A 72,089-nucleotide genomic window follows, 5' to 3' on the forward strand; every position below is an offset into this window, starting at 1 on the left:
TGGCTCGGAACAGACGCGAATGCTATTTGCATTGTATATGGCCAGAAAAGCACAAGTGTGCTGTTCTTAGCCTGAATGAACACTTGCTGCTGGAACTTGAATCTCAACGTGATTCAAATCCGTTTAGGAAGTTTAATTGAACCCTAGTGTGCCATGCAAGAAAAACACTCTGTTTTAGAGAAAACAGCATTACTTAACTCTACTGTGTTCCTATACGGCCCGTAAGTGAGCTAGCTCAGAACAAAAGAACTGTGCTTTCAACACAAACGGGGCATATCTAGTTCAACTCAGTATTGGAAACTGAGTAAAACAGGAGCTTCTCTTCAGTCCAATACACTGTACTGCCTGGGAACAGATGCGAATGATATTTGCACTGTATATGGCCAGAATAGCACAAGTGTGCTGTTCTTAGCCTGAATGAACACTTGCTGCTAGAACTTGAATCTCAACGTGATTCAACTCCGTTTAGGAAGTTTAATTGAACCCTAGTGTGCCATGCAAGAAAAACACTCTGTTTTTGAGAAAACAGCATTCTTTCACTCTACTGTGTTTCCTATAGGGCACGTAGTGAGCTAGCTCAGAACAAAAGAACTGTGCTTCCTACACAAACGGGGCATATCTAGTTCAACTCAGTATTGGAAACTGAGTAAAACAGGAGCTTCTCTTCAGTCCAATACAAGTACTGGCTGGGAACAGACGCGAATGCTATTTGCACTGTATATGGCCAGAATAGCACAAGTGTGCTGTTCTTAGCCCTAATGAACCCTTGCTGGTAGAACTTGAATCTCAACGTGATTCAACTCCGTTTAGGAAGTGTAATTGAACCCTACTGTGCCATGCAAGAAAAACACTCTGTTTTAGAAAAAACAGCATTCTTTCACTCTACTGTGTTTCCTATAGGGCCCGTAAGTGAGCTAGCTCAGAACAAAAGAACTGTGCTTTCTACACAAACGGGGCATATCTAGTTCAACTCAGTATTGGAAACTGAGTAAAACAGGAGCTTCTCTTCAGTCCAATACACTGTACTGGATGGGAACAGACGCGAATGCTATTTGCACTGTATATGGCCAGAAAAGCACATGTGTGCTGTTCTTAGCCTGAATGAACACTGGCTGCTCGAACTTGAATCTAAACGTGATTCAACTCCGTTTAGGAACTTTAATAAAACCCTAGTGTGCCATGCAAGAAAAACACTCTGTTTTAGAGAAAACAGCATTCTTTCACTCTACTGTATTTCCTATAGGGCACATACAGTGAGCTAGCTCAGAACAAAAGAACTGTGCTCCCTACACAAACAGGGCGTATCTAGTTCAACTCAGTATTGGAAACTGAGTAAAACAGGAGCTTCTCTTCAGTCCAATACACTGTACTGGCTGGGAACAGACGCGAATGCTATTTGCACTGTATATGGCCAGAATAGCACAAGTGTGCTGTTCTTAGCCTGAATGAACACTTCCTGCTAGAACTTGAATCTCAACGTGATTCAACTCCGTTTAGGAAGTTTAATTGAACCCTAGTGTGCCATGCAAGAAAAACACTCTGTTTTAGAGAAAACAGCATTCTTTCACTCTACTGTGTTTCCTATAGGGCACGTACAGTGAGCTAGCTCAGAACAAAAGAACTGTGCTTCCTACACAAACGGGGCATATCTAGTCCAACTCAGTATTGAAAACTGAGTAAAACAGGAGCTTCTCTTCTGTCCAATACACTGTACTGGCTGGGAACAGACGCGAATGCTATTTGCATTGTATATGGCCAGAAAAGCACAAGTGTGCTGTTCTTAGCCTGAATGAACACTTGCTGCTAGAACTTGAATCTCAACGTGATTCAACTCCGTTTAGGAAGTTTAATTGAACCCTAGTGTGCCATGCAAGAAAAACACTCTGTTTTTGAGAAAACAGCATTCTTTCACTCTACTGTGTTTCCTTTAGGGCACGTAGTGAGCTAGCTCAGAACAAAAGAACTGTGCTTCCTACACAAACGGGGCATATCTAGTTCAACTCAGTATTGGAAACTGAGTAAAACAGGAGCTTCTCTTCAGTCCAATACAAGTACTGGCTGGGAACAGACGCGAATGCTATTTGCACTGTATATGGCCAGAATAGCACAAGTGTGCTGTTCTTAGCCCTAATGAACCCTTGCTGGTAGAACTTGAATCTCAACGTGATTCAACTCCGTTTAGGAAGTGTAATTGAACCCTAGTGTGCCATGCAAGAAAAACACTCTGTTTTAGAAAAAACAGCATTCTTTCACTCTACTGTGTTTCCTATAGGCCCCGTAAGTGAGCTAGCTCAGAACAAAAGAACTGTGCTTCCTACACAAACGGGGCATATCTAGTTCAACTCAGTATTGGAAACTGAGTAAAACAGGAGCTTCTCTTCAGTCCAATACACTGTACTGGCTGGGAACAGACGCGAATGCTATTTGCACTGTATATGGCCAGAAAAGCACAAGTGTGCTGTTCTTAGCCTGAATGAACACTGGCTGCTCGAACTTGAATCTCAACGTGATTCAACTCCGTTTAGGAACTTTAATTAAACCCTAGTGTGCCATGCAAGAAAAACACTCTGTTTTAGAGAAAACAGCATTCTTTCACTCTACTGTGTTTCCTATAGGGCACATACAGTGAGCTAGCTCAGAACAAAAGAACTGTGCTCCCTACACAAACGGGGCATATCTAGTTCAACTCAGTATTGGAAACTGAGTAAAACAGGAGCTTCTCTTCAGTCCAATACACTGTACTGGCAGGGAACAGACGCGAATGCTATTTGTACCTTATATGGCCAGAAAAGCACAAGTGTGCTGTTCTTAGCCTGAATGAACACTTGCTGCTAGAACATGAATCTCAACGTGATTCAACTCCGTTTAGGAAGTTTAATTGAACCCTAGTGTGCCATGCAAGAAAAACACTCTGTTTTAGAGAAAACAGCATTCTTTCACTCTACTGTGTTTCCTATAGAGCCCGTAAGTGAGCTAGCTCAGAACAAAAGAACTGTGCTTTCTATACAAACGGGGCATATCTAGTACAACTCAGTATTGGAAACTGAGTAAAACAGGAGCTTCTCTTCAGTCCAATACACTGTACTGGCTGGGAACAGACGCGAATGCTATTTGCTCTGTATATGGCCAGAAAAGCACAAGTGTGCTGTTCTTAGCCTGAATGAACACTTGCTGCTAGAACTTGAATCTCAACGTGATTCAACTCCGTTTAGGAAGTTTAATTGAACCCTAGTGTGCCATGCAAGAAAACCACTCTGTTTTAGAGAAAACAGCATTCTTTCACTCTACTGTGTTTCCTATAGGGCACGTACAGTGAGCTAGCTCAGAACAAAAGAACTGTGCTTCCTACACAAACGGGGCATATCGAGTTCAACTCAGTACTGGAAACTGAGTAAAACAGGAGCTTCTCTTCAGTCCAATACACTTTACTGGCTCGGAACAGACGCGAATGCTATTTGCATTGTATATGGCCAGAAAAGCACAAGTGTGCTGTTCTTAGCCTGAATGAACACTTGCTGCTGGAACTTGAATCTCAACGTGATTCAACTCCGTTTAGGAAGTTTAATTGAACCCTAGTGTGCCATGCAAGAAAAACACTCTGTTTTAGAGAAAACAGCATTATTTAACTCTACTGTGTTCCTATACGGCCCGTAAGTGAGCTAGCTCAGAACAAAAGAACTGTGCTTTCAACACAAACGGGGCATATCTAGTTCAACTCAGTATTGGAAACTGAGTAAAACAGGAGCTTCTCTTCAGTCCAATACACTGTACTGCCTGGGAACAGACGCGAATGCTATTTGCACTGTATATGGCCAGAATAGCACAAGTGTGCTGTTCTTAGCCTGAATGAACACTTGCTGCTAGAACTTGAATCTCAACATGATTCAACTCCGTTTAGGAAGTTTAATTGAACCCTAGTGTGCCATGCAAGAAAAACACTCTGTTTTAGAGAAAACAGCATTCTTTCACTCTACTGTGTTTCCTATAGTGCACGTACAGTGAGCTAGCTCAGAACAAAAGAACTGTGCTTCCTACACAAACGGGGCATATCTAGTTCAACTCAGTATTGGAAACTGAGTAAAACAGGAGCTTCTCTTCTGTCCAATACACTGTACTGGCTGGGAACAGACGCGAATGCTATTTGCATTGTATATGGCCAGAAAAGCACAAGTGTGCTGTTCTTAGCCTGAATGAACACTTGCTGCTAGAACTTGAATCTCAACGTGATTCAACTCCGTTTAGGAAGTTTAATTGAACCCTAGTGTGCCATGCAAGAAAAACACTCTGTTTTTGAGAAAACAGCATTCTTTCACTCTACTGTGTTTCCTATAGGGCACGTAGTGAGCTAGCTCAGAACAAAAGAACTGTGCTTCCTACACAAACGGGGCATATCTAGTTCAACTCAGTATTGGAAACTGAGTAAAACAGGAGCTTCTCTTCAGTCCAATACAAGTACTGGCTGGGAACAGACGCGAATGCTATTTGCACTGTATATGGCCAGAATAGCACAAGTGTGCTGTTCTTAGCCCTAATGAACCCTTGCGGGTAGAACTTGAATCTCAACGTGATTCAACTCCGTTTAGGAAGTGTAATTGAACCCTAGTGTGCCATGCAAGAAAAACTCTCTGTTTTAGAAAAAACAGCATTCTTTCACTCTACTGTGTTTCCTATAGGGCCCGTAAGTGAGCTAGCTCAGAACAAAAGAACTGTGCTTTCTACACAAACGGGGCATATCTAGTTCAACTCAGTATTGGAAACTGAGTAAAACAGGAGCTTCTCTTCAGTCCAATACACTGTACTGGATGGGAACAGACGCGAATGCTATTTGCACTGTATATAGCCAGAAAAGCACATGGGTGCTGTTCTTAGCCTGAATGAACACTGGCTGCTCGAACTTGAATCTAAACGTGATTCAACTCCGTTTAGGAACTTTAATTAAACCCTAGTGTGCCATGCAAGAAAAACACTCTGTTTTAGAGAAAACAGCATTCTTTCACTCTACTGTGTTTCCTATAGGGCACATACAGTGAGCTAGCTCAGAACAAAAGAACTGTGCTCCCTACACAAACGGGGCGTATCTAGTTCAACTCAGTATTGGAAACTGCGTAAAACAGGAGCTTCTCTTCAGTCCAATACACTGTACTGCCTCGGAACAGACGGGAATGCTATTTGCACTGTATATGGCCAGAATAGCACAAGGGTGCTGTTCTTAGCCTGAATGAACACTTCCTGCTAGAACTTGAATCTCAACGAGATTCAACTCCGTTTAGGAAGTTTAATTGAACCCTAGTGTGCCATACAAGAAAAACACTCTGTTTTAGAGAAAACAGCATTCTTTCACTCTACTGTGTTTCCTGTAGGGCCCGTAAGTGAGCTAGCTCAGAACAAAAGAACTGTGCTTTCTACACAAACGGGGCATATCTAGTTCAACTCAGTATTGGAAACTGAGTAAAACAGGAGCTTCTCTTCAGTCCAATACACTGTACTGGCTGGGAACAGACGCGAATGCTATTTGCACTGTATATGGCCAGAATAGCACAAGTGTGCTGTTCTTAGCCCTAATGAACACTTGCTGGTAGAACTTGAATCTCAACGTGATTCAACTCCGTTTAGGAAGTGTAATTGAACCCTAGTGTGCCATGCAAGAAAAACACTCTGTTTTAGAAAAAACAGCATTCTTTCACTCTACTGTGTTTCCTATAGGGCCCGTAAGTGAGCTAGCTCAGAACAAAAGAACTGTGCTTCCTACACAAACGGGGCATATCTAGTTCAACTCAGTATTGGAAACTGAGTAAAACAGGAGCTTCTCTTCAGTCCAATACACTGTACTGGCTGGGAACAGACGCGAATGCTATTTGCACTGTATATGGCCAGAAAAGCACAAGTGTGCTGTTCTTAGCCTGAATGAACACTGGCTGCTCGAACTTGAATCTCAACGTGATTCAACTCCGTTTAGGAACTTTAATTAAACCCTTGTGTGCCATGCAAGAAAAACACTCTGTTTTAGAGAAAACAGCATTCTTTCACTCTACTGTGTTTCCTATAGGGCACATACAGTGAGCTAGCTCAGAACAAAAGAACTGTGCTCCCTACACAAACGGGGCGTATCTAGTTCAACTCAGTATTGGAAACTGAGTAAAACAGGAGCTTCTCTTCAGTCCAATACACTGTACTGGCAGGGAACAGACGCGAATGCTATTTGTACCTTATATGTCCAGAAAAGCACAAGTGTGCTGTTCTTAGCCTGAATGAACACTTGCTGCTAGAACATGAATCTCAACGTGATTCAACTCCGTTTAGGAAGTTTAATTGAACCCTAGTGTGCCATGAAAGAAAAACACTCTGTTTTAGAGAAAACAGCATTCTTTCACTCTACTGTGTTTCCTATAGAGCCCGTAAGTGAGCTAGCTCAGAACAAAAGAACTGTGCTTTTTATACAAACGGGGCATATCTAGTTCAACTCAGTATTGGAAACTGAGTAAAACAGGAGCTTCTCTTCAGTCCAATACACTGTACTGGCTGGGAACAGACGCGAATGCTATTTGCTCTGTATATGGCCAGAAAAGCACAAGTGTGCTGTTCTTAGCCTGAATGAACACTTGCTGCTAGAACTTGAATCTCAAAGTGATTCAACTCCGTTTAGGAAGTTTAATTGAACCCTAGTGTGCCATGCAAGAAAAACACTCTGTTTTAGAGAAAACAGCATTCTTTCACTCTACTGTGTTTCCTATAGGGCACGTACAGTGAGCTAGCTCAGAACAAAAGAACTGTGCTTCCTACACAAACGGGGCATATCGAGTTCAACTCAGTACTGGAAACTGAGTAAAACAGGAGCTTCTCTTCAGTCCAATACACTTTACTGGCTCGGAACAGACGCGAATGCTATTTGCATTGTATATGGCCAGAAAAGCACAAGTGTGCTGTTCTTAGCCTGAATGAACACTTGCTGCTGGAACTTGAATCTCAACGTGATTCAAATCCGTTTAGGAAGTTTAATTGAACCCTAGTGTGCCATGCAAGAAAAACACTCTGTTTTAGAGAAAACAGCATTACTTAACTCTACTGTGTTCCTATACGGCCCGTAAGTGAGCTAGCTCAGAACAAAAGAACTGTGCTTTCAACACAAACGGGGCATATCTAGTTCAACTCAGTATTGGAAACTGAGTAAAACAGGAGCTTCTCTTCAGTCCAATACACTGTACTGCCTGGGAACAGACGCGAATGATATTTGCACTGTATATGGCCAGAATAGCACAAGTGTGCTGTTCTTAGCCTGAATGAACACTTGCTGCTAGAACTTGAATCTCAACGTGATTCAACTCCGTTTAGGAAGTTTAATTGAACCCTAGTGTGCCATGCAAGAAAAACACTCTGTTTTTGAGAAAACAGCATTCTTTCACTCTACTGTGTTTCCTATAGGGCACGTAGTGAGCTAGCTCAGAACAAAAGAACTGTGCTTCCTACACAAACGGGGCATATCTAGTTCAACTCAGTATTGGAAACTGAGTAAAACAGGAGCTTCTCTTCAGTCCAATACAAGTACTGGCTGGGAACAGACGCGAATGCTATTTGCACTGTATATGGCCAGAATAGCACAAGTGTGCTGTTCTTAGCCCTAATGAACCCTTGCTGGTAGAACTTGAATCTCAACGTGATTCAACTCCGTTTAGGAAGTGTAATTGAACCCTACTGTGCCATGCAAGAAAAACACTCTGTTTTAGAAAAAACAGCATTCTTTCACTCTACTGTGTTTCCTATAGGGCCCGTAAGTGAGCTAGCTCAGAACAAAAGAACTGTGCTTTCTACACAAACGGGGCATATCTAGTTCAACTCAGTATTGGAAACTGAGTAAAACAGGAGCTTCTCTTCAGTCCAATACACTGTACTGGATGGGAACAGACGCGAATGCTATTTGCACTGTATATGGCCAGAAAAGCACATGTGTGCTGTTCTTAGCCTGAATGAACACTGGCTGCTCGAACTTGAATCTAAACGTGATTCAACTCCGTTTAGGAACTTTAATAAAACCCTAGTGTGCCATGCAAGAAAAACACTCTGTTTTAGAGAAAACAGCATTCTTTCACTCTACTGTGTTTCCTATAGGGCACATACAGTGAGCTAGCTCAGAACAAAAGAACTGTGCTCCCTACACAAACAGGGCGTATCTAGTTCAACTCAGTATTGGAAACTGAGTAAAACAGGAGCTTCTCTTCAGTCCAATACACTGTACTGGCTGGGAACAGACGCGAATGCTATTTGCACTGTATATGGCCAGAATAGCACAAGTGTGCTGTTCTTAGCCTGAATGAACACTTCCTGCTAGAACTTGAATCTCAACGTGATTCAACTCCGTTTAGGAAGTTTAATTGAACCCTAGTGTGCCATGCAAGAAAAACACTCTGTTTTAGAGAAAACAGCATTCTTTCACTCTACTGTGTTTCCTATAGGGCACGTACAGTGAGCTAGCTCAGAACAAAAGAACTGTGCTTCCTACACAAACGGGGCATATCGAGTTCAACTCAGTACTGGAAACTGAGTAAAACAGGAGCTTCTCTTCAGTCCAATACACTTTACTGGCTCGGAACAGACGCGAATGCTATTTGCATTGTATATGGCCAGAAAAGCACAAGTGTGCTCTCTTAGCCTGAATGAACACTTGCTGCTGGAACTTGAATCTCAACGTGATTCAAATCCCTTTAGGAAGTTTAATTGAACCCTAGTGTGCCATGCAAGAAAAACACTCTGTTTTAGAGAAAACAGCATTACTTAACTCTACTGTGTTCCTATACGGCCCGTAAGTGAGCTAGCTCAGAACAAAAGAACTGTGCTTTCAACACAAACGGGGCATATCTAGTTCAACTCAGTATTGGAAACTGAGTAAAACAGGAGCTTCTCTTCAGTCCAATACACTGTACTGCCTGGGAACAGACGCGAAAGATATTTGCACTGTATATGGCCAGAATAGCACAAGTGTGCTGTTCTTAGCCTGAATGAACACTTGCTGCTAGAACTTGAATCTCAACGTGATTCAACTCCGTTTAGGAAGTTTAATTGAACCCTAGTGTGCCATGCAAGAAAAACACTCTGTTTTTGAGAAAACAGCATTCTTTCACTCTACTGTGTTTCCTATAGGGCACGTAGTGAGCTAGCTCAGAACAAAAGAACTGTGCTTCCTACACAAACGGGGCATATCTAGTTCAACTCAGTATTGGAAACTGAGTAAAACAGGAGCTTCTCTTCAGTCCAATACAAGTACTGGCTGGGAACAGACGCGAATGCTATTTGCACTGTATATGGCCAGAATAGCACAAGTGTGCTGTTCTTAGCCCTAATGAACCCTTGCTGGTAGAACTTGAATCTCAACGTGATTCAACTCCGTTTAGGAAGTGTAATTGAACCCTACTGTGCCATGCAAGAAAAACACTCTGTTTTAGAAAAAACAGCATTCTTTCACTCTACTGTGTTTCCTATAGGGCCCGTAAGTGAGCTAGCTCAGAACAAAAGAACTGTGCTTTCTACACAAACGGGGCATATCTAGTTCAACTCAGTATTGGAAACTGAGTAAAACAGGAGCTTCTCTTCAGTCCAATACACTGTACTGGATGGGAACAGACGCGAATGCTATTTGCACTGTATATGGCCAGAAAAGCACATGGGTGCTGTTCTTAGCCTGAATGAACACTGGCTGCTCGAACTTGAATCTAAACGTGATTCAACTCCGTTTAGGAACTTTAATAAAACCCTAGTGTGCCATGCAAGAAAAACACTCTGTTTTAGAGAAAACAGCATTCTTTCACTCTACTGTGTTTCCTATAGGGCACATACAGTGAGCTAGCTCAGAACAAAAGAACTGTGCTCCCTACACAAACAGGGCGTATCTAGTTCAACTCAGTATTGGAAACTGAGTAAAACAGGAGCTTCTCTTCAGTCCAATACACTGTACTGGCTGGGAACAGACGCGAATGCTATTTGCACTGTATATGGCCAGAATAGCACAAGTGTGCTGTTCTTAGCCTGAATGAACACTTCCTGCTAGAACTTGAATCTCAACGTGATTCAACTCCGTTTAGGAAGTTTAATTGAACCCTAGTGTGCCATGCAAGAAAAACACTCTGTTTTAGAGAAAACAGCATTCTTTCACTCTACTGTGTTTCCTATAGGGCACGTACAGTGAGCTAGCTCAGAACAAAAGAACTGTGCTTCCTACACAAACGGGGCATATCTAGTCCAACTCAGTATTGAAAACTGAGTAAAACAGGAGCTTCTCTTCTGTCCAATACACTGTACTGGCTGGGAACAGACGCGAATGCTATTTGCATTGTATATGGCCAGAAAAGCACAAGTGTGCTGTTCTTAGCCTGTATGAACACTTGCTGCTAGAACTTGAATCTCAACGTGATTCAACTCCGTTTAGGAAGTTTAATTGAACCCTAGTGTGCCATGCAAGAAAACCACTCTGTTTTAGAGAAAACAGCATTCTTTCACTCTACTGTGTTTCCTATAGGGCACGTACAGTGAGCTAGCTCAGAACAAAAGAACTGTGCTTCCTACACAAACGGGGCATATCGAGTTCAACTCAGTACTGGAAACTGAGTAAAACAGGAGCTTCTCTTCAGTCCAATACACTTTACTGGCTCGGAACAGACGCGAATGCTATTTGCATTGTATATGGCCAGAAAAGCACAAGTGTGCTGTTCTTAGCCTGAATGAACACTTGCTGCTGGAACTTGAATCTCAACGTGATTCAACTCCGTTTAGGAAGTTTAATTGAACCCTAGTGTGCCATGCAAGAAAAACACTCTGTTTTAGAGAAAACAGCATTATTTAACTCTACTGTGTTCCTATACGGCCCGTAAGTGAGCTAGCTCAGAACAAAAGAACTGTGCTTTCAACACAAACGGGGCATATCTAGTTCAACTCAGTATTGGAAACTGAGTAAAACAGGAGCTTCTCTTCATTCCAATACACTGTACTGCCTGGGAACAGACGCGAATGCTATTTGCACTGTATATGGCCAGAATAGCACAAGTGTGCTGTCCTTAGCCTGAATGAACACTTGCTGCTAGAACTTGAATCTCAACAAGATTCAACTCCGTTTAGGAAGTTTAATTGAACCCTAGTGTGCCATGCAAGAAAAACACTCTGTTTTAGAGAAAACAGCATTCTTTCACTCTACTGTGTTTCCTATAGTGCACGTACAGTGAGCTAGCTCAGAACAAAAGAACTGTGCTTCCTACACAAACGGGGCATATCTAGTTCAACTCAGTATTGGAAACTGAGTAAAACAGGAGCTTCTCTTCTGTCCAATACACTGTACTGGCTGGGAACAGACGCGAATGCTATTTGCATTGTATATGGCCAGAAAAGCACAAGTGTGCTGTTCTTAGCCTGAATGAACACTTGCTGCTAGAACTTGAATCTCAACGTGATTCAACTCCGTTTAGGAAGTTTAATTGAACCCTAGTGTGCCATGCAAGAAAAACACTCTGTTTTTGAGAAAACAGCATTCTTTCACTCTACTGTGTTTCCTATAGGGCACGTAGTGAGCTAGCTCAGAACAAAAGAACTGTGCTTCCTACACAAACGGGGCATATCTAGTTCAACTCAGTATTGGAAACTGAGTAAAACAGGAGCTTCTCTTCAGTCCAATACAAGTACTGGCTGGGAACAGACGCGAATGCTATTTGCACTGTATATGGCCAGAATAGCACAAGTGTGCTGTTCTTAGCCCTAATGAACCCTTGCGGGTAGAACTTGAATCTCAACGTGATTCAACTCCGTTTAGGAAGTGTAATTGAACCCTAGTGTGCCATGCAAGAAAAACACTCTGTTTTAGAAAAAACAGCATTCTTTCACTCTACTGTGTTTCCTATAGGGCCCGTAAGTGAGCTAGCTCAGAACAAAAGAACTGTGCTTCCTACACAAACGGGGCATATCTAGTTCAACTCAGTATTGGAAACTGAGTAAAACAGGAGCTTCTCTTCAGTCCAATACAAGTACTGGCTGGGAACAGACGCGAATGCTATTTGCACTGTATATGGCCAGAATAGCACAAGTGTGCTGTTCTTAGCCTGAATGAACACTTCCTGCTAGAACTTGAATCTCAACGTGATTCAACTCCGTTTAGGAAGTTTAATTGAACCCTAGTGTGCCATGCAAGAAAAACACTCTGTTTTAGAGAAAACAGCATTCTTTCACTCTACTGTGTTTCCTATAGGGCACGTACAGTGAGCTAGCTCAGAACAAAAGAACTGTGCTTCCTACACAAACGGGGCATATCTAGTCCAACTCAGTATTGAAAACTGAGTAAAACAGGAGCTTCTCTTTTGTCCAATACACTGTACTGGCTGGGAACAGACGCGAATGCTATTTGCATTGTATATGGCCAGAAAAGCACAAGTGTGCTGTTCTTAGCCTGAATGAACACTTGCTGCTAGAACTTGAATCTCAACGTGATTCAACTCCGTTTAGGAAGTTTAATTGAACCCTAGTGTGCCATGCAAGAAAAACACTCTGTTTTTGAGAAAACAGCATTCTTTCACTCTACTGTGTTTCCTTTAGGGCACGTAGTGAGCTAGCTCAGAACAAAAGAACTGTGCTTCCTACACAAACGGGGCATATCTAGTTCAACTCAGTATTGGAAACTGAGTAAAACAGGAGCTTCTCTTCAGTCCAATACAAGTACTGGCTGGGAACAGACGCGAATGCTATTTGCACTGTATATGGCCAGAATAGCACAAGTGTGCTGTTCTTAGCCCTAATGAACCCTTGCTGGTAGAACTTGAATCTCAACGTGATTCAACTCCGTTTAGGAAGTGTAATTGAACCCTAGTGTGCCATGCAAGAAAAACACTCTGTTTTAGAAAAAACAGCATTCTTTCACTCTACTGTGTTTCCTATAGGCCCCGTAAGTGAGCTAGCTCAGAACAAAAGAACTGTGCTTCCTACACAAACGGGGCATATCTAGTTCAACTCAGTATTGGAAACTGAGTAAAACAGGAGCTTCTCTTCAGTCCAATACACTGTACTGGCTGGGAACAGACGCGAATGCTATTTGCACTGTATATGGCCAGAAAAGCACAAGTGTGCTGTTCTTAGCCTGAATGAACACTGGCGGCTCGAACTTGAATCTCAACGTGATTCAACTCCGTTTAGGAACTTTAATTAAACCCTAGTGTGCCATGCAAGAAAAACACTCTGTTTTAGAGAAAACAGCATTCTTTCACTCTACTGTGTTTCCTATAGGGCACATACAGTGAGCTAGCTCAGAACAAAAGAACTGTGCTCCCTACACAAACGGGGCATATCTAGTTCAACTCAGTATTGGAAACTGAGTAAAACAGGAGCTTCTCTTCAGTCCAATACACTGTACTGGCAGGGAACAGACGCGAATGCTATTTGTACCTTATATGGCCAGAAAAGCACAAGTGTGCTGTTCTTAGCCTGAATGAACACTTGCTGCTAGAACATGAATCTCAACGTGATTCAACTCCGTTTAGGAAGTTTACTTGAACCCTAGTGTGCCATGCAAGAAAAACACTCTGTTTTAGAGAAAACAGCATTCTTTCACTCTACTGTGTTTCCTATAGAGCCCGTAAGTGAGCTAGCTCAGAACAAAAGAACTGTGCTTTCTATACAAACGGGGCATATCTAGTTCAACTCAGTATTGGAAACTGAGTAAAACAGGAGCTTCTCTTCAGTCCAATACACTGTACTGGCTGGGAACAGACGCGAATGCTATTTGCTCTGTATATGGCCAGAAAAGCACAAGTGTGCTGTTCTTAGCCTGAATGAACACTTGCTGCTAGAACTTGAATCTCAACGTGATTCAACTCCGTTTAGGAAGTTTAATTGAACCCTAGTGTGCCATGCAAGAAAACCACTCTGTTTTAGAGAAAACAGCATTCTTTCACTCTACTGTGTTTCCTATAGGGCACGTACAGTGAGCTAGCTCAGAACAAAAGAACTGTGCTTCCTACACAAACGGGGCATATCGAGTTCAACTCAGTACTGGAAACTGAGTAAAACAGGAGCTTCTCTTCAGTCCAATACACTTTACTGGCTCGGAACAGACGCGAATGCTATTTGCATTGTATATGGCCAGAAAAGCACAAGTGTGCTGTTCTTAGCCTGAATGAACACTTGCTGCTGGAACTTGAATCTCAACGTGATTCAACTCCGTTTAGGAAGTTTAATTGAACCCTAGTGTGCCATGCAAGAAAAACACTCTGTTTTAGAGAAAACAGCATTATTTAACTCTACTGTGTTCCTATACGGCCCGTAAGTGAGCTAGCTCAGAACAAAAGAACTGTGCTTTCAACACAAACGGGGCATATCTAGTTCAACTCAGTATTGGAAACTGAGTAAAACAGGAGCTTCTCTTCATTCCAATACACTGTACTGCCTGGGAACAGACGCGAATGCTATTTGCACTGTATATGGCCAGAATAGCACAAGTGTGCTGTCCTTAGCCTGAATGAACACTTGCTGCTAGAACTTGAATCTCAACATGATTCAACTCCGTTTAGGAAGTTTAATTGAACCCTAGTGTGCCATGCAAGAAAAACACTCTGTTTTAGAGAAAACAGCATTCTTTCACTCTACTGTGTTTCCTATAGTGCACGTACAGTGAGCTAGCTCAGAACAAAAGAACTGTGCTTCCTACACAAACGGGGCATATCTAGTTCAACTCAGTATTGGAAACTGAGTAAAACAGGAGCTTCTCTTCTGTCCAATACACTGTACTGGCTGGGAACAGACGCGAATGCTATTTGCATTGTATATGGCCAGAAAAGCACAAGTGTGCTGTTCTTAGCCTGAATGAACACTTGCTGCTAGAACTTGAATCTCAACGTGATTCAACTCCGTTTAGGAAGTTTAATTGAACCCTAGTGTGCCATGCAAGAAAAACACTCTGTTTTTGAGAAAACAGCATTCTTTCACTCTACTGTGTTTCCTATAGGGCACGTAGTGAGCTAGCTCAGAACAAAAGAACTGTGCTTCCTACACAAACGGGGCATATCTAGTTCAACTCAGTATTGGAAACTGAGTAAAACAGGAGCTTCTCTTCAGTCCAATACAAGTACTGGCTGGGAACAGACGCGAATGCTATTTGCACTGTATATGGCCAGAATAGCACAAGTGTGCTGTTCTTAGCCCTAATGAACCCTTGCGGGTAGAACTTGAATCTCAACGTGATTCAACTCCGTTTAGGAAGTGTAATTGAACCCTAGTGTGCCATGCAAGAAAAACACTCTGTTTTAGAAAAAACAGCATTCTTTCACTCTACTGTGTTTCCTATAGGGCCCGTAAGTGAGCTAGCTCAGAACAAAAGAACTGTGCTTCCTACACAAACGGGGCATATCTAGTTCAACTCAGTATTGGAAACTGAGTAAAACAGGAGCTTCTCTTCAGTCCAATACAAGTACTGGCTGGGAACAGACGCGAATGCTATTTGCACTGTATATGGCCAGAATAGCACAAGTGTGCTGTTCTTAGCCTGAATGAACACTTCCTGCTAGAACTTGAATCTCAACGTGATTCAACTCCGTTTAGGAAGTTTAATTGAACCCTAGTGTGCCATGCAAGAAAAACACTCTGTTTTAGAGAAAACAGCATTCTTTCACTCTACTGTGTTTCCTATAGGGCACGTACAGTGAGCTAGCTCAGAACAAAAGAACTGTGCTTCCTACACAAACGGGGCATATCTAGTCCAACTCAGTATTGAAAACTGAGTAAAACAGGAGCTTCTCTTTTGTCCAATACACTGTACTGGCTGGGAACAGACGCGAATGCTATTTGCATTGTATATGGCCAGAAAAGCACAAGTGTGCTGTTCTTAGCCTGAATGAACACTTGCTGCTAGAACTTGAATCTCAACGTGATTCAACTCCGTTTAGGAAGTTTAATTGAACCCTAGTGTGCCATGCAAGAAAAACACTCTGTTTTTGAGAAAACAGCATTCTTTCACTCTACTGTGTTTCCTTTAGGGCACGTAGTGAGCTAGCTCAGAACAAAAGAACTGTGCTTCCTACACAAACGGGGCATATCTAGTTCAACTCAGTATTGGAAACTGAGTAAAACAGGAGCTTCTCTTCAGTCCAATACAAGTACTGGCTGGGAACAGACGCGAATGCTATTTGCACTGTATATGGCCAGAATAGCACAAGTGTGCTGTTCTTAGCCCTAATGAACCCTTGCTGGTAGAACTTGAATCTCAACGTGATTCAACTCCGTTTAGGAAGTGTAATTGAACCCTAGTGTGCCATGCAAGAAAAACACTCTGTTTTAGAAAAAACAGCATTCTTTCACTCTACTGTGTTTCCTATAGGCCCCGTAAGTGAGCTAGCTCAGAACAAAAGAACTGTGCTTCCTACACAAACGGGGCATATCTAGTTCAACTCAGTATTGGAAACTGAGTAAAACAGGAGCTTCTCTTCAGTCCAATACACTGTACTGGCTGGGAACAGACGCGAATGCTATTTGCACTGTATATGGCCAGAAAAGCACAAGTGTGCTGTTCTTAGCCTGAATGAACACTGGCTGCTCGAACTTGAATCTCAACGTGATTCAACTCCGTTTAGGAACTTTAATTAAACCCTAGTGTGCCATGCAAGAAAAACACTCTGTTTTAGAGAAAACAGCATTCTTTCACTCTACTGTGTTTCCTATAGGGCACATACAGTGAGCTAGCTCAGAACAAAAGAACTGTGCTCCCTACACAAACGGGGCATATCTAGTTCAACTCAGTATTGGAAACTGAGTAAAACAGGAGCTTCTCTTCAGTCCAATACACTGTACTGGCAGGGAACAGACGCGAATGCTATTTGTACCTTATATGGCCAGAAAAGCACAAGTGTGCTGTTCTTAGCCTGAATGAACACTTGCTGCTAGAACATGAATCTCAACGTGATTCAACTCCGTTTAGGAAGTTTAATTGAACCCTAGTGTGCCATGCAAGAAAAACACTCTGTTTTAGAGAAAACAGCATTCTTTCACTCTACTGTGTTTCCTATAGAGCCCGTAAGTGAGCTAGCTCAGAACAAAAGAACTGTGCTTTCTATACAAACGGGGCATATCTAGTTCAACTCAGTATTGGAAACTGAGTAAAACAGGAGCTTCTCTTCAGTCCAATACACTGTACTGGCTGGGAACAGACGCGAATGCTATTTGCTCTGTATATGGCCAGAAAAGCACAAGTGTGCTGTTCTTAGCCTGAATGAACACTTGCTGCTAGAACTTGAATCTCAACGTGATTCAACTCCGTTTAGGAAGTTTAATTGAACCCTAGTGTGCCATGCAAGAAAACCACTCTGTTTTAGAGAAAACAGCATTCTTTCACTCTACTGTGTTTCCTATAGGGCACGTACAGTGAGCTAGCTCAGAACAAAAGAACTGTGCTTCCTACACAAACGGGGCATATCGAGTTCAACTCAGTACTGGAAACTGAGTAAAACAGGAGCTTCTCTTCAGTCCAATACACTTTACTGGCTCGGAACAGACGCGAATGCTATTTGCATTGTATATGGCCAGAAAAGCACAAGTGTGCTGTTCTTAGCCTGAATGAACACTTGCTGCTGGAACTTGAATCTCAACGTGATTCAACTCCGTTTAGGAAGTTTAATTGAACCCTAGTGTGCCATGCAAGAAAAACACTCTGTTTTAGAGAAAACAGCATTATTTAACTCTACTGTGTTCCTATACGGCCCGTAAGTGAGCTAGCTCAGAACAAAAGAACTGTGCTTTCAACACAAACGGGGCATATCTAGTTCAACTCAGTATTGGAAACTGAGTAAAACAGGAGCTTCTCTTCAGTCCAATACACTGTACTGCCTGGGAACAGACGCGAATGCTATTTGCACTGTATATGGCCAGAATAGCACAAGTGTGCTGTTCTTAGCCTGAATGAACACTTGCTGCTAGAACTTGAATCTCAACATGATTCAACTCCGTTTAGGAAGTTTAATTGAACCCTAGTGTGCCATGCAAGAAAAACACTCTGTTTTAGAGAAAACAGCATTCTTTCACTCTACTGTGTTTCCTATAGTGCACGTACAGTGAGCTAGCTCAGAACAAAAGAACTGTGCTTCCTACACAAACGGGGCATATCTAGTTCAACTCAGTATTGGAAACTGAGTAAAACAGGAGCTTCTCTTCTGTCCAATACACTGTACTGGCTGGGAACAGACGCGAATGCTATTTGCATTGTATATGGCCAGAAAAGCACAAGTGTGCTGTTCTTAGCCTGAATGAACACTTGCTGCTAGAACTTGAATCTCAACGTGATTCAACTCCGTTTAGGAAGTTTAATTGAACCCTAGTGTGCCATGCAAGAAAAACACTCTGTTTTTGAGAAAACAGCATTCTTTCACTCTACTGTGTTTCCTATAGGGCACGTAGTGAGCTAGCTCAGAACAAAAGAGCTGTGCTTCCTACACAAACGGGGCATATCTAGTTCAACTCAGTATTGGAAACTGAGTAAAACAGGAGCTTCTCTTCAGTCCAATACAAGTACTGGCTGGGAACAGACGCGAATGCTATTTGCACTGTATATGGCCAGAATAGCACAAGTGTGCTGTTCTTAGCCCTAATGAACCCTTGCGGGTAGAACTTGAATCTCAACGTGATTCAACTCCGTTTAGGAAGTGTAATTGAACCCTAGTGTGCCATGCAAGAAAAACTCTCTGTTTTAGAAAAAACAGCATTCTTTCACTCTACTGTGTTTCCTATAGGGCCCGTAAGTGAGCTAGCTCAGAACAAAAGAACTGTGCTTTCTACACAAACGGGGCATATCTAGTTCAACTCAGTATTGGAAACTGAGTAAAACAGGAGCTTCTCTTCAGTCCAATACACTGTACTGGATGGGAACAGACGCGAATGCTATTTGCACTGTATATAGCCAGAAAAGCACATGTGTGCTGTTCTTAGCCTGAATGAACACTGGCTGCTCGAACTTGAATCTAAACGTGATTCAACTCCGTTTAGGAACTTTAATTAAACCCTAGTGTGCCATGCAAGAAAAACACTCTGTTTTAGAGAAAACAGCATTCTTTCACTCTACTGTGTTTCCTATAGGGCACATACAGTGAGCTAGCTCAGAACAAAAGAACTGTGCTCCCTACACAAACGGGGCGTATCTAGTTCAACTCAGTATTGGAAACTGAGTAAAACAGGAGCTTCTCTTCAGTCCAATACACTGTACTGCCTCGGAACAGACGCGAATGCTATTTGCACTGTATATGGCCAGAATAGCACAAGGGTGCTGTTCTTAGCCTGAATGAACACTTCCTGCTAGAACTTGAATCTCAACGTGATTCAACTCCGTTTAGGAAGTTTAATTGAACCCTAGTGTGCCATACAAGAAAAACACTCTGTTTTAGAGAAAACAGCATTCTTTCACTCTACTGTGTTTCCTGTAGGGCCCGTAAGTGAGCTAGCTCAGAACAAAAGAACTGTGCTTTCTACACAAACGGGGCATATCTAGTTCAACTCAGTATTGGAAACTGAGTAAAACAGGAGCTTCTCTTCAGTCCAATACACTGTACTGGCTGGGAACAGACGCGAATGCTATTTGCACTGTATATGGCCAGAATAGCACAAGTGTGCTGTTCTTAGCCCTAATGAACACTTGCTGGTAGAACTTGAATCTCAACGTGATTCAACTCCGTTTAGGAAGTGTAATTGAACCCTAGTGTGCCATGCAAGAAAAACACTCTGTTTTAGAAAAAACAGCATTCTTTCACTCTACTGTGTTTCCTATAGGGCCCGTAAGTGAGCTAGCTCAGAACAAAAGAACTGTGCTTCCTACACAAACGGGGCATATCTAGTTCAACTCAGTATTGGAAACTGAGTAAAACAGGAGCTTCTCTTCAGTCCAATACACTGTACTGGCTGGGAACAGACGCGAATGCTATTTGCACTGTATATGGCCAGAAAAGCACAAGTGTGCTGTTCTTAGCCTGAATGAACACTGGCTGCTCGAACTTGAATCTCAACGTGATTCAACTCCGTTTAGGAACTTTAATTAAACCCTTGTGTGCCATGCAAGAAAAACACTCTGTTTTAGAGAAAACAGCATTCTTTCACTCTACTGTGTTTCCTATAGGGCACATACAGTGAGCTAGCTCAGAACAAAAGAACTGTGCTCCCTACACAAACGGGGCGTATCTAGTTCAACTCAGTATTGGAAACTGAGTAAAACAGGAGCTTCTCTTCAGTCCAATACACTGTACTGGCAGGGAACAGACGCGAATGCTATTTGTACCTTATATGTCCAGAAAAGCACAAGTGTGCTGTTCTTAGCCTGAATGAACACTTGCTGCTAGAACATGAATCTCAACGTGATTCAACTCCGTTTAGGAAGTTTAATTGAACCCTAGTGTGCCATGAAAGAAAAACACTCTGTTTTAGAGAAAACAGCATTCTTTCACTCTACTGTGTTTCCTATAGAGCCCGTAAGTGAGCTAGCTCAGAACAAAAGAACTGTGCTTTTTATACAAACGGGGCATATCTAGTTCAACTCAGTATTGGAAACTGAGTAAAACAGGAGCTTCTCTTCAGTCCAATACACTGTACTGGCTGGGAACAGACGCGAATGCTATTTGCTCTGTATATGGCCAGAAAAGCACAAGTGTGCTGTTCTTAGCCTGAATGAACACTTCCTGCTAGAACTTGAATCTCAACGTGATTCAACTCCGTTTAGGAAGTTTAATTGAACCCTAGTGTGCCATGCAAGAAAAACACTCTGTTTTAGAGAAAACAGCATTCTTTCACTCTACTGTGTTTCCTATAGGGCACGTACAGTGAGCTAGCTCAGAACAAAAGAACTGTGCTTCCTACACAAACGGGGCATATCGAGTTCAACTCAGTACTGGAAACTGAGTAAAACAGGAGCTTCTCTTCAGTCCAATACACTTTACTGGCTCGGAACAGACGCGAATGCTATTTGCATTGTATATGGCCAGAAAAGCACAAGTGTGCTGTTCTTAGCCTGAATGAACACTTGCTGCTGGAACTTGAATCTCAACGTGATTCAAATCCGTTTAGGAAGTTTAATTGAACCCTAGTGTGCCATGCAAGAAAAACACTCTGTTTTAGAGAAAACAGCATTACTTAACTCTACTGTGTTCCTATACGGCCCGTAAGTGAGCTAGCTCAGAACAAAAGAACTGTGCTTTCAACACAAACGGGGCATATCTAGTTCAACTCAGTATTGGAAACTGAGTAAAACAGGAGCTTCTCTTCAGTCCAATACACTGTACTGCCTGGGAACAGACGCGAATGATATTTGCACTGTATATGGCCAGAATAGCACAAGTGTGCTGTTCTTAGCCTGAATGAACACTTGCTGCTAGAACTTGAATCTCAACGTGATTCAACTCCGTTTAGGAAGTTTAATTGAACCCTAGTGTGCCATGCAAGAAAAACACTCTGTTTTTGAGAAAACAGCATTCTTTCACTCTACTGTGTTTCCTATAGGGCACGTAGTGAGCTAGCTCAGAACAAAAGAACTGTGCTTCCTACACAAACGGGGCATATCTAGTTCAACTCAGTATTGGAAACTGAGTAAAACAGGAGCTTCTCTTCAGTCCAATACAAGTACTGGCTGGGAACAGACGCGAATGCTATTTGCACTGTATATGGCCAGAATAGCACAAGTGTGCTGTTCTTAGCCCTAATGAACCCTTGCTGGTAGAACTTGAATCTCAACGTGATTCAACTCCGTTTAGGAAGTGTAATTGAACCCTACTGTGCCATGCAAGAAAAACACTCTGTTTTAGAAAAAACAGCATTCTTTCACTCTACTGTGTTTCCTATAGGGCCCGTAAGTGAGCTAGCTCAGAACAAAAGAACTGTGCTTTCTACACAAACGGGGCATATCTAGTTCAACTCAGTATTGGAAACTGAGTAAAACAGGAGCTTCTCTTCAGTCCAATACACTGTACTGGATGGGAACAGACGCGAATGCTATTTGCACTGTATATGGCCAGAAAAGCACATGTGTGCTGTTCTTAGCCTGAATGAACACTGGCTGCTCGAACTTGAATCTAAACGTGATTCAACTCCGTTTAGGAACTTTAATAAAACCCTAGTGTGCCATGCAAGAAAAACACTCTGTTTTAGAGAAAACAGCATTCTTTCACTCTACTGTGTTTCCTATAGGGCACATACAGTGAGCTAGCTCAGAACAAAAGAACTGTGCTCCCTACACAAACAGGGCGTATCTAGTTCAACTCAGTATTGGAAACTGAGTAAAACAGGAGCTTCTCTTCAGTCCAATACACTGTACTGGCTGGGAACAGACGCGAATGCTATTTGCACTGTATATGGCCAGAATAGCACAAGTGTGCTGTTCTTAGCCTGAATGAACACTTCCTGCTAGAACTTGAATCTCAACGTGATTCAACTCCGTTTAGGAAGTTTAATTGAACCCTAGTGTGCCATGCAAGAAACATGCTCTGTTTTAGAGAAAACAGCATTCTTTCACTCTACTGTGTTTCCTATAGGGCACGTACAGTGAGCTAGCTCAGAACAAAAGAACTGTGCTTCCTACACAAACGGGGCATATCGAGTTCAACTCAGTACTGGAAACTGAGTAAAACAGGAGCTTCTCTTCAGTCCAATACACTTTACTGGCTCGGAACAGACGCGAATGCTATTTGCATTGTATATGGCCAGAAAAGCACAAGTGTGCTGTTCTTAGCCTGAATGAACACTTGCTGCTGGAACTTGAATCTCAACGTGATTCAAATCCGTTTAGGAAGTTTAATTGAACCCTAGTGTGCCATGCAAGAAAAACACTCTGTTTTAGAGAAAACAGCATTACTTAACTCTACTGTGTTCCTATACGGCCCGTAAGTGAGCTAGCTCAGAACAAAAGAACTGTGCTTTCAACACAAACGGGGCATATCTAGTTCAACTCAGTATTGGAAACTGAGTAAAACAGGAGCTTCTCTTCAGTCCAATACACTGTACTGCCTGGGAACAGACGCGAATGATATTTGCACTGTATATGGCCAGAATAGCACAAGTGTGCTGTTCTTAGCCTGAATGAACACTTGCTGCTAGAACTTGAATCTCAACGTGATTCAACTCCGTTTAGGAAGTTTAATTGAACCCTAGTGTGCCATGCAAGAAAAACACTCTGTTTTTGAGAAAACAGCATTCTTTCACTCTACTGTGTTTCCTATAGGGCACGTAGTGAGCTAGCTCAGAACAAAAGAACTGTGCTTCCTACACAAACGGGGCATATCTAGTTCAACTCAGTATTGGAAACTGAGTAAAACAGGAGCTTCTCTTCAGTCCAATACAAGTACTGGCTGGGAACAGACGCGAATGCTATTTGCACTGTATATGGCCAGAATAGCACAAGTGTGCTGTTCTTAGCCCTAATGAACCCTTGCTGGTAGAACTTGAATCTCAACGTGATTCAACTCCGTTTAGGAAGTGTAATTGAACCCTACTGTGCCATGCAAGAAAAACACTCTGTTTTAGAAAAAACAGCATTCTTTCACTCTACTGTGTTTCCTATAGGGCCCGTAAGTGAGCTAGCTCAGAACAAAAGAACTGTGCTTTCTACACAAACGGGGCATATCTAGTTCAACTCAGTATTGGAAACTGAGTAAAACAGGAGCTTCTCTTCAGTCCAATACACTGTACTGGATGGGAACAGACGCGAATGCTATTTGCACTGTATATGGCCAGAAAAGCACATGTGTGCTGTTCTTAGCCTGAATGAACACTGGCTGCTCGAACTTGAATCTAAACGTGATTCAACTCCGTTTAGGAACTTTAATAAAACCCTAGTGTGCCATGCAAGAAAAACACTCTGTTTTAGAGAAAACAGCATTCTTTCACTCTACTGTGTTTCCTATAGGGCACATACAGTGAGCTAGCTCAGAACAAAAGAACTGTGCTCCCTACACAAACAGGGCGTATCTAGTTCAACTCAGTATTGGAAACTGAGTAAAACAGGAGCTTCTCTTCAGTCCAATACACTGTACTGGCTGGGAACAGACGCGAATGCTATTTGCACTGTATATGGCCAGAATAGCACAAGTGTGCTGTTCTTAGCCTGAATGAACACTTCCTGCTAGAACTTGAATCTCAACGTGATTCAACTCCGTTTAGGAAGTTTAATTGAACCCTAGTGTGCCATGCAAGAAAAACATTCTGTTTTAGAGAAAACAGCATTCTTTCACTCTACTGTGTTTCCTATAGGGCACGTACAGTGAGCTAGCTCAGAACAAAAGAACTGTGCTTCCTACACAAACGGGGCATATCTAGTCCAACTCAGTATTGAAAACTGAGTAAAACAGGAGCTTCTCTTCTGTCCAATACACTGTACTGGCTGGGAACAGACGCGAATGCTATTTGCATTGTATATGGCCAGAAAAGCACAAGTGTGCTGTTCTTAGCCTGAATGAACACTTGCTGCTAGAACTTGAATCTCAACGTGATTCAACTCCGTTTAGGAAGTTTAATTGAACCCTAGTGTGCCATGCAAGAAAAACACTCTGTTTTTGAGAAAACAGCATTCTTTCACTCTACTGTGTTTCCTTTAGGTCACGTAGTGAGCTAGCTCAGAACAAAAGAACTGTGCTTCCTACACAAACGGGGCATATCTAGTTCAACTCAGTTTTGGAAACTGAGTAAAACAGGAGCTTCTCTTCAGTCCAATACAAGTACTGGCTGGGAACAGACGCGAATGCTATTTGCACTGTATATGGCCAGAATAGCACAAGTGTGCTGTTCTTAGCCCTAATGAACCCTTGCTGGTAGAACTTGAATCTCAACGTGATTCAACTCCGTTTAGGAAGTGTAATTGAACCCTAGTGTGCCATGCAAGAAAAACACTCTGTTTTAGAAAAAACAGCATTCTTTCACTCTACTGTGTTTCCTATAGGGCCCGTAAGTGAGCTAGCTCAGAACAAAAGAACTGTGCTTCCTACACAAACGGGGCATATCTAGTTCAACTCCGTATTGGAAACTGAGTAAAACAGGAGCTTCTCTACAGTCCAATACAAGTACTGGCTGGGAACAGACGCGAATGCTATTTGCACTGTATATGGCCCGAATAGCACAATTGTGCTGTTCTTAGCCTGAATGAACACTTGCTGCTAGAAGTTGAATCTCAACGTGATTCAACTCCGTTTAGGAAGTTTAATTGAACCCTAGTGTGCCATGCAAGAAAAACACTCTGTTTTAGAGAAAACCGCATTCTTTCACTCTACTGTGTTTCCTATAGGGCCCGTAAGTGAGCTAGCTCAGAACAAAAGAACTGTGCTTTCTACACAAACGGGGCATATCTAGTTCAACTCAGTATTGGAAACTGAGTAAAACAGGAGCTTCTCTTCAGTCCAATACACTGTACTGGCTGGGAACAGACGCGAATGCTATTTGCACTGTATATGGCCAGAATAGCACAAGTGTGCTGTTTTTAGCCCTAATGAACACTTGCTGTTAGAACTTGAATCTCAACGTGATTCAACTCCGTTTAGGAAGTTTAATTGAACCCTAGTGTGCCATGCAAGAAAATCACTCTGTTTTAGAGAAAACAGCACTCTTTCACTCTACTGTGTTTCCTATAGTGCACGTACAGTGAGCTAGCTCAGAACAAAAGACTGTGCTTTCTATACAAACGGGGCATATCTAGTTCAACTCAGTATTGGAAACTGAGTAAAACAGGAGCTTCTCTTCAGTCCAATACACTGTACTGGCTGGGAACAGACACAAATGCTATTTGCACTGTATATGGCCAGAAAAGCACAAGTGTGCTGTTCTTAGCCTGAATGAACACTTGCTGCTAGAACTTGAATCTCAACGTGATTCAACTCCGTTTAGGAAGTGTAATTGAAACCTAGTGTGCCATGCAAGAAAAACACTCTGTTTTAGAGAAAACAGCATTCTTTCACTCTACTGTGTTTCCTATAGGGTCCGTAAGTGAGCTAGCTCAGAACAAAAGAACTGTGCTTTCTAAACAAACAGGGCATATCAAGTTCAACTCAGTATTGTAAACTGAGTAAAACAGGAGCTTCTCTTCAGTCCAATACACTGTACTGACTGGGAACAGACGCGAATGCTATTTGCACTGTATATGGCCAGAAAAGCACAAGTGTCCTGTTCTTAGCCTGAATGAACACTAGCTGCAAGAACTTGAATCTAAACGTGATTCAACTCCGTTTAGGAAGTTTAATTCAACCGTAGTGTGCCATGCAAGAAAAACACTCTGCTTTAGAGAAAACAGCATTCTTTCACTCTACTGTGTTTCCTATAGGGCCCGTAAGTGAGCTAGCTCAGAACAAAAGAACTGTGCTTTCTACACAAACGGGCCATATCTAGTTCAACTCAGTATTGGAAACTGAGTAAAACAGGAGCTTCTCTTCAGTCCAATACACTGTACTGGCTGGGAACAGACGCGAATGCTATTTGCACTGTCTATGGCCAGAAAAGCACAAGGCTGCTGTTCTTAGCCTGAATGAACACTTGCTGCTAGAACTTGAATCTCAACGTGATTCAACTCCGTTTAGGAAGTTTAATTGAACCCTAGTGTGCCATGCTAGAAAAACACTCTGTTTTAGAGAAAACAGCATTCTTTCACTCTACTGTGTTTCCTATAGGGCACGTACAGTGAGCTAGCTCAGAACAAAAGAACTGTGCTTTCTACACAAACAGGGCATATCTAGTTCAACTCAGTATTGAAAACTGATTAAAACAGGAACTTCTCTTCAGTCCAATACACTGTACTGGCTGGGAACAGACGCGAATGCTATTTGCACTGTATATCGCCAGAATAGCACAAGTGTGCTGTTCTTAGCCTGAATTAACACTTGCTGATAGAACTTGAATGTAAACATGATTCAACTGCGTTTAGGAACTTTAATTAAACCCTAGTGTGCCATGCAAGAAAAACACTCTGTTTTAGAGAAAACAGCATTCTTTAACTCTACTGTGTTTCCTATAGGGCACGTACAGTGAACTAGCTCAGAACAAAAGAACTGTGCTTCCTACACAAACGGGGCATATCTAGTTCAACTCAGTATTGGAAACTGAGTAAAACAGGAGCTTCTCTTCAGTCCAATACACTGTACTGGCTGGGAACAGACGCGAATGCTATTTGCACTGTATATGGCCAGAAAAGCACAAGGCTGCTGTTCTTAGCCTGAATGAACACTTGCTGTTAGAACTTGAATCTCAACGTGATTCAACTCCGTTTAGGAAGTTTAATTGAACCCTAGTGTGCCATGCAAGAAAAACACTCTGTTTTAGAGAAAACAGCATTCTTTCACTCTACTGTGTTTCCTATAGGGCACGTACAGTGAGCTAGCTCAGAACAAAAGAACTGTGCTTCCTACACAAACGGGGCATATCGAGTTCAACTCAGTACTGGAAACTGAGTAAAACAGGAGCTTCTCTTCAGTCCAATACACTGTACTGGCTGGGAACAGACGCGAATGCTATTTGCATTGTATATGGCCAGAAAAGCACAAGTGTGCTGTTCTTAGCCTGAATGAACACTTGCTGCTGGAACTTGAATCTCAACGTGATTCAACTCCGTTTAGGAACTTTAATTAAACTCTAGTGTGCCATGCAAGAAAAACACTCTGTTTTAGAGAAAACAGCATTCTTTCACTCTACTGTGTTTCCTATACGGCCCGTAAGTGAGCTAGCTCAGAACAAAAGAACTGTGCTTTCTACACAAACGGGGCATATCTAGTTCAACTCAGTATTGGAAACTGAGTAAAACAGGAGCTTCTCTTCAGTCCAATACACTGTACTGCCTGGGAACAGACGCAAATGCTATTTGCACTGGATATGGCCAGAATAGCACAATTGTGCTGTTCTTAGCCTGAATGAACACTTGCTGCTAGAACTTGAATCTCAACGTGATTCAACTCCGTTTAGGAAGTTTAATTGAACCCTAGTGTGCCATGCAAGAAAAACACTCTGTTTTAGGGAAAACAGCATTCTTTCACTCTACTGTGTTTCCTATAGGGCACGTACACTGAGCTAGCTCAGAACAAAAGAACTGTGCTTCCTACACAAACGGGGCATATCTAGTTCAAATCAGTATTGGAAACTGAGTAAAACAGGAGCTTCTCTTCAGTCCAATACAAGTACTGGCTGGGAACAGACGCGAATGCTATTTGCACTGTATATGGCCAGAATAGCACAATTGTGCTGTTCTTAGCCTGAATGAACACTTGCTGCTAGAAGTTGAATCTCAACGTGATTCCACTCCGTTCAGGAAGTGTAATTGAACCCTAGAGTGCCATGCAAGAAAAACACTCTGTTTAGAGAAAACAGCATTCTTTCACTCTACTGTGTTTCCTATAGGGCCCGTAAGTGAGCTAGCTCAGAACAAAAGAACTGTGCTTTCTACACAAACGGGGCATATCTAATTCAACTCAGTATTGGAAACTGAGTAAAACAGGAGCTTCTCTTCAGTCCAATACACTATACTGCCTGGGAACAGACGCGAATGCTATTTGCACTGTCTATGGCCAGAAAAGCACAAGGCTGCTGTTCTTAGCCTGAATGAACACTTGCTGCTAGAACTTGAATCTCAACGTGATTCAACTCCGTTTAGGAAGTTTAATTGAACCCTAGTGTGCCATGCAAGAAAAACACTCTGTTTTAGAGAAAACAGCATTCTTTCACTCTACTGTGTTTCCTATAGGGCACGTACAGTGAGCTAGCTCAGAACAAAAGAACTGTGCTTCCTACACAAACGGGGCATATCTAGTTCAACTCAGTATTGAAAACTGATTAAAACAGGAACTTCTCTTCAGTCCAATACACTGTACTGGCTGGGAACAGACGCAAATGCTATTTGCACTGTATATCGCCAGAATAGCACAAGTGTGCTGTTCTTAGCCTGAATTAACACTTGCTGATAGAACTTGAATGTAAACGTGATTCAACTCCGTTTAGGAAGTTTAATTGAACCCTAGTGTGCCATGCAAGAAAAACACTCTGTTTTAGAGAAAACAGCATTCTTTCACTCTACTGTGTTTCCTATAGGGCACGTACACTGAGCTAGCTCAGAACAAAAGAACTGTGCTTCCTACACAAACGGGGCATATCTAGTTCAACTCAGTATTGGAAACTGAGTAAAACAGGAGCTTCTCTTCAGTCCAATACAAGTACTGGCTGGGAACAGACGTGAATGCTATTTGCACTGTATATGGCCAGAATAGCACAATTGTGCTGTTCTTAGCCGAATGAACACTTGCTGCTAGAAGTTGAATCTCAACGTGATTCAACTCCGTTTAGGAATTATAATTGAACCCTAGAGTGCCATGCAAGAAAAACTCTCTGTTTAGAGAAAACAGCATTCTTTCACTCTACTGTGTTTCCTATAGGGCCCGTAAGTGAGCTAGCTCAGAACAAAAGAACTGTGCTTTCTACACAAACGGGGCATATCTAATTCAACTCAGTATTGGAAACTGAGTAAAACAGGAGCTTCTCTTCAGTCCAATACACTATACTGCCTGGGAACAGACGCGAATGCTATTTGCACTGTATATGGCCAGAAAAGCACAAGTGTGCTGTTCTTAGCCTGAAAGAACACTTGCTGCTAGAACTTGAATCTCAACGTGATTCAACTCCGTTTAGGAAGTTTAATTGAACCCTAGTGTGCCATGCAAGAAAAACACTCTGTTTTAGAGAAAACCGCATTCTTTCACTCTACTGTGTTTCCTATAGGGCCCGTAAGTGAGCTAGCTCAGAACAAAAGAACTGTGCTTTCTACACAAAAGGGGCATATCTAGTTCAACTCAGTATTGGAAACTGAGTAAAACAGGAGCTTCTCTTCAGTCCAATACACTGTACTGGCTGGGAAGAGACGCGAATGCTATTTGCACTGTATATGGCCAGAATAGCACAAGTGTGCTGTTCTTAGCCCTAATGAACACTTGCTGTTAGAACTTGAATCTCAACGTGATTCAACTCCGTTTAGGAAGTGTAATTGAAACCTAGTGTGCCATGCAAGAAAAACACTCTGTTTTAGAGAAAACAGCATTCTTTCACTCTACTGTGTTTCCTATAGGGTCCGTAAGTGAGCTAGCTCAGAACAAAAGAACTGTGCTTTCTACACAAACGTGGCATATCTAGTTCAACTCAGTATTGGAAACTGAGTAAAACAGGAGCTTCTCTTCAGTCCAATACACTGTACTGACTGGGAACAGACGCGAATGCTATTTGCACTGTATATGGCCAGAAAAGCACAAGTGTGCTGTTCTTAGCCTGAATGAACACTAGCTGCTAGAACTTGAATCTAAACGTGATTCAACTCCGTTTAGGAACTTTAATTAAACCCTAGTGTGCCATGCAAGAAAAACACTCTGTTTTAGAGAAAACAGCATTCTTTCACTCTACTGTGTTTCCTATAGGGCACATACAGTGAGCTAGCTCAGAACAAAAGAACTGTGCTTCCTACACAAACGGGGCATATCTAGTTCAACTCAGTATTGGAAACTGAGTAAAACAGGAGCTTCTCTTCAGTCCAATACACTGTACTGGCAGGGAACAGACGCGAATGCTATTTGCACCTTATATGGCCAGAAAAGCACAAGTGTGCTGTTCTTAGCCTGAATGAACACTTGCTGCTAGAACTTGAATCTCAACGTGATTCAACTCCGTTTAGGAAGTTTAATTGAAACCTAGTGTGCCATGCAAGAAAAACACTCTGCTTTAGAGAAAACAGCATTCTTTCACTCTACTGTGTTTCCTATAGGGCCCGTAAGTGAGCTAGCTCAGAACAAAAGAACTGTGCTTTCTACACAAACGGGGCATATCTAGTTCAAGTCAGTATTGGAAACTGAGTAAAACAGGAGCTTCTCTTCAGTCCAATACACTGTACTGGCTGGGAACAGACGCGAATGCTATTTGCACTGTCTATGGCCAGAAAAGCACAAGGCTGCTGTTCTTAGCCTGAATGAACACTTGCTGCTAGAACTTGAATCTCAACGTGATTCAACTCCGTTTAGGAAGTTTAATTGAACCCTAGTGTGCCATGCAAGAAAAACACTCTGTTTTAGAGAAAACAGCATTCTTTCACTCTACTGTGTTTCCTATATGGCACGTACAGTGAGCTAGCTCAGAACAAAAGAACTGTGCTTCCTACACAAACGGGGCATATCTAGTTCAACTCAGTATTGAAAACTGATTAAAACAGGAACTTCTCTTCAGTCCAATACACTGTACTGGCTGGGAACAGACGCGAATGCTATTTGCACTGTATATCGCCAGAATAGCACAAGTGTGCTGTTCTTAGCCTGAATTAACACTTGCTGATAGAACTTGAATGTAAACGTGATTCAACTCCGTTTAGGAACTTTAATTAAACTCTAGTGTGCCATGCAAGAAAAACACTCTGTTTTAGAGAAAACAGCATTCTTTCACTCTACTGTGTTTCCTATAGGGCAAGTACAGTGAGCTAGCTCAGAATAAAAGAACTGTGCTTCCTACACAAACGGGGCATATCTAGTTCAACTCAGTAGTGGAAACTGAGTAAAACAGGAGCTTCTCTTCAGTCCAATACACTGTACTGGCTGGGAACAGACGCGAATGCTATTTGCACTGTATATGGCCAGAAAAGCACAAGGCTGCTGTTCTTAGCCTGAATGAGCACTTGCTGCTAGAACTTGAATCTCAACGTGATTCAACTCCGTTTAGGAAGTTTAATTGAACCCTAGTGTGCCATGCAAGAAAAACACTCTGTTTTAGAGAAAACAGCATTCTTTCACTCTACTGTGTTTCCTATAGGGCACGTACAGTGAGCTAGCTCAGAACAAAAGAACTGTGCTTCCTACACAAACGGGGCATATCTAGTTCAATTCAGTATTGAAACCTGATTAAAACAGGAACTTCTCTTCAGTCCAATACACTGTACTGGCTGGGAACAGACGCGAATGCTATATGCACTGTATATCGCCAGAATAGCACAAGTGTGCTGTTCTTAGCCTGAATTAACACTTGCTGATAGAACTTGAATGTAAACGTGATTCAACTCCGTTTAGGAACTTTAATTAAACCCTAGTGTGCCATGCAAGAAAAACACTCTGTTTTAGAGAAAACAGCATTCTTTCACTCTACTGTGTTTCCTATAGGGCACGTACAGTGAGCTAGCTCAGAACAAAAGAACTGTGCTTCCTACACAAACGGGGCATATCTAGTTCAACTCAGTAGTGGAAACTGAGTAAAACAGGAGCTTCTCTTCAGTCCAATACACTGTACTGGCTGGGAACAGACGCGAATGCTATTTGCACTGTATAGGGCCAGAAAAGCACAAGGCTGCTGTTCTTAGCCTGAATGAGCACTTGCTGCTAGAACTTGAATCTCAACGTGATTCAACTCCGTTTAGGAAGTTTAATTGAACCCTAGTGTGCCATGCAAGAAAAACACTCTGTTTTAGAGAAAACAGCATTCTTTCACTCTACTGTGTTTCCTATAGGGCACGTACAGTGAGCTAGCTCAGAACAAAAGAACTGTGCTTCCTACACAAACGGGGCATATCTAGTTCAATTCAGTATTGAAAACTGATTAAAACAGGAACTTCTCTTCAGTCCAATACACTGTACTGGCTGGGAACAGACGCGAATGCTATATGCACTGTATATCGCCAGAATAGCACAAGTGTGCTGTTCTTAGCCTGAATTAACACTTGCTGATAGAACTTGAATGTAAACGTGATTCAACTCCGTTTAGGAACTTTAATTAAACCCTAGTGTGCCATGCAAGAAAAGCACTCTGTTTTAGAGAAAACAGCATTCTTTCACTCTACTGTGTTTCCTATAGGGCACGTACAGTGAGCTAGCTCAGAACAAAAGAACTGTGCTTCCTACACAAACGGGGCATATCTAGTTCAACGCAGTATTGGAAACTGAGTAAAACAGGAGCTTCTCTTCAGTCCAATACACTGTACTGGCTGGGAACAGACGCGAATGCTATTTGCATTGTATATGGCCAGAAAAGCACAAGTGTGCTGTTCTTAGCCTGAATGAACACTTGCTGCTAGAACTTGAATCTCAACGTGATTCAACTCCGTTTAGGAAGTTTAATTGAACCCTAGTGTGCCATGCAAGAAAAACACTCTGTTTTAGAGAAAACAGCATTCTTTCACTCTACTGTGTTTCCTATAGGGCACGTAAGTGAGCTAGCTCAGAACAAAGAACTGTGCTTTCTACACAAACGGGGCATATCTAGTTCAACTCAGTATTGGAAACTGAGTAAAACAGGAGCTTCTCTTCAGTCCAATACACTGTACTGGCTGGGAACAGACGCGAATGCTATTTGCACCTTATATGGCCAGAAAAGCACAAGTGTGCTGTTCTTAGCCTGAAAGAACACTTGCTGCTAGAACTTGAATCTCAACGTGATTCAACTCCGTTTAGGAAGTTTAATTGAACCCTAGTGTGCCATGCAAGAAAAATACTCTGTTTTCCGAGAAAACAGCATTCTTTCACTCTACTGTGTTTCCTATAGGGCCCGTAAGTGAGCTAGCTCAGAACAAAAGAACTGTGCTTTCTACACAAACGGGGCATATCTATTTCAACTCAGTATTGGAAACTGAGTAAAACAGGAGCTTCTCTTCAGTCCAATACACTGTACTGGCTGGGAACAGACGCGAATGCTATTTGCATTGTATATGGCCAGAAAAGCACAAGTGTGCTGTTCTTAGCCTGAATGAACACTTGCTGCTAGAACTTGAATCTCAACGTGATTCAACTCCGTTTAGGAAGTTTATATGAACCCTAGTGTGCCATGCAAGAAAAACACTCTGTTTTAGAGAAAACAGCATTCTTTCACTCTACTGTGTTTCCTATAGGGCACGTAAGTGAGCTAGCTCAGAACAAAAGAACTGTGCTTTCTACACAAACGGGGCATATCTAGTTCAACTCAGTATTGGAAACTGAGTAAAACAGGAGCTTCTCTTCAGTCCAATACACTGTACTGGCTGGGAACAGACGCGAATGCTATTTGCACCTTATATGGCCAGAAAAGCACAAGTGTGCTGTTCTTAGCCTGAAAGAACACTTGCTGCTAGAACTTGAATCTCAACGTGATTCAACTCCGTTTAGGAAGTTTAATTGAACCCTAGTTTGCCATGCAAGAAAAACACTCTGCTTTAGAGAAAACAGCATTCTTTCACTCTACTGTGTTTCCTATAGGGCACGTACACTGAGCTAGCTCAGAACAAAAGAACTGTGCTTTCTACACAAATGGGGCATATCTAGTTCAAGTCAGTATGGCAAACTGAGTAAAACAGGAGCTTCTCTTCAGTCCAATACACTGTACTGGCTGGGAACAGACGCGAATGCTATTTGCACTGTCTATGGCCAGAAAAGCACAAGGCTGCTGTTCTTAGCCTGAATGAACACTTGCTGCTAGAACTTGAATCTCAACGTGATTCAACTCCGTTTAGGAAGTTTAATTGAACCCTACTGTGCCATGCAAGAAAAACACTCTGTTTTAGAGAAAACAGCATTCTTTCACTCTACTGTGTTTCCTATAGGGCACGTACAGTGAGCTAGCTCAGAATAAAAGAACTGTGCTTCCTACACAAACGGGGCATATCTAGTTCAACTCAGTAGTGGAAACTGAGTAAAACAGGAGCTTCTCTTCAGTCCAATCCACTGTACTGGCTGGGAACAGACACGAATGCTATTTGCACTGTATATGGCCAGGAAAGCACAAGGCTGCTGTTCTTAGCCTGAATGAACACTTGCTGCTAGAACTTGAATCTCAACGTGATTCAACTCCGTTTAGGAAGTTTAATTGAACCCTAGTGTACCATGCAAGAAAAACACTCTGTTTTAGAGAAAACAGCATTCTTTCACTCTACCGTGTTTCCTATAGGGCACGTACAGTGAGCTAGCTCAGAACAAAAGAACTGTGCTTCCTACACAAACGGGGCATATCTAGTTCAATTCAGTATTGTAAACTGATTAAAACAGGAACTTCTCTTCAGTCCAATACACTGTACTGGCTGGGAACAGACGCGAATGCTATATGCAATGTATATCGCCAGAATAGCACAAGTGTGCTGTTCTTAGCCTGAATTTACACTTGCTGATAGAACTTGAATGTAAACGTGATTCAACTCCGTTTAGGAACTTTAATTAAACCCTAGTGTGCCATGCAAGAAAAACACTCTGTTTTAGAGAAAACAGCATTCTTTCACTGTACTGTGTTTCCTATAGGGCACGTACAGTGAGCTAGCTCAGAAGAAAAGAACTGTGCTTCCTACACAAACGGGGCATATCTAGTTCAACTCAGTATTGGAAACTGAGTAAAACAGGAGCTTCTCTTCAGTCCAATACACTGTACTGGCTGGGAACAGACGCGAATGCTATTTGCATTGTATATGGCCAGAAAAGCACATGTGTGCTGTTCTTAGCCTGAATGAACACTTGCTGCTAGAACTTGAATCTCAACGTGATTCAACTCCGTTTAGGAAGTTTAATTGAACCCTAGTGTGCCATGCAAGAAAAACACTCTGTTTTCCGAGAAAACAGAATTCTTTCACTCTACTGTGTTTCCTATAGGGCACGTACAGTGAGCTAGCTCAGAAAAAAGAACTGTGCTTTCTACACAAACGGGGCATATCTAGTTCAACTCAGTATTGGAAACTGAGTAAAACAGGAGCTTCTCTTCAGTCCAATACACTGTACTGGCTGGGAACAGACGCGAATGCTATTTGCACTGTATATGGCCAGAAAAGCACAAGTGTGCTGTCCTTAGCCTGAATGAACACTTGCTGCTAGAACTTGAATCTCAACGTGATTCAACTCCGTTTAGGAAGTTTAATTGAACCCTAGTGTGCCATGCAAGAAAAACACTCTGTTTTAGAGAAAACAGCATTCTTTCACTCTACTGTGTTTCCTATAGGGCACGTACAGTGAGCTAGCTCAGAACAAAAGAACTGTGCTTCCTACACAAACGGGGCATATCTAGTTCAACTCAGTATTGAAAACTGATTAAAACAGGAACTTCTCTTAAGTCCAATACACTGTACTGGCTGGGAACAGACGCGAATGCTATTTGCACTGTATATGGCCAGAATAGCACAAGTGTGCTGTTCTTAGCCTGAATTAACACTTGCTGATAGAACTTGAATGTAAACGTGATTCAACTCCGTTTAGGAACTTTAATTAAACCCTAGTGTGCCATGCAAGAAAAACACTCTGTTTTAGAGAAAACAGCATTCTTTAACTCTACTGTGTTTCCTATAGGGCACGTACAGTTAGCTAGCTCAGAATAAAAGAACTGTGCTTCCAACACAAACGGGGCATATCTAGTTCAACTCAGTATTGGAAACTGAGTAAAACAGGAGCTTCTCTTCAGTCCAATACACTCTACTGGCTGGGAACAGACGCGAATGCTATTTGCACTGTATATGGCCAGAATAGCACAAGTGTGCTGTTCTTAGCCTGAATGAACACTTGCTGCTAGAACTTGAATCTAAACGTGATTCAACTCCGTTTAGGAACTTTAATTAAACCCTAGTGTGCCATGCAAGAAAAACACTCTGTTTTAGAGAAAACAGCATTCTTTCACTCTACTGTGTTTCCTATAGGGCACATACAGTGAGCTAGCTCAGAACAAAAGAACTGTGCTTCCTACACAAACGGGGCATATCTAGTTCAACTCAGTATTGGAAACTGAGTAAAACAGGAGCTTCTCTTCAGTCCAATACACTGTACTGGCTGGGAACAGACGCGAATGCTATTTGCACTGTATATGGCCAGAAAAGCACAAGTGTGCTGTTCTTAGCCTGAATGAACACTAGCTGCTCGAACTTGAATCTAAACGTGATTCAACTCCGTTTAGGAAGTTTAATTGAACCCTAGTGTGCCATGCAAGAAAAACACACTGTTTTAGAGAAAACAGCATTCTTTCACTCTACTGTGTTTCCTATAGGGCTCATACAGTGAGCTAGCTCAGAACAAAAGAACTGTGCTTCCTACACAAACGGGGCATATCTAGTTCAACTCAGTATTGGAAACTGAGTAAAACAGGAGCTTCTCTTCAGTCCAATACACTGTACTGGCAGGGAACAGACGCGAATGCTATTTGCACCTTATATGGCCAGAAAAGCACAAGTGTGCTGTTCTTAGCCTGAATGAACACTTGCTGCTAGAACTTGAATCTCAACGTGATTCAACTCCGTTTAGGAAGTTTAATTGAACCCTAGTGTGCCATGCAAGAAAAACACTCTGTTTTAGAGAAAACAGCATTCTTTCACTCTACTGTGTTTCCTATAGGGCCAGTACAGTGAGCTAGCTCAGAAAAAAGAACTGTGCTTCCTACACAAACGGGGCATATCTAGTTCAACTCAGTATTGGAAACTAAGTAAAACAGGAGCTTCTCTTCAGTCCAATACACTGTATTTGCTGGGAACAGACGCGAGTGCTATTTGCACTGTTCATGGCCAGAATAGCACAATAGTGGTGTTCTTACCCTGAATTAATACTTAATGCTAGAAATTGAAACTGAATGTGATTCAACTCCGTTTAGTAAGTTGTATTGAACCCCAGTAGGCCTACAAGAAAAACACTCTGCTTTTGAGAAACAGGCACTCTTGCAATCTACTGTGTTTCCTATAGGGCCAGTACAGTGAGCTAGCTCAGAACAAAAGAACTGTGCTTCCTACACAAACGGGGCATATCTAGTTCAACTCAGTATTGGAAACTGAGTAAAACAGGAGCTTCTCTTCAGTCCAATACACTGTACTGGCTGGGAACAGACGCGAATGCTATTTGCACTGTATATGGCCAGAAAAGCACAAGTGTGCTGTTCTTAGCCTGAATGAACACTTGCTGCTAGAACTTGAATCTCAACGTGATTCAACTCCGTTTAGGAAGTTTAATTGAACCCTAGTGTGCCATGCAAGAAAAACACTCTGTTTTCCGAGAAAACAGCATTCTTTCACTCTACTGTGTTTCCTATAGGGCCCGTAAGTGAGCTAGCTCAGAACAAAAGAACTGTGCTTTCTACACAAACGGGGCATATCTAGTTCAACTCAGTATTGGAAACTGAGTAAAACAGGAGCTTCTCTTCAGTCCAATACACTGTACTGGCTGGGAACAGACGCGAATGCTATTTGCACTGTATATGGCCAGAATAGCACAAGTGTGCTGTTCTTAGCCCTAATGAACACTTGCTGTTAGAACTTGAATCTCAACGTGATTCAACTCCGTTTAGGAAGTTTAATTGAACCCTAGTGTGCCATGCAAGAAAAACACTCTGTTTTAGAGAAAACAGCATTCTTTCACTCTACTGTGTTTCCTATAGGGCACGTACAGTGAGCTAGCTCAGAACAAAAGAACTGTGCTTCCTACACAAACGGGGCATATCTAGTTCAACTCAGTATTGGAAACTGAGTAAAACAGGAGCTTCTCTTCAGTCCAATACACTGTACTGGCAGGGAACAGACGCGAATGCTATTTGCACCTTATATGGCCAGAAAAGCACAAGTGTGCTGTTCTTAGCCTGAATGAACACTTGCTGCTAGAACTTGAATCGCAACGTGATTCAACTCCGTTTAGGAAGTTTAATTGAACCCTAGTGTGCCATGCAAGAAAAACACTCTGTTTTAGAGAAAACAGCATTCTTTCACTCTACTGTGTTTCCTATAGGGCCCGTAAGTGAGCTAGCTCAGAACAAAAGAACTGTGCTTTCTACACAAACGGGGCATATCTAGTTCAACTCAGTATTGGAAACTGAGTAAAACAGGAGCTTCTCTTCAGTCCAATACACTGTACTGGCTGGGAACAGACGCGAATGCTATTTGCACTGTATATGGCCAGAAAAGCACAAGTGTGCTGTTCTTAGCCTAAATGAACACTTGCTGCTAGAACTTGAATCTCAACGTGATTCAACTCCGTTTAGGAAGTTTAATTGAACCCTAGTGTGCCATGCAAGAAAAACACTCTGTTTTAGAGAAAACAGCATTCTTTCACTCTACTGTGTTTCCTATAGGGCCCGTAAGTGAGGTAGCTCAGAACAAAAGAACTGTGCTTTCTACACAAACGGGGCATATCTAGTTCAACTCAGTATTGGAAACTGAGTAAAACAGGAGCTTCTCTTCAGTCCAATACACTGTACTGGCTCGGAAAAGCCGCGAATGCTATTTGCTCTGCATATGGTTAGAAAAGCACAAGGCTGCTGTTCCTAGCCTGAAAAAAACTTGCTGCTAGAACTTGAATCTCAACGTGATTCAACTCCGTTTAGGAAGTTTAATTGAACCCTAGTGTGCCATGCAAGAAAAACACTCTGTTTTAGAGAAAACAGCATTCTTTCACTCTACTGTGTTTCCTATAGTGCACGTACAGTGAGCTAGCTCAGAACAAAAGAACTGTGCTTCCTACACAAACGGGGCATATCTAGTTCAACTCAGTATTGAAAACTGATTAAAACAGGAACTTCTCTTCAGTCCAATACACTGTACTGGCTGGGAACAGACGCGAATGCTATTTGCACTGTATATGGCCAGAATAGCACAAGTGTGCTGTTCTTAGCCTGAATTAACACTTGCTGATAGAACTTGAATGTAAACGTGATTCAACTCCGTTAAGGAACTTTAATTAAACCCTAGTGTGCCATGCAAGAAAAACACTCTGTTTTAGAGAAAACAGCATTCTTTCACTCTACTGTGTTTCCTATAGGGCCCGTAAGTGAGCTAGCTCAGAACAAAAGAACTGTGCTTTCTACACAAACGGGGCATATCTAGTTCAACTCATTATTGGAAACTGAGTATAACAGGAGCTTCTCTTCAGTCCAATACACTGTACTGGATGGGATCAGACGCGAATGGTATTTGCACTGTATATGGCAAGAATAGCACAAGTGTACTGTTCTTACCCTAATGAACACTTGCTGCTAGAACTTGAATCTCAACGTGATTCAACTCCGTTTAGGAAGTTTAATTGAACCCTAGTGTACCATGCAAGAAAAACACTCTGTTTTAGAGAAAACAGCATTCTTTCACTCTACCGTGTTTCCTATAGGGCACGTACAGTGAGCTAGCTCAGAACAAAAGAACTGTGCTTCCTACACAAACGGGGCATATCTAGTTCAATTCAGTATTGTAAACTGATTAAAACAGGAACTTCTCTTCAGTCCAATACACTGTACTGGCTGGGAACAGACGCGAATGCTATATGCACTGTATATCGCCAGAATAGCACAAGTGTGCTGTTCTTAGCCTGAATTTACACTTGCTGATAGAACTTGAATGTAAACGTGATTCAACTCCGTTTAGGAACTTTAATTAAACCCTAGTGTGCCATGCAAGAAAAACACTCTGTTTTAGAGAAAACAGCATTCTTTCACTGTACTGTGTTTCCTATAGGGCACGTACAGTGAGCTAGCTCAGAAAAAAAGAACTGTGCTTCCTACACAAACGGGGCATATCTAGTTCAACTCAGTATTGGAAACTGAGTAAAACAGGAGCTTCTCTTCAGTCCAATACACTGTACTGGCTGGGAACAGACGCGAATGCTATTTGCATTGTATATGGCCAGAAAAGCACATGTGTGCTGTTCTTAGCCTGAATGAACACTTGCTGCTAGAACTTGAATCTCAACGTGATTCAACTCCGTTTAGGAAGTTTAATTGAACCCTAGTGTGCCATGCAAGAAAAACACTCTGTTTTCCGAGAAAACAGCATTCTTTCACTCTACTGTGTTTCCTATAGGGCACGTACAGTGAGCTAGCTCAGAACAAAAGAACTGTGCTTTCTACACAAACGGGGCATATCTAGTTCAACTCAGTATTGGAAACTGAGTAAAACAGGAGCTTCTCTTCAGTCCAATACTCTGTACTGGCTGGGAACAGACGCGAATGCTATTTGCATTGTATATGGCCAGAAAAGCACAAGTGTGCTGTTCTTAGCCTGAATGAACACTTGCTGCTAGAACTTGAATCTCAACGTGATTCAACTCCGTTTAGGAAGTTTAATTGAACCCTAGTGTGCCATGCAAGAAAAACATTCTGTTTTAGAGAAAACAGCATTCTTTCACTCTACTGTGTTTTCTATAGGGCACGTAAGTGAGCTAGCTCAGAACAAAAGAACTGTGCTTTCTACACAAACGGGGCATATCTAGTTCAACTCAGTATTGGAAACTGAGTAAAACAGGAGCTTCTCTTCAGTCCAATACACTGTACTGGCTGGGAACAGACGCGAATGCTATTTGCACTGTATATGGCCAGAAAAGCACAAGTGTGCTGTCCTTAGCCTGAATGAACACTTGCTGCTAGAACTTGAATCTCAACGTGATTCAACTCCGTTTAGGAAGTTTAATTGAACCCTAGTGTGCCATGCAAGAAAAACACTCTGTTTTAGAGAAAACAGCATTCTTTCACTCTACTGTGTTTCCTATAGGGCACGTACAGTGAGCTAGCTCAGAACAAAAGAACTGTGCTTCCTACACAAACGGGGCATATCTAGTTCAACTCAGTATTGAAAACTGATTAAAACAGGAACTTCTCTTAAGTCCAATACACTGTACTGGCTGGGAACAGACGCGAATGCTATTTGCACTGTATATGGCCAGAATAGCACAAGTGTGCTGTTCTTAGCCTGAATTAACACTTGCTGATAGAACTTGAATGTAAACGTGATTCAACTCCGTTTAGGAACTTTAATTAAACCCTAGTGTGCCATGCAAGAAAAACACTCTGTTTTAGAGAAAACAGCATTCTTTAACTCTACTGTGTTTCCTATAGGGCACGTACAGTTAGCTAGCTCAGAATAAAAGAACTGTGCTTCCAACACAAACGGGGCATATCTAGTTCAACTCAGTATTGGAAACTGAGTAAAACAGGAGCTTCTCTTCAGTCCAATACACTCTACTGGCTGGGAACAGACGCGAATGCTATTTGCACTGTATATGGCCAGAATAGCACAAGTGTTCTGTTCTTAGCCTGAATGAACACTTGCTGCTAGAACTTGAATCTAAACGTGATTCAACTCCGTTTAGGAACTTTAATTAAACCCTAGTGTGCCATGCAAGAAAAACACTCTGTTTTAGAGAAAACAGCATTCTTTCACTCTACTGTGTTTCCTATAGGGCACATACAGTGAGCTAGCTCAGAACAAAAGAACTGTGCTTCCTACACAAACGGGGCATATCTAGTTCAACTCAGTATTGGAAACTGAGTAAAACAGGAGCTTCTCTTCAGTCCAATACACTGTACTGGCTGGGAACAGACGCGAATGCTATTTGCACTGTATATGGCCAGAAAAGCACAAGTGTGCTGTTCTTAGTCTGAATGAACACTAGCTGCTCTAACTTGAATCTAAACGTGATTCAACTCCGTTTAGGAAGTTTAATTGAACCCTAGTGTGCCATGCAAGAAAAACACACTGTTTTAGAGAAAACAGCATTCTTTCACTCTACTGTGTTTCCTATAGGGCTCATACAGTGAGCTAGCTCAGAACAAAAGAACTGTGCTTCCTACACAAACGGGGCATATCTAGTTCAACTCAGTATTGGAAACTGAGTAAAACAGGAGCTTCTCTTCAGTCCAATACACAGTACTGGCAGGGAACAGACGCGAATGCTATTTGCACCTTATATGGCCAGAAAAGCACAAGTGTGCTGTTCTTAGCCTGAATGAACACTTGCTGCTAGAACTTGAATCTCAACGTGATTCAACTCCGTTTAGGAAGTTTAATTGAACCCTAGTGTGCCATGCAAGAAAAACACTCTGTTTTAGAGAAAACAGCATTCTTTCACTCTACTGTGTTTCCTATAGGGCCAGTACAGTGAGCTAGCTCAGAAAAAAGAACTGTGCTTCCTACACAAACGGGGCATATCTAGTTCAACTCAGTATTGGAAACTAAGTAAAACAGGAGCTTCTCTTCAGTCCAAAACACTGTATTTGCTGGGAACAGACGCGAGTGCTATTTGCACTGTTCATGGCCAGAATAGCACAATAGTGGTGTTCTTACCCTGAATTAATACTTAATGCTAGAAATTGAAACTGAATGTGATTCAACTCCGTTTAGTAAGTTGTATTGAACCCCAGTAGGCCTACAAGAAAAACACTCTGCTTTTGAGAAACAGGCACTCTTGCAATCTACTGTGTTTCCTATAGGGCCAGTACAGTGAGCTAGCTCAGAACAAAAGAACTGTGCTTCCTACACAAACGGGGCATATCTAGTTCAACTCAGTATTGGAAACTGAGTAAAACAGGAGCTTCTCTTCAGTCCAATACACTGTACTGGCTGGGAACAGACGCGAATGCTATTTGCACTGTATATGGCCAGAAAAGCACAAGTGTGCTGTTCTTAGCCTGAATGAACACTTGCTGCTAGAACTTGAATCTCAACGTGATTCAACTCCGTTTAGGAAGTTTAATTGAACCCTAGTGTGCCATGCAAGAAAAACACTCTGTTTTCCGAGAAAACAGCATTCTTTCACTCTACTGTGTTTCCTATAGGGCCCGTAAGTGAGCTAGCTCAGAACAAAAGAACTGTGCTTTCTACACAAACGGGGCATATCTAGTTCAACTCAGTATTGGAAACTGAGTAAAACAGGAGCTTCTCTTCAGTCCAATACACTGTACTGGCTGGGAACAGACGCGAATGCTATTTGCACTGTATATGGCCAGAATAGCACAAGTGTGCTGTTCTTAGCCCTAATGAACACTTGCTGTTAGAACTTGAATCTCAACGTGATTCAACTCCGTTTAGGAAGTTTAATTGAACCCTAGTGTGCCATGCAAGAAAAACACTCTGTTTTAGAGAAAACAGCATTCTTTCACTCTACTGTGTTTCCTATAGGGCACGTACAGTGAGCTAGCTCAGAACAAAAGAACTGTGCTTCCTACACAAACGGGGCATATCTAGTTCAACTCAGTATTGGAAACTGAGTAAAACAGGAGCTTCTCTTCAGTCCAATACACTGTACTGGCAGGGAACAGACGCGAATGCTATTTGCACCTTATATGGCCAGAAAAGCACAAGTGTGCTGTTCTTAGCCTGAATGAACACTTGCTGCTAGAACTTGAATCTCAACGTGATTCAACTCCGTTTAGGAAGTTTAATTGAACCCTAGTGTGCCATGCAAGAAAAACACTCTGTTTTAGAGAAAACAGCATTCTTTCACTCTACTGTGTTTCCTATAGGGCCCGTAAGTGAGCTAGCTCAGAACAAAAGAACTGTGCTTTCTACACAAACGGGGCATATCTAGTTCAACTCAGTATTGGAAACTGAGTAAAACAGGAGCTTCTCTTCAGTCCAATACACTGTACTGGCTGGGAACAGACGCGAATGCTATTTGCACTGTATATGGCCAGAAAAGCACAAGTGTGCTGTTCTTAGCCTAAATGAACACTTGCTGCTAGAACTTGAATCTCAACGTGATTCAACTCCGTTTAGGAAGTTTAATTGAACCCTAGTGTGCCATGCAAGAAAAACACTCTGTTTTAGAGAAAACAGCATTCTTTCACTCTACTGTGTTTCCTATAGGGCCCGTAAGTGAGGTAGCTCAGAACAAAAGAACTGTGCTTTCTACACAAACGGGGCATATCTAGTTCAACTCAGTATTGGAAACTGAGTAAAACAGGAGCTTCTCTTCAGTCCAATACACTGTACTGGCTCGGAAAAGCCGCGAATGCTATTTGCTCTGCATATGGTTAGAAAAGCACAAGGCTGCTGTTCCTAGCCTGAAAAAAACTTGCTGCTAGAACTTGAATCTCAACGTGATTCAACTCCGTTTAGGAAGTTTAATTGAACCCTAGTGTGCCATGCAAGAAAAACACTCTGTTTTAGAGAAAACAGCATTCTTTCACTCTACTGTGTTTCCTATAGTGCACGTACAGTGAGCTAGCTCAGAACAAAAGAACTGTGCTTCCTACACAAACGGGGCATATCTAGTTCAACTCAGTATTGAAAACTGATTAAAACAGGAACTTCTCTTCAGTCCAATACACTGTACTGGCTGGGAACAGACACGAATGCTATTTGCACTGTATATGGCCAGAATAGCACAAGTGTGCTGTTCTTAGCCTGAATTAACACTTGCTGATAGAACTTGAATGTAAACGTGATTCAACTCCGTTAAGGAACTTTAATTAAACCCTAGTGTGCCATGCAAGAAAAACACTCTGTTTTAGAGAAAACAGCATTCTTTCACTCTACTGTGTTTCCTATAGGGCCCGTAAGTGAGCTAGCTCAGAACAAAAGAACTGTGCTTTCTACACAAACGGGGCATATCTAGTTCAACTCATTATTGGAAACTGAGTATAACAGGAGCTTCTCTTCAGTCCAATACACTGTACTGGATGGGAACAGACGCGAATGGTATTTGCACTGTATATGGCAAGAATAGCACAAGTGTGCTGTTCTTACCCTAATGAACACTTGCTGTTAGAACTTGAATCTCAACGTGATTCAACTCCGTTTAGGAAGTTTAATTGAACCCTAGTGTGCCATGCAAGAAAAACACTCTGTTTTAGAGAAAACAGCATTCTTTCACTCTACTGTGTTTCCTATAGGGCCCGTAAGTGAGCTAGCTCAGAACAAAAGAACTGTGCTTTCTACACAAACGGGGAATATCTAGTTCAACTCATTATTGGAAACTGAGTAAAACAGGAGCTTCTCTTCAGTCCAATACACTGTACTGGCTGGGAACAGACGCGAATGCTATTTGCATTGTATATGGCCAGAAAAGCACAAGTGTGCTGTTCTTAGCCTGAATGAACACTTGCTGCTAGAACTTGAATCTAATCGTGATTCAACTCCGTTTAGGAACTTTAATTAAACCCTAGTGTGCCATGCAAGAAAAACACTCTGTTTTAGAGAAAACAGCATTCTTTAACTCTACTGTGTTTCCTATAGGGCACGTACAGTGAGCTAGCTCAGAACAAAAGAACTGTGCTTCCTACACAAACGGGGCATATCTAGTTCAACTCAGTATTGGAAACTGAGTAAAACAGGAGCTTCTCTTCAGTCCAATACACTGTACTGGCTGGGAACAGACGCGAATGCTATTTGCACTGTATATGGCCAGAATAGCACAAGTGTGCTGTTCTTAGCCTGAATGAACACTTGCTGCTAGAACTTGAATCTAATCGTGATTCAACTCCGTTTAGGAACTTTAATTAAACCCTAGTGTGCCATGCAAGAAAAACACTCTGTTTTAGAGAAAACAGCATTCTTTCACTCTACTGTGTTTCCTATAGGGCCCGTAAATGAGCTAGCTCAGAACAAAAGAACTGTGCTTTCTACAAAAACGGGGCATATCTAGTTCAACTCAGTATTGGAAACTGAGTAAAACAGGAGCTTCTCTTCAGTCCAATACACTGTACTGATTGGGAACAGACGCGAATGCTATTTGCACTGTATATGGCCAGAAAAGCACAAGTGTGCTGTTCTTAGCCTGAATGAACACTAGCTGCTCGAACTTGAATCTAAACGTGATTCAACTCCGTTTAGGAACTTTAATTAAACCCTAGTGTGCCATGCAAGAAAAACACTCTGTTTTAGAGAAAACAGCATTCTTTCACTCTACTGTGTTTCCTATAGGGCACATACAGTGAGCTAGCTCAGAACAAAAGAACTGTGCTTTCTACACAAACGGGGCATATCTAGTTCAACTCAGTATTGGAAACTGAGTAAAACAGGAGCTTCTCTTCAGTCCAATACACTGTACTGGCTGGGAACAGACGCAAATGCTATTTGCACCTTATATGGCCAGAAAAGCACAAGTGTGCTGTTCTTAGCCTGAATGAACACTTGCTGCTAGAACTTGAATCTCAACGTGATTCAACTCCGTTTAGGAAGTTTAATTGAACCCTAGTGTGCCATGCAAGAAAAACACTCTGTTTTAGAGAAAACAGCATTCTTTAACTCTACTGTGTTTCCTATAGGGCACGTACAGTTAGCTAGCTCAGAATAAAAGAACTGTGCTTCCAACACAAACGGGGCATATCTAGTTCAACTCAGTATTGGAAACTGAGTAAAACAGGAGCTTCACTTCAGTCCAATACACTCTACTGGCTGGGAACAGACGCGAATGCTATTTGCACTGTATATGGCCAGAATAGCACAAGTGTGCTGTTCTTAGCCTGAATGAACACTTGCTGCTAGAACTTGAATCTAAACGTGATTCAACTCCGTTTAGGAACTTTAATTAAACCCTAGTGTGCCATGCAAGAAAAACACTCTGTTTTAGAGAAAACAGCATTCTTTCACTCTACTGTGTTTCCTATAGGGCACGTACAGTGAGCTAGCTCAGAACAAAAGAACTGTGCTTCCTACACAAACGGGGCATATCTAGTTCAACTCAGTATTGGAAACTGAGTAAAACAGGAGCTTCTCTTCAGTCCAATACACTGTACTGGCAGGGAACAGACGCGAATGCTATTTGCACCTTATATGGCCAGAAAAGCACAAGTGTGCTGTTCTTAGCCTGAATGAACACTTGCTGCTAGAACTTGAATCTCAACGTGATTCAACTCCGTTTAGGAAGTTTAATTGAACCCTAGTGTGCCATGCAAGAAAAACACTCTGTTTTAGAGAAAACAGCATTCTTTCACTCTACTGTGTTTCCTATAGGGCCCGTAAGTGAGCTAGCTCAGAACAAAAGAACTGTGCTTTCTACACAAACGGGGCATATCTAGTTCAACTCAGTATTGGAAACTGAGTAAAACAGGAGCTTCTCTTCAGTCCAATACACTGTACTGGCTGGGAACAGACGCGAATGCTATTTGCACTGTATATGGCCAGAAAAGCACAAGTGTGCTGTTCTTAGCCTAAATGAACACTTGCTGCTAGAACTTGAATCTCAACGTGATTCAACTCCGTTTAGGAAGTTTAATTGAACCCTAGTGTGCCATGCAAGAAAAACACTCTGTTTTAGAGAAAACAGCATTCTTTCACTCTACTGTGTTTCCTATAGGGCCCGTAAGTGAGGTAGCTCAAAACAAAAGAACTGTGCTTTCTACACAAACGGGGCATATCTAGTTCAACTCAGTATTGGAAACTGAGTAAAACAGGAGCTTCTCTTCAGTCCAATACACTGTACTGGCTCGGAAAAGCCGCGAATGCTATTTGCTCTGCATATGGTTAGAAAAGCACAAGGCTGCTGTTCCTAGCCTGAAAAAAACTTGCTGCTAGAACTTGAATCTCAACGTGATTCAACTCCGTTTAGGAAGTTTAATTGAACCCTAGTGTGCCATGCAAGAAAAACACTCTGTTTTAGAGAAAACAGCATTCTTTCACTCTACTGTGTTTCCTATAGTGCACGTACAGTGAGCTAGCTCAGAACAAAAGAACTGTGCTTCCTACACAAACGGGGCATATCTAGTTCAACTCAGTATTGAAAACTGATTAAAACAGGAACTTCTCTTCAGTCCAATACACTGTACTGGCTGGGAACAGACGCGAATGCTATTTGCACTGTATATGGCCAGAATAGCACAAGTGTGCTGTTCTTAGCCTGAATTAACACTTGCTGATAGAACTTGAATGTAAACGTGATTCAACTCCGTTAAGGAACTTTAATTAAACCCTAGTGTGCCATGCAAGAAAAACACTCTGTTTTAGAGAAAACAGCATTCTTTCACTCTACTGTGTTTCCTATAGGGCCCGTAAGTGAGCTAGCTCAGAACAAAAGAACTGTGCTTTCTACACAAACGGGGCATATCTAGTTCAACTCATTATTGGAAACTGAGTATAACAGGAGCTTCTCTTCAGTCCAATACACTGTACTGGATGGGAACAGACGCGAATGGTATTTGCACTGTATATGGCAAGAATAGCACAAGTGTGCTGTTCTTACCCTAATGAACACTTGCTGTTAGAACTTGAATCTCAACGTGATTCAACTCCGTTTAGGAAGTTTAATTGAACCCTAGTGTGCCATGCAAGAAAAACACTCTGTTTTAGAGAAAACAGCATTCTTTCACTCTACTGTGTTTCCTATAGGGCCCGTAAGTGAGCTAGCTCAGAACAAAAGAACTGTGCTTTCTACACAAACGGGGAATATCTAGTTCAACTCATTATTGGAAACTGAGTAAAACAGGAGCTTCTCTTCAGTCCAATACACTGTACTGGCTGGGAACAGACGCGAATGCTATTTGCATTGTATATGGCCAGAAAAGCACAAGTGTGCTGTTCTTAGCCTGAATGAACACTTGCTGCTAGAACTTGAATCTAATCGTGATTCAACTCCGTTTAGGAACTTTAATTAAACCCTAGTGTGCCATGCAAGAAAAACACTCTGTTTTAGAGAAAACAGCATTCTTTAACTCTACTGTGTTTCCTATAGGGCACGTACAGTGAGCTAGCTCAGAACAAAAGAACTGTGCTTCCTACACAAACGGGGCATATCTAGTTCAACTCAGTATTGGAAACTGAGTAAAACAGGAGCTTCTCTTCAGTCCAATACACTGTACTGGCTGGGAACAGACGCGAATGCTATTTGCACTGTATATGGCCAGAATAGCACAAGTGTGCTGTTCTTAGCCTGAATGAACACTTGCTGCTAGAACTTGAATCTAATCGTGATTCAACTCCGTTTAGGAACTTTAATTAAACCCTAGTGTGCCATGCAAGAAAAACACTCTGTTTTAGAGAAAACAGCATTCTTTCACTCTACTGTGTTTCCTATAGGGCACATACAGTGAGCTAGCTCAGAACAAAAGAACTGTGTTTCCTACACAAACGGGGCATATCTATTTCAACTCAGTATTGGAAACTGAGTAAAACAGGAGCTTCTCTTCAGTCCAATACACTGTACTGGCTGGGAACAGACGCGAATGCTATTTGCACTGTATATGGTCAGAATAGCACAAGTGTGCTGTTCTTAGCCTGAATGAACACTTGCTGCTAGAACTTGAATCTCAACGTGATTCAACTCCGTTTAGGAAGTTTAATTGAACCCTAGTGTGCCATGCAAGAAAAACACTCTGTTTTAGAGAAAACAGCATTCTTTCACTCTACTGTGTTTCCTATAGGGCCAGTACAGTGAGCTAGCTCAGAAAAAAGAACTGTGCTTCCTACACAAACGGGGCATATCTAGTTCAACTCAGTATTGGAAACTAAGTAAAACAGGAGCTTCTCTTCAGTCCAAAACACTGTATTTGCTGGGAACAGACGCGAGTGCTATTTGCACTGTTCATGGCCAGAATAGCACAATAGTGGTGTTCTTACCCTGAATTAATACTTAATGCTAGAAATTGAAACTGAATGTGATTCAACTCCGTTTAGTAAGTTGTATTGAACCCCAGTAGGCCTACAAGAAAAACACTCTGCTTTTGAGAAACAGGCACTCTTGCAATCTACTGTGTTTCCTATAGGGCCAGTACAGTGAGCTAGCTCAGAACAAAAGAACTGTGCTTCCTACACAAACGGGGCATATCTAGTTCAACTCAGTATTGGAAACTGAGTAAAACAGGAGCTTCTCTTCAGTCCAATACACTGTACTGGCTGGGAACAGACGCGAATGCTATTTGCACTGTATATGGCCAGAAAAGCACAAGTGTGCTGTTCTTAGCCTGAATGAACACTTGCTGCTAGAACTTGAATCTCAACGTGATTCAACTCCGTTTAGGAAGTTTAATTGAACCCTAGTGTGCCATGCAAGAAAAACACTCTGTTTTCCGAGAAAACAGCATTCTTTCACTCTACTGTGTTTCCTATAGGGCCCGTAAGTGAGCTAGCTCAGAACAAAAGAACTGTGCTTTCTACACAAACGGGGCATATCTAGTTCAACTCAGTATTGGAAACTGAGTAAAACAGGAGCTTCTCTTCAGTCCAATACACTGTACTGGCTGGGAACAGACGCGAATGCTATTTGCACTGTATATGGCCAGAATAGCACAAGTGTGCTGTTCTTAGCCCTAATGAACACTTGCTGTTAGAACTTGAATCTCAACGTGATTCAACTCCGTTTAGGAAGTTTAATTGAACCCTAGTGTGCCATGCAAGAAAAACACTCTGTTTTAGAGAAAACAGCATTCTTTCACTCTACTGTGTTTCCTATAGGGCACGTACAGTGAGCTAGCTCAGAACAAAAGAACTGTGCTTCCTACACAAACGGGGCATATCTAGTTCAACTCAGTATTGGAAACTGAGTAAAACAGGAGCTTCTCTTCAGTCCAATACACTGTACTGGCAGGGAACAGACGCGAATGCTATTTGCACCTTATATGGCCAGAAAAGCACAAGTGTGCTGTTCTTAGCCTGAATGAACACTTGCTGCTAGAACTTGAATCTCAACGTGATTCAACTCCGTTTAGGAAGTTTAATTGAACCCTAGTGTGCCATGCAAGAAAAACACTCTGTTTTAGAGAAAACAGCATTCTTTCACTCTACTGTGTTTCCTATAGGGCCCGTAAGTGAGCTAGCTCAGAACAAAAGAACTGTGCTTTCTACACAAACGGGGCATATCTAGTTCAACTCAGTATTGGAAACTGAGTAAAACAGGAGCTTCTCTTCAGTCCAATACACTGTACTGGCTGGGAACAGACGCGAATGCTATTTGCACTGTATATGGCCAGAAAAGCACAAGTGTGCTGTTCTTACCCTAATGAACACTTGCTGTTAGAACTTGAATCTCAACGTGATTCAACTCCGTTTAGGAAGTTTAATTGAACCCTAGTGTGCCATGCAAGAAAAACACTCTGTTTTAGAGAAAACAGCATTCTTTCACTCTACTGTGTTTCCTATAGGGCCCGTAAGTGAGCTAGCTCAGAAAAAAGAACTGTGCTTCCTACACAAACGGGGCATATCTAGTTCAACTCAGTATTGGAAACTAAGTAAAACAGGAGCTTCTCTTCAGTCCAAAACACTGTATTTGCTGGGAACAGACGCGAGTGCTATTTGCACTGTTCATGGCCAGAATAGCACAATAGTGGTGTTCTTACCCTGAATTAATACTTAATGCTAGAAATTGAAACTGAATGTGATTCAACTCCGTTTAGTAAGTTGTATTGAACCCCAGTAGGCCTACAAGAAAAACACTCTGCTTTTGAGAAACAGGCACTCTTGCAATCTACTGTGTTTCCTATAGGGCCAGTACAGTGAGCTAGCTCAGAACAAAAGAACTGTGCTTCCTACACAAACGGGGCATATCTAGTTCAACTCAGTATTGGAAACTGAGTAAAACAGGAGCTTCTCTTCAGTCCAATACACTGTACTGGCTGGGAACAGACGCGAATGCTATTTGCACTGTATATGGCCAGAAAAGCACAAGTGTGCTGTTCTTAGCCTGAATGAACACTTGCTGCTAGAACTTGAATCTCAACGTGATTCAACTCCGTTTAGGAAGTTTAATTGAACCCTAGTGTGCCATGCAAGAAAAACACTCTGTTTTCCGAGAAAACAGCATTCTTTCACTCTACTGTGTTTCCTATAGGGCCCGTAAGTGAGCTAGCTCAGAACAAAAGAACTGTGCTTTCTACACAAACGGGGCATATCTAGTTCAACTCAGTATTGGAAACTGAGTAAAACAGGAGCTTCTCTTCAGTCCAATACACTGTACTGGCTGGGAACAGACGCGAATGCTATTTGCACTGTATATGGCCAGAATAGCACAAGTGTGCTGTTCTTAGCCCTAATGAACACTTGCTGTTAGAACTTGAATCTCAACGTGATTCAACTCCGTTTAGGAAGTTTAATTGAACCCTAGTGTGCCATGCAAGAAAAACACTCTGTTTTAGAGAAAACAGCATTCTTTCACTCTACTGTGTTTCCTATAGGGCACGTACAGTGAGCTAGCTCAGAACAAAAGAACTGTGCTTCCTACACAAACGGGGCATATCTAGTTCAACTCAGTATTGGAAACTGAGTAAAACAGGAGCTTCTCTTCAGTCCAATACACTGTACTGGCAGGGAACAGACGCGAATGCTATTTGCACCTTATATGGCCAGAAAAGCACAAGTGTGCTGTTCTTAGCCTGAATGAACACTTGCTGCTAGAACTTGAATCTCAACGTGATTCAACTCCGTTTAGGAAGTTTAATTGAACCCTAGTGTGCCATGCAAGAAAAACACTCTGTTTTAGAGAAAACAGCATTCTTTCACTCTACTGTGTTTCCTATAGGGCCCGTAAGTGAGCTAGCTCAGAACAAAAGAACTGTGCTTTCTACACAAACGGGGCATATCTAGTTCAACTCAGTATTGGAAACTGAGTAAAACAGGAGCTTCTCTTCAGTCCAATACACTGTACTGGCTGGGAACAGACGCGAATGCTATTTGCACTGTATATGGCCAGAAAAGCACAAGTGTGCTGTTCTTACCCTAATGAACACTTGCTGTTAGAACTTGAATCTCAACGTGATTCAACTCCGTTTAGGAAGTTTAATTGAACCCTAGTGTGCCATGCAAGAAAAACACTCTGTTTTAGAGAAAACAGCATTCTTTCACTCTACTGTGTTTCCTATAGGGCCCGTAAGTGAGCTAGCTCAGAACAAAAGAACTGTGCTTTCTACACAAACGGGGAATATCTAGTTCAACTCATTATTGGAAACTGAGTAAAACAGGAGCTTCTCTTCAGTCCAATACACTGTACTGGCTGGGAACAGACGCGAATGCTATTTGCATTGTATATGGCCAGAAAAGCACAAGTGTGCTGTTCTTAGCCTGAATGAACACTTGCTGCTAGAACTTGAATCTAATCGTGATTCAACTCCGTTTAGGAACTTTAATTAAACCCTAGTGTGCCATGCAAGAAAAACACTCTGTTTTAGAGAAAACAGCATTCTTTAACTCTACTGTGTTTCCTATAGGGCACGTACAGTGAGCTAGCTCAGAAAAAAAGAACTGTGCTTCCTACACAAACGGGGCATATCTAGTTCAACTCAGTATTGGAAACTGAGTAAAACAGGAGCTTCTCTTCAGTCCAATACACTGTACTGGCTGGGAACAGACGCGAATGCTATTTGCACTGAATATGGCCAGAATAGCACAAGTGTGCTGTTCTTAGCCTGAATGAACACTTGCTGCTAGAACTTGAATCTAATCGTGATTCAACTCCGTTTAGGAACTTTAATTAAACCCTAGTGTGCCATGCAAGAAAAACACTCTGTTTTAGAGAAAACAGCATTCTTTCACTCTACTGTGTTTCCTGTAGGGCCCGTAAATGAGCTAGCTCAGAACAAAAGAACTGTGCTTTCTACAAAAACGGGGCATATCTAGTTCAACTCAGTATTGGAAACTGAGTAAAACAGGTGCTTCTCTTCAGTCCAATACACTGTACTGATTGGGAACAGACGCGAATGCTATTTGCACTGTATATGGCCAGAAAAGCACAAGTGTGCTGTTCTTAGCCTGAATGAACACTAGCTGCTCGAACTTGAATCTAAACGTGATTCAACTCCGTTTAGGAACTTTAATTAAACCCTAGTGTGCCATGCAAGAAAAACACTCTGTTTTAGAGAAAACAGCATTCTTTCACTCTACTGTGTTTCCTATAGGGCACATACAGTGAGCTAGCTCAGAACAAAAGAACTGTGCTTTCTACACAAACGGGGCATATCTATTTCAACTCAGTATTGGAAACTGAGTAAAACAGGAGCTTCTCTTCAGTCCAATACACTGTACTGGCTGGGAACAGACGCAAATGCTATTTGCACCTTATATGGCCAGAAAAGCACAAGTGTGCTGTTCTTAGCCTGAATGAACACTTGCTGCTAGAACTTGAATCTCAACGTGATTCAACTCCGTTTAGGAAGTTTAATTGAACCCTAGTGTGCCATGCAAGAAAAACACTCTGTTTTAGAGAAAACAGCATTCTTTAACTCTACTGTGTTTCCTATAGGGCACGTACAGTTAGCTAGCTCAGAATAAAAGAACTGTGCTTCCAACACAAACGGGGCATATCTAGTTCAACTCAGTATTGGAAACTGAGTAAAACAGGAGCTTCTCTTCAGTCCAATACACTCTACTGGCTGGGAACAGACGCGAATGCTATTTGCACTGTATATGGCCAGAATAGCACAAGTGTGCTGTTCTTAGCCTGAATGAACACTTGCTGCTAGAACTTGAATCTAAACGTGATTCAACTCCGTTTAGGAACTTTAATTAAACCCTAGTGTGCCATGCAAGAAAAACACTCTGTTTTAGAGAAAACAGCATTCTTTCACTCTACTGTGTTTCCTATAGGGCACGTACAGTGAGCTAGCTCAGAACAAAAGAACTGTGCTTCCTACACAAACGGGGCATATCTAGTTCAACTCAGTATTGGAAACTGAGTAAAACAGGAGCTTCTCTTCAGTCCAATACACTGTACTGGCAGGGAACAGACGCGAATGCTATTTGCACCTTATATGGCCAGAAAAGCACAAGTGTGCTGTTCTTAGCCTGAATGAACACTTGCTGCTAGAACTTGAATCTCAACGTGATTCAACTCCGTTTAGGAAGTTTAATTGAACCCTAGTGTGCCATGCAAGAAAAACACTCTGTTTTAGAGAAAACAGCATTCTTTCACTCTACTGTGTTTCCTATAGGGCCCGTAAGTGAGCTAGCTCAGAACAAAAGAACTGTGCTTTCTACACAAACGGGGCATATCTAGTTCAACTCAGTATTGGAAACTGAGTAAAACAGGAGCTTCTCTTCAGTCCAATACACTGTACTGGCTGGGAACAGACGCGAATGCTATTTGCACTGTATATGGCCAGAAAAGCACAAGTGTGCTGTTCTTAGCCTAAATGAACACTTGCTGCTAGAACTTGAATCTCAACGTGATTCAACTCCGTTTAGGAAGTTTAATTGAACCCTAGTGTGCCATGCAAGAAAAACACTCTGTTTTAGAGAAAACAGCATTCTTTCACTCTACTGTGTTTCCTATAGGGCACATACAGTGAGCTAGCTCAGAACAAAAGAACTGTGCTTCCTACACAAACGGGGCATATCTAGTTCAACTCAGTATTGGAAACTGAGTAAAACAGGAGCTTCTCTTCAGTCCAATACACTGTACTGGCTGGGAACAGACGCGAATGCTATTTGCACTGTATATGGCCAGAAAAGCACAAGTGTGCTGTTCTTAGCCTGAATGAACACTAGCTGCTCGAACTTGAATCTAAACGTGATTCAACTCCGTTTAGGAAGTTTAATTGAACCCTAGTGTGCCATGCAAGAAAAACACACTGTTTTAGAGAAAACAGCATTCTTTCACTCTACTGTGTTTCCTATAGGGCTCATACAGTGAGCTAGCTCAGAACAAAAGAACTGTGCTTCCTACACAAACGGGGCATATCTAGTTCAACTCAGTATTGGAAACTGAGTAAAACAGGAGCTTCTCTTCAGTCCAATACACTGTACTGGCAGGGAACAGACGCGAATGCTATTTGCACCTTATATGGCCAGAAAAGCACAAGTGTGCTGTTCTTAGCCTGAATGAACACTTGCTGCTAGAACTTGAATCTCAACGTGATTCAACTCCGTTTAGGAAGTTTAATTGAACCCTAGTGTGCCATGCAAGAAAAACACTCTGTTTTAGAGAAAACAGCATTCTTTCACTCTACTGTGTTTCCTATAGGGCCAGTACAGTGAGCTAGCTCAGAAAAAAGAACTGTGCTTCCTACACAAACGGGGCATATCTAGTTCAACTCAGTATTGGAAACTAAGTAAAACAGGAGCTTCTCTTCAGTCCAATACACTGTATTTGCTGGGAACAGACGCGAGTGCTATTTGCACTGTTCATGGCCAGAATAGCACAATAGTGGTGTTCTTACCCTGAATTAATACTTAATGCTAGAAATTGAAACTGAATGTGATTCAACTCCGTTTAGTAAGTTGTATTGAACCCCAGTAGGCCTACAAGAAAAACACTCTGCTTTTGAGAAACAGGCACTCTTGCAATCTACTGTGTTTCCTATAGGGCCAGTACAGTGAGCTAGCTCAGAACAAAAGAACTGTGCTTCCTACACAAACGGGGCATATCTAGTTCAACTCAGTATTGGAAACTGAGTAAAACAGGAGCTTCTCTTCAGTCCAATACACTGTACTGGCTGGGAACAGACGCGAATGCTATTTGCACTGTATATGGCCAGAAAAGCACAAGTGTGCTGTTCTTAGCCTGAATGAACACTTGCTGCTAGAACTTGAATCTCAACGTGATTCAACTCCGTTTAGGAAGTTTAATTGAACCCTAGTGTGCCATGCAAGAAAAACACTCTGTTTTCCGAGAAAACAGCATTCTTTCACTCTACTGTGTTTCCTATAGGGCCCGTAAGTGAGCTAGCTCAGAACAAAAGAACTGTGCTTTCTACACAAACGGGGCATATCTAGTTCAACTCAGTATTGGAAACTGAGTAAAACAGGAGCTTCTCTTCAGTCCAATACACTGTACTGGCTGGGAACAGACGCGAATGCTATTTGCACTGTATATGGCCAGAATAGCACAAGTGTGCTGTTCTTAGCCCTAATGAACACTTGCTGTTAGAACTTGAATCTCAACGTGATTCAACTCCGTTTAGGAAGTTTAATTGAACCCTAGTGTGCCATGCAAGAAAAACACTCTGTTTTAGAGAAAACAGCATTCTTTCACTCTACTGTGTTTCCTATAGGGCACGTACAGTGAGCTAGCTCAGAACAAAAGAACTGTGCTTCCTACACAAACGGGGCATATCTAGTTCAACTCAGTATTGGAAACTGAGTAAAACAGGAGCTTCTCTTCAGTCCAATACACTGTACTGGCAGGGAACAGACGCGAATGCTATTTGCACCTTATATGGCCAGAAAAGCACAAGTGTGCTGTTCTTAGCCTGAATGAACACTTGCTGCTAGAACTTGAATCTCAACGTGATTCAACTCCGTTTAGGAAGTTTAATTGAACCCTAGTGTGCCATGCAAGAAAAACACTCTGTTTTAGAGAAAACAGCATTCTTTCACTCTACTGTGTTTCCTATAGGGCCCGTAAGTGAGCTAGCTCAGAACAAAAGAACTGTGCTTTCTACACAAACGGGGCATATCTAGTTCAACTCAGTATTGGAAACTGAGTAAAACAGGAGCTTCTCTTCAGTCCAATACACTGTACTGGCTGGGAACAGACGCGAATGTTATTTGCACTGTATATGGCCAGAAAAGCACAAGTGTGCTGTTCTTAGCCTAAATGAACACTTGCTGCTAGAACTTGAATCTCAACGTGATTCAACTCCGTTTAGGAAGTTTAATTGAACCCTAGTGTGCCATGCAAGAAAAACACTCTGTTTTAGAGAAAACAGCATTCTTTCACTCTACTGTGTTTCCTATAGGGCCCGTAAGTGAGGTAGCTCAGAACAAAAGAACTGTGCTTTCTACACAAACGGGGCATATCTAGTTCAACTCAGTATTGGAAACTGAGTAAAACAGGAGCTTCTCTTCAGTCCAATACACTGTACTGGCTCGGAAAAGCCGCGAATGCTATTTGCTCTGCATATGGCCAGAAAAGCACAAGGCTGCTGTTCCTAGCCTGAAAAAAACTTGCTGCTAGAACTTGAATCTCAACGTGATTCAACTCCGTTTAGGAAGTTTAATTGAACCCTAGTGTGCCGTGCAAGAAAAACACTCTGTTTTAGAGAAAACAGCATTCTTTCACTCTACTGTGTTTCCTATAGGGCACATACAGTGAGCTAGCTCAGAACAAAAGAACTGTGCTTCCTACACAAACGGGGCATATCTAGTTCAACTCAGTATTGAAAACTGATTAAAACAGGAACTTCTCTTCAGTCCAATACACTGTACTGGCTGGGAACAGACGCGAATGCTATTTGCACTGTATATGGCCAGAATAGCACAAGTGTGCTGTTCTTAGCCTGAATTAACACTTGCTGATAGAACTTGAATGTAAACGTGATTCAACTCCGTTAAGGAACTTTAATTAAACCCTAGTGTGCCATGCAAGAAAAACACTCTGTTTTAGAGAAAACAGCATTCTTTCACTCTACTGTGTTTCCTATAGGGCCCGTAAGTGAGCTAGCTCAGAACAAAAGAACTGTGCTTTCTACACAAACGGGGCATATCTAGTTCAACTCATTATTGGAAACTGAGTATAACAGGAGCTTCTCTTCAGTCCAATACACTGTACTGGATGGGAACAGACGCGAATGGTATTTGCACTGTATATGGCAAGAATAGCACAAGTGTGCTGTTCTTACCCTAATGAACACTTGCTGTTAGAACTTGAATCTCAACGTGATTCAACTCCGTTTAGGAAGTTTAATTGAACCCTAGTGTGCCATGCAAGAAAAACACTCTGTTTTAGAGAAAACAGCATTCTTTCACTCTACTGTGTTTCCTATAGGGCCCGTAAGTGAGCTAGCTCAGAACAAAAGAACTGTGCTTTCTACACAAACGGGGAATATCTAGTTCAACTCATTATTGGAAACTGAGTAAAACAGGAGCTTCTCTTCAGTCCAATACACTGTACTGGCTGGGAACAGACGCGAATGCTATTTGCATTGTATATGGCCAGAAAAGCACAAGTGTGCTGTTCTTAGCCTGAATGAACACTTGCTGCTAGAACTTGAATCTAATCGTGATTCAACTCCGTTTAGGAACTTTAATTAAACCCTAGTGTGCCATGCAAGAAAAACACTCTGTTTTAGAGAAAACAGCATTCTTTAACTCTACTGTGTTTCCTATAGGGCACGTACAGTGAGCTAGCTCAGAACAAAAGAACTGTGCTTCCTACACAAACGGGGCATATCTAGTTCAACTCAGTATTGGAAACTGAGTAAAACAGGAGCTTCTCTTCAGTCCAATACACTGTACTGGCTGGGAACAGACGCGAATGCTATTTGCACTGTATATGGCCAGAATAGCACAAGTGTGCTGTTCTTAGCCTGAATGAACACTTGCTGCTAGAACTTGAATCTAATCCTGATTCAACTCCGTTTAGGAACTTTAATTAAACCCTAGTGTGCCATGCAAGAAAAACACTCTGTTTTAGAGAAAACAGCATTCTTTCACTCTACTGTGTTTCCTATAGGGCACATACAGTGAGCTAGCTCAGAACAAAAGAACTGTGTTTCCTACACAAACGGGGCATATCTATTTCAACGCAGTATTGGAAACTGAGTAAAACAGGAGCTTCTCTTCAGTCCAATACACTGTACTGGCTGGGAACAGACGCGAATGCTATTTGCACTGTATATGGTCAGAATAGCACAAGTGTGCTGTTCTTAGCCTGAATGAACACTTGCTGCTAGAACTTGAATCTCAACGTGATTCAACTCCGTTTAGGAAGTTTAATTGAACCCTAGTGTGCCATGCAAGAAAAACACTCTGTTTTAGAGAAAACAGCATTCTTTCACTCTACTGTGTTTCCTATAGGGCCCGTAAATGAGCTAGCTCAGAACAAAAGAACTGTGCTTTCTACAAAAACGGGGCATATCTAGTTCAACTCAGTATTGGAAACTGAGTAAAACAGGAGCTTCTCTTCAGTCCAATACACTGTACTGATTGGGAACAGACGCGAATGCTATTTGCACTGTATATGGCCAGAAAAGCACAAGTGTGCTGTTCTTAGCCTGAATGAACACTAGCTGCTCGAACTTGAATCTCAACGTGATTCAACTCCGTTTAGGAACTTTAATTAAACCCTAGTGTGCCATGCAAGAAAAACACTCTGTTTTAGAGAAAACAGCATTCTTTCACTCTACTGTGTTTCCTATAGGGCACATACAGTGAGCTAGCTCAGAACAAAAGAACTGTGCTTTCTACACAAACGGGGCATATCTAGTTCAACTCAGTATTGGAAACTGAGTAAAACAGGAGCTTCTCTTCAGTCCAATACACTGTACTGGCTGGGAACAGACGCAAATGCTATTTCCACCTTATATGGCCAGAAAAGCACAAGTGTGCTGTTCTTAGCCTGAATGAACACTTGCTGCTAGAACTTGAATCTCAAAGTGATTCAACTCCGTTTAGGAAGTTTAATTGAACCCTAGTGTGCCATGCAAGAAAAACACTCTGTTTTAGAGAAAACAGCATTCTTTCACTCTACTGTGTTTCCTATAGGGCCCGTAAGTGAGCTAGCTCATAACAAAAGAACTGTGCTTTCTACACAAACGGGGCATATCTAGTTCAACTCAGTATTGGAAACTGAGTAAAACAGGAGCTTCTCTTCAGTCCAATACACTGTACTGGCTGGGAACAGACGCGAATGCTATTTGCACTGTATATGGCCAGAAAAGCACAAGGCTGCTGTTCTTAGACTGAATGAACACTTGCTGCTAGAACTTGAATCTCAATGTGATTCAACTCCGTTTAGGAAGTTTAATTGAACCCTAGTGTGCCATGCAAGAAAAACACTCTGTTTTAGAGAAAACAGCATTCTTTCACTCTACTGTGTTTCCTATAGGGCACGTACAGTGAGCTAGCTCAGAACAAAAGAACTGTGCTTCCTACACAAACGGGGCATATCTAGTTCAACTCAGTATTGACAACTGATTAAACCAGGAACTTCTCTTCAGTCCAATACACTGTACTGGCTGGGAACAGACGCGAATGCTATTTGCACTGTATATCGCCAGAATAGCACAAGTGTGCTGTTCTTAGCCTGAATTAACACTTGCTGATAGAACTTGAATGTAAAACGTGATTCAACACCGTTTAGGAACTTTAATTAAACCCTAGTGTGCCATGCAAGAAAAACACTCTGTTTTAGAGAAAACAGCATTCTTTCACTCTACTGTGTTTCCTATAGGGCACGTACAGTGAGCTAGCTCAGAACAAAAGAACTGTGCTTCCTACACAAACGGGGCATATCTAGTTCAACTCAGTATTGGAAACTGAGTAAAACAGGAGCTTCTCTTCAGTCCAATACACTGTACAGGCTGGGAACAGACGCGAATGCTATTTGTACTGTATATGGCCAGAATAGCACAAGTGTGCTGTTCTTAGCCTGAATGAACACTTGTTGCTAGAACTTGAATCTCAACGTGTTTCAACTGCGTTTAGGAAGTTTAATTGAACCCTAGTGTGCCATGCAAGAAAAACACTCTGTTTTAGAGAAAACAGCATTCTTTCACTCTACTGTGTTTCCTATATGGCACATACAGTGAGCTAGCTCAGAACAAAAGAACTGTGCTTCCTACACAAACGGGGCATATCTAGTTCAACTCAGTATTGGAAACTGAGTAAAACAGGAGCTTCTCTTCAGTCCAATACACTGTACTGGCTGGGAACAGACGCGAATGCTATTTGCATTGTATTTGGCCAGAAAAGCACAAGTGTGCTGTTCTTAGCCTGAATGAACACTTGCTGCTGAAACTTGAATCTCAACGTGATTCAACTCCGTTTAGGAAGTTTAATTGAACCCTAGTGTGCCATGCAAGAAAAACACTCTGTTGTCACAGAAAACACCATTCTTTCACTCTACTGTGTTTCCTATAGGGCTCGTAAGTGAGCTAGCTCAGAACAAAAGAACTGTGCTTTCTACACAAACGGGGCATATCTAGTTCAACTCAGTATTGGAAACTGAGTAAAACAGGAGCTTCTCTTCAGTCCAATACACTGTACTGGCTGGGAACAGACGCGAATGCTATTTGCACTGTATATGGCCAGAATAGCACAAGTGTGCTGTTCTTAGCCCTAATGAACACTTGCTGTTATAACTTGAATCTCAACGTGATTCAACTCCGTTTAGGAAGTTTAATTGAACCCAAGTGTGCCATGCAAGAAAAACACTCTGTTTTAGAGAAAACAGCATTCTTTCACTCTACTGTGTTTCCTATAGGGCACGTACAGTGAGCTAGCTCAGAACAAAAGAACTGTGCTTCCTACACAAACGGGGCATATCTAGTTCAACTCAGTATTGGAAACTGAGTAAAACAGTAGCTTCTCTTCAGTCCAATACACTGTACTGGCTGGGAACAGACGCGAATGCTATTTGCATTGTATATGGCCAGAAAAGCACAAGTGTGCTGTTCTTAGCCTGAATGAACACTTGCTGCTAGAACTTGAATCTAAACGTGATTCAACTCCGTTTAGGAACTTTAATTAAACCCTAGTGTGCCATGCAAGAAAAACACTCTGTTTTAGAGAAAACAGCATTCTTTCACTCTACTGTGTTTCCTATAGGGCACATAAAGTGAGCTAGCTCAGAACAAAAGAACTATGCTTCCTACACAAACGGGGCATATCTATTTCAACTCAGTATTGGAAACTGAGTAAAACAGGAGCTTCTCTTCAGTCCAATACACTGTACTGGCTGGGAACAGACGCGAATGCTATTTGCACTGTATATGGCCAGAATAGCACAAGTGTGCTGTTCTTAGCCTGAATGAACACTTGCTGCTAGAACTTGAATCTCAACGTGTTTCAACTGCGTTTAGGAAGTTTAATTGAACCCTAGTGTGCCATGCAAGAAAAACACTCTGTTTTAGAGAAAACAGCATTCTTTCACTCTACTGTGTTTCCTATATGGCACATACAGTGAGCTAGCTCAGAACAAAAGAACTGTGTTTCCTACACAAACGGGGCATATCTAGTTCAACTCAGTATTGGAAACTGAGTAAAACAGGAGCTTCTCTTCAGTCCAATACACTGTACTGGCTGGGAACAGACGCGAATGCTATTTGCACTGTATATGGCCAGAATAGCACAAGTGTTCTTAGCCCTAATGAACACTTGCTGTTAGAACTTGAATCTCAACGTGATTCAACTGCGTTTAGGAAGTTTAATTGAACCCTAGTGTGCCATGCAAGAAAAACACTCTGTTTTAGAGAAAACAGCATTCTTTCACTCTACTGTGTTTCCTATAGGGCACGTACAGTGAGCTAGCTCAGAACAAAAGAACTGTGCTTTCTACACAAACGGGGCATATCTAGTTCAACTCAGTATTAGAAACTGAGTAAAACAGGAGCTTCTCTTCAGTCCAATACACTGTACTGGCTGGGAAAAGACGCGAATGCTATTTGCACTGTATATGGCCAGAATAGCACAAGTGTGCTGTTCTTAGCCTGAATGAACACTTGCTGCTAGAACTTGAATCTAAACGTGATTCAACTTCGTAAGGGAACTTTAATTAAACCGTAGTGTGCCATGCAAGAAAAACACTCTGTTTTAGAGAAAACAGCATTCTTTCACTCTATTGTGTTTCCTATAGGGCACATACAGTGAGCTAGCTCAGAACAAAAGAACTGTGCTTCCTACACAAACAGGGCATATCTATTTCAACTCAGTATTGGAAACTGAGTAAAACAGGAGCTTCTCTTCAGTCCAATACACTGTACTGGCTGGGAACAGACGCGAATGCTATTTGCACTGTATATGGCCAGAATAGCACAAGTGTGGTGTTCTTAGCCTGAATGAACACTTGCTGCTAGAACTTGAATCTCAACGTGATTCAACTCCGTTTAGGAAGTTTAATTGAACCCTAGTGTGCCATGCAAGAAAAATACTCTGTTTTAGAGAGAACAGCCTTCTTTCACTCTACTGTGTTTCCTATAGGGCACGTACAGTGAGCTAGCTCAGAACAAAAGAACTGTGCTTCCTACACAAACGGGGCATATCTAGTTCACTCAGTATTGGAAACTGAGTAAAACAGGAGCTTCTCTTCAGTCCAATACTCTGTACTGGCTGGGAACAGACGCGAAAGCTATTTGCACTGTATATGACCAGGAAAGCACAAGTGTGCTGTTCTTAGCCTGAATAAACACTTGCTGCTAGAACTTGAATCTCAACGTGATTCAACTCCGTTTAGGAACTTTAATTAAACCCTAGTGTGCCATGCAAGAAAAACACTCTGTTTTAGAGAAAACAGCATTCTTTCACTCTACTGTGTTTCCTATAGGGCACATACAGTGAGCTAGCTCAGAACAAAAGAACTGTGCTTCCTACACAAACGGGGCATATCTATTTCAACTCAGTATTGGAAACTGAGTAAAACAGGAGCTTCTCTTCAGTCCAATACACTGTACTGGCTGGGAACAGACGCGAATGCTATTTGCACTGTATATGCCAGAATAGCACAAGTGTGCTGTTCTTAGCCCTAATGAACACTTGCTGTTAGAACTTGAATCTCAACGTGATTCAACTCCGTTTAGGAAGTTTAATTGAAACCTAGTGTGCCATGCAAGAAAAACACTCTGTTTTAGAGAAAACAGCATTCTTTCACTCTACTGTGTTTCCTATAGGGCCCGTAAGTGAGCTAGCTCAGAACAAAAGAACTGTGCTTTCTACACAAACGGGGCATATCTAGTTCAACTCAGTATTGGAAACTGAGTAAAACAGGAGCTTCTCTTCAGTCCAATACACTGTACTGGCTGGGAACAGACGTGAATGCTATTTGCACTGTATATCGCCAGAATAGCACAAGTGTGCTGTTCTTAGCCTGAATGAACACTTGCTGCTAGAACTTGAATGTAAACGTGCTTCAACTCCGTTAGGAACTTTAATTAAACCCTAGTGTGCCATGCAAGAAAAACACTCTGTTTTTGAGAAAACAGCATTCTTTAACTCTACTGTGTTTCCTATAGGGCACGTACAGTGAGCTAGCTCAGAATAAAAGAACTGTGCTTCCGAAACAAATGGGGCATATCTAGGTCAACTCAGTATTGGAAACTGAGTAAAACAGGAGCTTCTCTTCAGTCCAATACACTGTACTGGCTGGAAACAGACGCGAATGCTATTTGCACTGTATATGGCCAAAATAGCACAAGTGTGCTGTTCTTAGCCTGAATGAACACTTGCTGCTCGAACTTGAATCTCAACGTGATTCAACTCCGTTTAGGAAGTTTAATTGAACCCTAGTGTGCCATGCAAGAAAAATACTCTGTTTTAGAGAGAACAGCATTCATTCACTCTACTGTGTTTCCTATAGGGCACGAACAGTGAGCTAGCTCAGAACAAAAGAACTGTGCTTTCTACACAAACGGGGCATATCTAGTTCACTCAGTATTGGAAACTGAGTAAAACAGGAGCTTCTCTTCAGTCCAATACACTGTACTGGCTGGGAACAGACGCAAATGCTATTTGCACTGTATATGGCCAGGAAAGCACAAGTGTGCTGTTCTTAGCCTGAATAAACACTTGCTGCTAGAACTTGAATCTCAATGTGATTCAACTCCGTTTAGGAAGTTTAATTGAACCCTAGAGTGCCATGCAAGAAAAACACTCTGTTTTAGAGAAAACAGCATTCTTTCACTCTACTGTGTTTCCTGTAGGGCCCGTAAGTGAGCTAGCTCAGAACAAAAGAACTGTGCTTTCTACACAAACGGGGCATATCTAGTTCAACTCAGTATTGGAAACTGAGTAAAACAGGAGCTTCTCTTCAGTCCAATACACTGTACTGGCTGGGAACAGACGCGAATGCTATTTGCACTGTATATGGCCAGAATAGCACAAGTGTGCTGTTCTTAGCCCTAATGAACACTTGCTGTTAGAACTTGAATCTCAACGTGATTCAACTTCGTTTTGGAAGTTTAATTGAACCCTAGTGTGCCATGCAAGGAAAACACTCTGTTTTAGAGAAAACAGCATTCTTTCACTCTACTGTGTTTCCTATAGGGCACGTACAGTGAGCTAGCTCAGAACAAAAGAAATGTGCTTCCTATACAAACGGGGCATATCTAGTTCAACTCAGTATTGGAAACTGAGTAAAACAGGAGCTTCTCTTCAGTCCAATACACTGTACTGGCTGGGAACAGACGCGAATGCTATTTGCATTGTATATGGCCAGAAAAGCACAAGTGTGCTGTTCTTAGCCTGAATGAACACTTGCTGCTGGCACATGAATCTCAACGTGATTCAACTCCGTTTAGGAACTTTAATTAAACCCTAGTGTGCCATGCAAGAAAAACACTCTGTTTTAGAGAAAACAGCATTCTTTCACTCTACTGTGTTTCCTATAGGGCACATACAGTGAGCTAGCTCAGAACAAAAGAACTGTGCTTCCTACACAAACAGGGCATATCTATTTCAACTCAGTATTGGAAACAGTAAAACAGGAGCTTCTCTTCAGTCCAATACACTGTACTCGCTGGGAACAGACGCGAATGCTATTTGCACTGTATATGGCCAGAATAGCACAAGTGTGGTGTTCTTAGCCTGAATGAACACTTGCTGCTAGAACATGAATCTCAACGTGATTCAACTCCGTTTAGGAAGTTTAATTGAACCCTAGTGTGCCATGCAAGAAAAATACTCTGTTTTAGAGAAAACAGCATTCTTTCACTCTACTGTGTTTCCTATAGGGCACATACAGTGAGCTAGCTCAGAACAAAAGAACTGTGCTTCCTACACAAACAGGGCATATCTATTTCAACTCAGTATTGGAAACTGAGTAAAACAGGAGCTTCTCTTCAGTCCAATACACTGTACTGGCTGGGAACAGACGCGAATGCTATTTGCACTGTATATGCCAGAATAGCACAAGTGTGCTGTTCTTAGCCCTAATGAACACTTGCTGTTAGAACTTGAATCTCAACGTGATTCAACTCCGTTTAGGAAGTTTAAATGAAACCTAGTGTGCCATGCAAGAAAAACACTCTGTTTTAGAGAAAACAGCATTCTTTCACTCTACTGTGTTTCCTATAGGGCCCGTAAGTGAGCTAGCTCAGAACAAAAGAACTGTGCTTTCTACACAAACGGGGCATATCTAGTTCAACTCAGTATTGGAAACTGAGTAAAACAGGAGCTTCTCTTCAGTCCAATACACTGTACTGGCTGGGAACAGACGTGAATGCTATTTGCACTGTATATCGCCAGAATAGCACAAGTGTGCTGTTCTTAGCCTGAATGAACACTTGCTGCTAGAACTTGAATGTAAACGTGCTTCAACTCCGTTTAGGAACTTTAATTAAACCCTAGTGTGCCATGCAAGAAAAACACTCTGTTTTTGAGAAAACAGCATTCTTTAACTCTACTGTGTTTCCTATAGGGCACGTACAGTGAGCTAGCTCAGAATAAAAGAACTGTGCTTCCGAAACAAATGGGGCATATCTAGGTCAACTCAGTATTGGAACCTGAGTAAAACAGGAGCTTCTCTTCAGTCCAATACACTGTACTGGCTGGAAACAGACGCGAATGCTATTTGCACTGTATATGGCCAAAATAGCACAAGTGTGCTGTTCTTAGCCTGAATGAACACTTGCTGCTCGAACTTGAATCTCAACGTGATTCAACTCCGTTTAGGAAGTTTAATTGAACCCTAGTGTGCCATGCAAGAAAAATATTCTGTTTTAGAGAGAACAGCATTCATTCACTCTACTGTGTTTCCTATAGGGCACGAACAGTGAGCTAGCTCAGAACAAAAGAACTGTGCTTTCTACACAAACGGGGCATATCTAGTTCACTCAGTATTGGAAACTGAGTAAAACAGGAGCTTCTCTTCAGTCCAATACACTGTACTGGCTGGGAACAGACGCAAATGCTATTTGCACTGTATATGGCCAGGAAAGCACAAGTGTGCTGTTCTTAGCCTGAATAAACACTTGCTGCTAGAACTTGAATCTCAATGTGATTCAACTCCGTTTAGGAAGTTTAATTGAACCCTAGAGTGCCATGCAAGAAAAACACTCTGTTTTAGAGAAAACAGCATTCTTTCACTCTACTGTGTTTCCTGTAGGGCCCGTAAGTGAGCTAGCTCAGAACAAAAGAACTGTGCTTTCTACACAAACGGGGCATATCTAGTTCAACTCAGTATTGGAAACTGAGTAAAACAGGAGCTTCTCTTCAGTCCAATACACTGTACTGGCTGGGAACAGACGCGAATGCTATTTGCACTGTATATGGCCAGAATAGCACAAGTGTGCTGTTCTTAGCCCTAATGAACACTTGCTGTTAGAACTTGAATCTCAACGTGATTCAACTTCGTTTTGGAAGTTTAATTGAACCCTAGTGTGCCATGCAAGGAAAACACTCTGTTTTAGAGAAAACAGCATTCTTTCACTCTACTGTGTTTCCTATAGGGCACGTACAGTGAGCTAGCTCAGAACAAAAGAAATGTGCTTCCTATACAAACGGGGCATATCTAGTTCAACTCAGTATTGGAAACTGAGTAAAACAGGAGCTTCTCTTCAGTCCAATACACTGTACTGGCTGGGAACAGACGCGAATGCTATTTGCATTGTATATGGCCAGAAAAGCACAAGTGTGCTGTTCTTAGCCTGAATGAACACTTGCTGCTGGCACATGAATCTCAACGTGATTCAACTCCGTTTAGGAACTTTAATTAAACCCTAGTGTGCCATGCAAGAAAAACACTCTGTTTTAGAGAAAACAGCATTCTTTCACTCTACTGTGTTTCCTATAGGGCACATACAGTGAGCTAGCTCAGAACAAAAGAACTGTGCTTCCTACACAAACAGGGCATATCTATTTCAACTCAGTATTGGAAACAGTAAAACAGGAGCTTCTCTTCAGTCCAATACACTGTACTCGCTGGGAACAGACGCGAATGCTATTTGCACTGTATATGGCCAGAATAGCACAAGTGTGGTGTTCTTAGCCTGAATGAACACTTGCTGCTAGAACATGAATCTCAACGTGATTCAACTCCGTTTAGGAAGTTTAATTGAACCCTAGTGTGCCATGCAAGAAAAATACTCTGTTTTAGAGAAAACAGCATTCTTTCACTCTACTGTGTTTCCTATAGGGCACATACAGTGAGCTAGCTCAGAACAAAAGAACTGTGCTTCCTACACAAACAGGGCATATCTATTTCAACTCAGTATTGGAAACTGAGTAAAACAGGAGCTTCTCTTCAGTCCAATACACTGTACTGGCTGGGAACAGACGCGAATGCTATTTGCACTGTATATGCCAGAATAGCACAAGTGTGCTGTTCTTAGCCCTAATGAACACTTGCTGTTAGAACTTGAATCTCAACGTGATTCAACTCCGTTTAGGAAGTTTAATTGAAACCTAGTGTGCCATGCAAGAAAAACACTCTGTTTTAGAGAAAACAGCATTCTTTCACTCTACTGTGTTTCCTATAGGGCCCGTAAGTGAGCTAGCTCAGAACAAAAGAACTGTGCTTTCTACACAAACGGGGCATATCTAGTTCAACTCAGTATTGGAAACTGAGTAAAACAGGAGCTTCTCTTCAGTCCAATACACTGTACTGGCTGGGAACAGACGTGAATGCTATTTGCACTGTATATCGCCAGAATAGCACAAGTGTGCTGTTCTTAGCCTGAATGAACACTTGCTGCTAGAACTTGAATGTAAACGTGCTTCAACTCCGTTTAGGAACTTTAATTAAACCCTAGTGTGCCATGCAAGAAAAACACTCTGTTTTTGAGAAAACAGCATTCTTTAACTCTACTGTGTTTCCTATAGGGCACATACAGTGAGCTAGCTCAGAACAAAAGAACTGTGCTCCCTACACAAACGGGGCGTATCTAGTTCAACTCAGTATTGGAAACTGAGTAAAACAGGAGCTTCTCTTCAGTCCAATACACTGTACTGGCAGGGAACAGACGCGAATGCTATTTGCACTGTATATGGCCAAAATAGCACAAGTGTGCTGTTCTTAGCCTGAATGAACACTTGCTGCTCGAACTTGAATCTCAACGTGATTCAACTCCGTTTAGGAAGTTTAATTGAACCCTAGTGTGCCATGCAAGAAAAATATTCTGTTTTAGAGAGAACAGCATTCATTCACTCTACTGTGTTTCCTATAGGGCACGAACAGTGAGCTAGCTCAGAACAAAAGAACTGTGCTTTCTACACAAACGGGGCATATCTAGTTCACTCAGTATTGGAAACTGAGTAAAACAGGAGCTTCTCTTCAGTCCAATACACTGTACTGGCTGGGAACAGACGCAAATGCTATTTGCACTGTATATGGCCAGGAAAGCACAAGTGTGCTGTTCTTAGCCTGAATAAACACTTGCTGCTAGAACTTGAATCTCAATGTGATTCAACTCCGTTTAGGAAGTTTAATTGAACCCTAGAGTGCCATGCAAGAAAAACACTCTGTTTTAGAGAAAACAGCATTCTTTCACTCTACTGTGTTTCCTGTAGGGCCCGTAAGTGAGCTAGCTCAGAACAAAAGAACTGTGCTTTCTACACAAACGGGGCATATCTAGTTCAACTCAGTATTGGAAACTGAGTAAAACAGGAGCTTCTCTTCAGTCCAATACACTGTACTGGCTGGGAACAGACGCGAATGCTATTTGCACTGTATATGGCCAGAAAAGCACAAGTGTGCTGTTCTTAGCCTGAATGAACACTTGCTGCTGGCACTTGAATCTCAACGTGATTCAACTCCGTTTAGGAACTTTAATTAAACCCTAGTGTGCCATGCAAGAAAAACACTCTGTTTTAGAGAAAACAGCATTCTTTCACTCTACTGTGTTTCCTATAGGGCACATACAGTGAGCTAGCTCAGAACAAAAGAACTGTGCTTCCTACACAAACAGGGCATATCTATTTCAACTCAGTATTGGAAACTGAGTAAAACAGGAGCTTCTCTTCAGTCCAATACACTGTACTGGCTGGGAACAGACGCGAATGCTATTTGCACTGTATATGGCCAGAATAGCACAAGTGTGGTGTTCTTAGCCTGAATGAACACTTGCTGCTAGAACTTGAATCTCAACGTGATTCAACTCCGTTTAGGAAGTTTAATTGAACCCTAGTGTGCCATGCAAGAAAAATACTCTGTTTTAGAGAAAACAGCATTCTTTCACTCTACTGTGTTTCCTATAGGGCACATACAGTGAGCTAGCTCAGAACAAAAGAACTGTGCTTCCTACACAAACGGGGCATATCTATTTCAACTCAGTATTGGAAACTGAGTAAAACAGGAGCTTCTCTTCAGTCCAATACACTGTACTGGCTGGGAACAGACGCGAATGCTATTTGCACTGTATATGCCAGAATAGCACAAGTGTGCTGTTCTTAGCCCTAATGAACACTTGCTGTTAGAACTTGAATCTCAACGTGATTCAACTCCGTTTAGGAAGTTTAATTGAAACCTAGTGTGCCATGCAAGAAAAACACTCTGTTTTAGAGAAAACAGCATTCTTTCACTCTACTGTGTTTCCTATAGGGCCCGTAAGTGAGCTAGCTCAGAACAAAAGAACTGTGCTTTCTACACAAACGGGGCATATCTAGTTCAACTCAGTATTGGAAACTGAGTAAAACAGGAGCTTCTCTTCAGTCCAATACACTGTACTGGCTGGGAACAGACGTG

Source organism: Peromyscus maniculatus, chromosome 11 (assembly GCF_049852395.1).
Source record: "Peromyscus maniculatus bairdii isolate BWxNUB_F1_BW_parent chromosome 11, HU_Pman_BW_mat_3.1, whole genome shotgun sequence".
In the NCBI taxonomy this organism is placed as follows: domain Eukaryota; kingdom Metazoa; phylum Chordata; class Mammalia; order Rodentia; family Cricetidae; genus Peromyscus; species Peromyscus maniculatus.